The sequence below is a fragment of the Setaria viridis genome, chromosome 3 (assembly GCF_005286985.2).
Source record: "Setaria viridis chromosome 3, Setaria_viridis_v4.0, whole genome shotgun sequence".
NCBI classification, from domain to species: domain Eukaryota; kingdom Viridiplantae; phylum Streptophyta; class Magnoliopsida; order Poales; family Poaceae; genus Setaria; species Setaria viridis.
In genome coordinates, this window is record NC_048265.2 from 33,029,039 (window position 1) to 33,095,590 (window position 66,552).

Sequence of the window (66,552 nt, forward strand, 5' to 3'; positions counted from 1 at the left end):
ACACTCGGCGATTGATTGCTACAGCATGTGCCGAGTAATGCAAGAACTACCAGCACCACCACCTGCTAGGGGAAAACCCATGGGTTGGTCTGATCTTCATGGCAGTAGGTATGACAAGGGATAACTTGCTGAAAAATGCAGCGGGATAACTAGCTTTATACCTGACAAAGGTTGGTTGCAACCAAGCGATGGGGAGAGAGGCACCGAAACCTTGATGGACTTCGACTCGATCTCCGAACGACCGCAGAACCACAAACCGGGACTAATCCAAACAAAATGGTGCAGCGTAACTGGAAACCGTAGAGCATGAATTAGGGGGTCCCAAAGGAACCTTCACTTATACCGGTGAATTGGTCTCTCACAAGTCGATGAAGAACTCGCAAGAAATTTGGGGTAAGTCACTCAACAGCTCTTGGCTGGAAACACCATCTGGTGGATTTTGCTTAATTCATAATTGTACCCCTTTGGCTTAGATACAGTAGATATTTATACTAGGAACACCCCTCCTATCTAGGTGTGAAAGTTTTATAAGTTTTCACAAAAATAATGGGAGATTAAAAGGTGAAAACAGGGGTTCCGAGAAGCCTCGCGTGATCTTCAACCTCCCTGGCAGTCTTCACTTAAATGGCCATTACTCCTTAATGGGAAGTTGAAATGACAAGCCGTTTGTTGGAGGTGAAACTAGACTTGATTAATTTTCTATCCATGTGCATTATGCATGGTTAATCTTGACCAGTTTGTGCGTGTGTCTCTTGGAACTTGGCTCTGATGTCATGAGTCAATGTGATGGTTTAGCTTCTGCGTAAAGTCGCCTCCTTCTCGGTGTAACTTGTCTCCTTTGGTCCAGCAGTAGCTCCAATATGCGTAAACCTTAGCAATACAAAAGTAGAACATTTAGGTAGTATAAAATTCTCATTTGTATTGTAATTAAATTTAGTAAGGAGAGAGTTTACCTCTTGCTGCAGTTTCCTTGCATGACTCCATGTGATGGGTCCTTGTATTGGTGTAATTGGTGCTTGACTTGTTTCAGCTGCTCCATGGCTTGAAACATTTGCTAGGATGTCCTCATCACCACCTCCCGAAGACATTGGTCCGAAGAAAGACAAGGGTAAAGGCAAGATCAAAAAAGAGGATGAAGGTGAAGGCAAGTTCTAGACTGCCTCTAAGATGGTCAACGTCATTTTTGGTGGAATCCCGGGTACCGCATCCAAGCGGTCCAATAAGCTAGTACTTAGAGAGATTATGGCTATCGAGCCAGCAGCTTCTACACCACTCAAATGGTTTGAGGTACCCATAACTTTCAGCAAAAAAGACCAATGGAAAAGCTTCTCAGAACCAGGCCGATTCCCTCTAGTACTCGACCCTGTCGTCGCAAGCTCAAGACTTACCAAAGTACTCATCGATTGCAGCAGCGGACTCAACATCATTTTCGCCAAGACACTAAGGGAAATGTGCCTCGACATCATAGACATGCATACTCCAACAAACTCACCATTTTACGGAATTGTCCCAGGAAATGTTGGTGTACCTTTAGGACAAGTTATCCTACCAGTCACTTTCAACACCAAGGAGCATTACCGAACCGAGTACATCAGGTTTGAAGTCGCCGACTTCAAAACTTCTTACCACGCCATACTCAGAAGGCCAGCCCTGGCCAAATTTATGGCTATACCACACTACGTATACTTGGTACTCAAAATGCTAGGACCTAAGGGCGAGTTAACACTACATGGAAACTTGAGGCGATCGTACGAGTGTGACACGGAAGTTGTCGAAATCACAGCGACTTCTCAATCACCCAATCCCATGCAACAAGTCTTCCCAGCATCAAAGAAACTCAGCCCCATAGAACTCAAGATCCCAGAAAATAAGTCGAGATCGACTAAGGTGAAACCAGCAAGTGAGAAGGACTTCAAAATTGTCAATCTCCAGACTGGTGACTCATCCAAGACAGCCCTGATTGGAACAGGGCTAGACCCTAAATAGGAAGATGCGCTCGTCAGTTTTCTTTGGGCTAACCATGACATCTTTGCTTGGAAGCCAGCTGACATGCCCGGTGTGCCCAAGGAGCTGATTGAGCATTCATTAATTGTCGACCCCAAAGCTACCCCAAAAAGACAACGACTATGAAGGTTCGCCCAATACAGAAGAGATGCAATAAAAAAGAACTGGACAAACTACTCGCAGCAGGGTTTATCAAAGAAGTATTTCACCCTGATTGGCTAGCCAACCCTGTGCTCGTTCACAAAAAGAAGAATGAGTGGAGGATGTCCATCGACTACACAAACCTCAACAAGCATTGCCCAAAGGACCCTTTTGGACTACCTAGGATCGATCAAGTAGTCAACTCCATAGCTGGGTGTGCTTTGCTCTGCTTTCTCGACTACTACTAACCCTATCATCAAATAGACCTCAAAGAAGAAGGTCAAACCAAAACAGCTTTCATCACCCCGTTTGGAGCATTTTGCTACAAAACAATGTCTTTCGAGCTAAAAAATGCTTGTGCGACCTATCAACGTGCCATCTAGATGTGTTTCGAAAAGCAACTACATCACAACGTAGAAGCTTATGTAGACGACGTAGTCGTCAAAACAAGAAATCCAGATGATCTAGTCGCAGACTTAGAAGAAACCTTCGCAAGCTTGTGAGCGTTATGGTGAAACTCAACCCTACGAAATGTGTTTTCAGTGTACCCTCAGGAAAATTATTCGGATTCATCATCAGCCACCGTGGCATTGAGGCCAACCCGGAGAAAATATTTGCCATCACAAATATGCAAGCTCCAGCTGGCATCAAAGATGTGCAGAAGCTTACAGGCTGCATGGCAGCCCTCAATCAATTCATCTTAAGACTTGGAGAACGCGGACTACCCTTCTTCAAGCTACTCAAATGATAAGACAAGTTTCAATGGACAGAGGAGGCAGACAAAGCCTTGACATAGCTCAAGGACTTTCTGTCAAAACCAGCAATCCTCACGGCTCCATCTCCAAACAAATATTTGCTCCTATACATAGCTGTTGCTACTCATGTTGTCAGCACAGCAGTAGTAGTCGAAAGGTCTAAACCAGGCCACATCTACAAAGTCCAGAGACCCACCTACTTCATCAGTGAAGTACTCTCGGACTCAAAAAACTCAATACCCACCGGTGCAGAAGCTTCTCTATGCAATTCTGCTTACCTCACGGAAGCTGCGACACTACTTCCAAGAACACAGCATATCCGTCATTACTGACTTCCCGCTCGGTGAAATCCTTCATAACAGGGATGCAACGGGTAGAATCTCCAAGTGGGCAGTAAAACTCGGAGCTCTATCCCTAGACTTCAAACCCAAAACAGCTATGAAATCCCAAGCTCTGGTCGACTTCATAGCGGAGTGGAGGAAAAAGCAAGTACCAACACCAGTTGAAAGGCTAGAGCATTGGGTTATGTACTTCGACGGTTACCTCAAGCTTGAAGGCGCCGGCGCAGGAGTACTCTTGATTTCTCCAAAAGGTGAACAACTCAAATACATGTAGGGATACGAGGTAGGCTACGCTAGCGCAAAACAAAATTTTTCTACCGTGTAAACCAGGAAAACTACCGTATAAGGATCACGGGATTACCACTCGACGCACTGGTGCGGAAGATGTAGAATCGCGTCGGGGCAGCGAAGTCAATCAGCGTAGTCGATCACGTAGTCAATCACGTCGATGTCGAGTAGCTCCTCAGCAGCTCGTCCACGTGCAGCAAGATCGTCCTTATGCCGCGACTCGTCGTCGGCTCGTCGTGTCTCGTCGGCGGCTCGTCGTGGCTCGTCGGCGGCTCGTCCAAGTGCTGTAGGCGCAACACCTCCAAGGTATCCGCACGTGCAGGGAGGAAGCGTCGCAAGCCGGACTGCTAGGTCCGCGTGTTGCAACAGGCGAAGGCGTGGGAGGCACGGCAGATGTGTTTCACCAAAAAAGTGTAAATCCTAGGGTTCCCCCACCCCTCTATTTATAGAGGTTCCTGATGGGCCTCTGGGTCCGAGGCCCATTAGTACTTCTAAACCTAATCCAACTCGGATCAGATCCGAATTGGGCTTCCAGCCCCTTAAGGGTGTGACCCTTTGGGTTTGGATACGTATAGACATGGCCCGAGTACTCCTACTCAGCCCAATAGTCAGTAGCGGCCTCTAGCAAGATGTGCCAAGTCCTATACGCACACGAAGATCATATCAGACGAACCATCACAACATCATGTACATGCTATTCCCTTTGCCTCACAATATTTGGTCTAGCTTCAAGCCGACCGCTCTCTCTCGATCCTGTGATTCGGAATCCCTTTGTAGGTTAACTCTTAACTGTACGTAGCATGCTCATGCATTTTCGAATCCGATCACTCGAGGGCTCCAGAGATATCACTCTCAATCAGAGAGGGGCAAATCCCATCTTGATTGACCATGTCTCACAGCATGCTTCTTGACAAACCCGAAAGCTACCTTTTTAACTACCCTATCATGGTGTAGCGTTTGATAGCCCCTAAGTAAGTCGATCCACATCTTGAGTACATGCGACAATCTCAGGTCTAAGGACAAAGCGTACATATTATGTAAAGAGAGAACTACTTCTCATGTTGGGTCAATCCTAGCACATGTCTCTACATGTGCCTACATTATTAGTTTGACATCTCCATGTCCATGACTTGTGAAACATAGTCATCAACTAATACATGTACTAGTCTAATATTCATGTGTGTCCTCACATGAACTCCGACTAGGGACAACTTTAGAAAAACCATACAAGTAAAGAGTTTCGCATATAATTCACATAATTGCAAATCAATTCAAGTAGCCTTTAATGGATATTCAAGGAACACAATATAAATCATGGATACAAATGGAATATCATCATCTCTATGATTGCCTCTAGGGCATACCTCCAACAATACAATCTCCAGATCTTTTGGGAAGTCTCAAATAATGAAGCCGAGTACGAAGCACTTCTACATGGTCTTCATCTCGCAATATCACTCGGTATCAAATGACTACTAGTATATGGTGACTTGTTAGTCATCATTAACCAAGTCAATGATGAATGGGATCGTAACAAGGAAAACATAGATGCCTACTGCAAGGAAGTCCGCAGGCTAGAGAACAAGTTCTCAGGCTTGGAGTTTCACCATGTCATCCGCGACAACAACGTAGCTGCTGATGTGTTATAAAAAATGGGCTCAATTCGTGCAGAAGTTCCAGCAGGCATTTTTGTACACGACCTTCGGAAGCCTTCTATACCAGAACAAGCTATCAACACCAAACCTCTAGAACCCAACCAAGAGATCATGGTGATCGAAGTTGACTGGATATCACCGTTCATTGACTACATCAAAGAACAAAAGCTACCATCTGGCAAGAACCAAGCTGAACAAGTCTCACGATGAGGAAAAAGCTATGTTCTAGTTAGAGACAAGCTCTACAGAAGGAGCGCATCTTCAGAGATACTCATGAAATGTGTCACTGAAGCGTCCCCACATAAGTAGAGACTAAATGTGATACAAATATCAGTCCCAGGAGGCTGATAACACATTTATTCAACAGATAATTCAGTTACCGTACAACTCCCGAGGGAGCGGGCGTGAGAGCCATGCAGCGATAAGAAGTAAATAAACAACAGCGGCTAACCAAGCGACTGCCAAAAGACAGCACTCGGGACTACACGGCAGCAGCAGCATCTTGGAGGCCAACACCACAGGCAACGTTGGGTGCGGACACAACCTCTACTCAATGTCTTCGACGATGAAGTTCGGGTCTTCCTCTGTAGTAACGAAGCAAGGGTGAGTACGAATGTACTCAACAAGTCCAACCCCATCCACGGAGGGGGATACAAGCAAGTATATGCACAGGGTAGATCACGGATAGGCAAGAGTTTATTTGCAGTAAAGCTAGATTTTCAACACATGCATAGGCTCGTTTGTAAACAAATTTTTTTTGTAAAGCTTTTCTTTGGTAACCGAACATGGAGTGGGGTTGATCCTACATAAAGGATCCAAGTTTTTATCGCTATCGGACTCCCCGTTCTCCATAGCGCACGGCACGACTGCTGGACCCTTCCAAAATCCCCCCCCCCCCACACACACACGTGACCATCCATGCCCAAGTGCTAGTTATGTGACCAAGCCGTAATTCGTCCAATGCCGTGGACACGGCTACCGGATAGGTTTTAACTCTGCAGAGGTTGTACACTTTTCCCACAAGTAGGGTACCATAGCACGATCACCTTAGTGCCGGTGCGGATCCTAACAAAGCCATTACCCACCTTAGCTAAGACTGGCTAGCCCTCACGGAAGCACCCAAGGGGTTCACGGCTCATCCACGAGACCGTAACCGGGACCTAAGTCACCAAGATCTTATTCCTTTTCCATGGGCTCCCGTTGCTCACCAACACCCCTGAAGACTAACAGTTCAGCTAGTAGGATTTATGCTAAGTCGTTGCCCATACAACGGTCGAGTTGTTGCACGATGGTTGAATTAGGCAAGATGACACATCAACTCGGTCCTTAACCACGACAAGATGGATATCTCCCGACACTGCTCAACCACCAAGGTACGAGCACAACACCCTGGCATCCCACACAAGGAATACCCATCCATCCTGCCTACACATCCTTTTCCTCTGAACCCAGAAAGCCATTTTTCTCACTTGCACACACACACACGTTTATTTTCTGAGTGCACCAATGTAATAACGATTGTAGTTAAGTAGCAATTTCCTAAGCATTCTAGCGGTGGTCATCGGCTAAATAGAGCGAGTCATATTTAGTGACAACCATAGGGTAACAAGGAATGTTCATAACAATCAAGGGGTGGCTATCCAACCATGTCTTGCGATGAAACAATATGCATTTTGTAAAATGGGCCAATAGGTTGTGTTTGAAAAACTAGGTATTAAATATGCATCAAAGGGTGTGAGATTGGAGTTGCCGTCTTCAAAGCCTTCCAGGAGTTCCGGCTCGTCCTGCTGGTCCTCGGGCTCGGGCTCGCGGTCAAACTCGTCCTCGGGATCCTCCTCGGGCAATCCGCGATCTAAGGCACACACAAACGGACACACAAATAAATAAAAGAAAGATCGGTTTTTAACCGAGAGCTCCGAACAGAAAATGCGAACGGAAAATAGGTAGAAAGATTATTTTTGGGAAATTTGGATATGGATCGGCGAAAGTATTCCGGAGGATGATGTGGTAAAATTTGGGATCGATTGGAGGAAGTTTGGTGCATGAAATGACGGGTTAAACATGAATTAGTGGCTTAAACAGGAGGTTTAGGACTGATTTGTAATAAACCAAGGACCTATTTGTGAATACTTTTGGAGGTGGAGGGGCTTATCCGTGAATAGGTTTATGAGAGTGGTGGGAGGACTATTTCGCGAATAGTGGATTTCAGGGGGTTAGATCGGAATTTTTTGGGAAATTTGTTCCTTCTTCTTCCAGGAACCAGAGGAAGAGAGAGGGAGTGGAGGGTGGCCGGCGGCGGCCGGCCGGCCAGGCCTTGCCGGCGGCGCCGAAGGTCGAGGAAGGTGGAGGGACGAATGGGGATCCCATTTTGCCTCACCTCGGGCAGGTGGCGTCGGAGGAGGGGGTGGGGCGCCGGCATCCCGTGGGGCGATGGCGGCGGCAGGGAGGCGGCGGCGGTGGCGGTTTGGCGACGGGCAGCGCAAGGGGTGGAGGTGTGAGCTGGGAGGAGATGGGTCGGCGAGGGAGGCCGGTTAATGGCCGGCGGCGTGAGCTTGGCGGCCACGGCACCGATGGCGTGCTGGGAGGGAGCTAGGGGCGGGCGGGGCGGCGTGGTGCGGGGCCGAGATGGCCGGCGCAGGAGGGCAGCGTGCGGGGCCGGGGAGGCCGGCGCCGGAGTGGGTGGCGCAGGCGTCAGGCGGCCGGGGGCCAGGCCGGGCGCACGGTCCGAGGGAGGCGGCGGCGTGGCCGGCGCCGGGGCGGGCGGAGCGGGCCCCAGGCGCGCGGAGGGGCCGGGTCGGCCGGCGGTATGGCGCTAGGAAGGGGGCGTCGGGGAGTTAAGGAGCTGGGGCTGGTGGTTCGGGCGCCAGGAAGAAGAAAGGGGATGAGAGAGAAGAAGGAAGGAGGAAGGAGAAAGAAGAAGGAGGAAGAAAGGGAAAAAAAGAAAAGAAAAAGAAAAGGGGAGGGGGAAAAAGAGGAAGAAAAAGAGAGGGACCGGTGGCGATTGCGACACGCGGTTGGAGCACGCGCGCGGCGTCTGGCGACGGCACGCAGCGGAAATTACGGGCACGGATAAAAATGATGGCTGTCGGCATGGATAAAAAAGATTTTAAAAGCGATTTTTAACGGGTGATTTTAGTTGGTGATTTTACGAGTGTTACAAACCTACCCCACTTAAATTGAATCTCGTCCTCGAGATTTGACTGAGTCCTGAAGAGGTGGGGAAATTCCTTCTTTAACGCGTCCTCGCGTTCCCACGTGGCCTCTTCTTCGCCATGTCTACTCCATTGTACTCTGCAAATCCAGACTGCTGTATTTCTTGTCCTTCTGGTGACGGTGTCCAAAATCTTGACGGGCACTTCTTGATACCGAAGGTCCTTTTGTAGGTCTATTGTCTCCACCGGTGCCTGTTCCTCTGGTACTCTCAAGCATTTTCTCAGCTAGGAGACATGAAATACTGGGTGTATATCCAACATTTCTTCGGGCAGTTGGATACGGTAAGCTATGGCTCCAACTCTTTTTAACACCTGGTAAGGTCCAATATACTGAGGTGCCAGTTTTCCTTGTACCTGAAACCTTCGAGTACCCCGAATCGAGGAAACCTTGAGGTAGACAAAATCTCCCTCATTGAAGCACAATTCCCGTCTCCTCTTGTCTGAGTAGCTCTTCTGTCTGGACTGTGCGGCCTTCAGCTTTTCTCGGATTTCTGCCACACGATCTTCTGCTTCCTTTATGAAAGCTGGTCCGACTAGGCAGCGTTCTCCTACTTCTGACCACATCAAAGGGGTCCGACACTTTCTACCATAAAGGGCCTCAAATGGTGACATGCCTAGGCTGGCTTGGTAACTATTGTTGTATGAGAACTCCGCATAGGGTAAACTTTGTTCCCAATCCTTGCCATAGGTGAGGACACACGCTCTCAAAATATCTTCCATAATTTGGTTCACCCTTTCTGTTTGGCCGTCAGTCTGGGGTGGTAGGCTGAGCTAAAGTCCAATTTGGTACCCATGGCTTTATGCAAACTTCTCCAAAACCTAGAGGTGAACTGAGTTCCTCTATCTAAGATGATCCGACTGGGCACACCATGCAGCTTCACTATGTTGTCGACGTAGAGTCGGGCTAGTCGTTCTCCACCATAAGTGGTCCGTACGGGTAGGTAGTGAGCGACTTTAGTGAGTCGGTCCACTATTACCCATATGGAATCATTTCCCTTCTGAGTCCTGGGCAAGCCTACTACAAAATTCATGCCGATCTCATCCCACTTCCAAACCGGGATAGGCAATGGTTGCAGCAAGCCGGGTGGCTTCTGGTGCTCAGCCTTAACCCTTTGGCAAGTATCACAATGGGCGACAAACTGAGCTATGTCCACCTTCATTCCATTCCACCAGTACTTCTGTTTCAAGTCCATACACATATTGGTGGATCCAGGGTGAATGGAGTATGCTGAGTTATGGGCTTCATCCATGATGGTCTGCCTGAAGTCTCCGTCTTTGGGGACACAAATCCTGTCCTTGTACCACAGGGTCCCTTTGTCGTCCACCCGGAAATCCGAGGTCTTATTTTCTCCGGTCTGCTTGCAGATTTTTACTAAGTCCTGATCCGAACTCTGGGCTTCTCGAATTTTATCCTCCAAGGTGGGCTAGACACTTAGCTTGCGGCTAGTGTTCTGGAGAATTATGTGCACATTTAACCGAGCTATTTCCTCTTGTAGGCGGGCAGTCTCGGGTCCGGGCGGTCCATAGGATTTTCTGCTTAAGGCGTTAGCCACTACATTAGCCTTACCAGGGTGGTAGTGGATTTCCAGGTTGTAGTCCTTTACCAGTTCCAACCACCTCCTTTGCCTTAAATTTAGATCGGGCTGGGTGAAAATGTATTTTAGGCTCTTATAGTCGGTGTAGATTTCACACTTATTTCCAATCAGATAATGTCTCCAGATCTTGAGGGCATGCACTACGGCGGCAAACTCTAAGTCATGGGTTGGGTAGTTCTGCTCATGGGGCTTAAGTTGTCAGGAAGCATATGCCACAACCTTCCCATCCTGCATGAGGACACACCCTAATCCTTGTCGGGATGCATCACAGTAGATGACGAAGTCTCGCTGGATATCAGGTAATGTTAATACTGGGGCTGTCGTCAACCTCTTCTTCATCTCTTGGAAGCTCCGCTCACATGACTCGGTCCAGGTGAACTTCTTATCCTTCCTGAGCAGCTCTGTCATGGGCCGAGCTATCTTGGAAAATCCCTCAATAAATCTCCGGTAATACCTAGCTAAACCCAGAAAACTCCTGATTTCACTAACATTGGTGGGTTGCTGCCAGTTGGAGACGGCTTCAACTTTCTCAGGATCAACTGTGACTCCTTCTGCGGTCAAAATATGACCAAGGAATGCCACTTTCTCAAGCCAAAATTCACACTTGCTGAATTTAGCATAGAGTCGGTGGGCTCTCAATTTTTCTAACACCACCCATATATGTTGTTCATGCTCCTGAACACTCTTGGAGTAGATAAGTATGTCGTTGATAAAGACTATGACAAACTTATCTAACTCGTCCATAAACACCTTATTCATGAGATTCATGAAATAAGCAGGTGCATTGGTCAATCCAAAAGACATCACGGTAAACTCAAATTGACCATACCGGGTGACAAAAGCCGTCTTTGGGATGTCGCTCTCCTTGATCTTGAGCTGATGGTACCCTGACCTTAAATCTATCTTGGAGAAATACTTGGCTCCTTTCAGCTGGTCGAATAGATCATCTATCCTAGGGAGGGGGTACTTGTTCTTAATGGTGACTTCATATAGAGCGCGATAGTCTACGCACATCCTCATACTTCCATCTTTCTTCTTGACAAAAAGTACGGGGGCTCCCCACGGGGATGAGCTAGGCCTGATAAAGCCACTCTGCTGCAATTCTCCCAACTGTTTCTTCAATTCGGCTAACTCTGAGGCTGCCATCCTATAGGGCCTCTTGGCTATAGGAGAGGTTCTGGGGACAAGGTCAATTACAACTCTGTGTCCCTATCTGGGGGCATTCTAGGTAGCTCCTCGGGAAAGACATCCGGGTATTCACTCACTACCGGGACTTCTTCTATGGTCTTGGTCTCCATGCTAAACACCATGGGGTCTGGGCCACTTCCTCGAGTGTGGCAGGTCACTTGCACACCATCCCGATTGGTCAAGCGCACTACCTTATCAGCACACCCTATATGTTCGTCATGCAGGCTCAACCAGTCCATTCCAAGAATCACATATATCCCCTTAGACTTAAGTACTACTAGATCTGCTAGAAATTCTACCCCACTTAAATTGATCCTTACCCGGGAACAACCTAGTCGACACTGAATGTTGGCTCCAGGAGTCCGGGTTAATAGGGGTAACTTTAGTAGTACTGTAGGTATATGGTGTTCTTCCACAAAACTTGAGGATATGAAGGAATGTGATGCTCCAGAGTCAAAAAGTACTGTTGCCAAGACTGAGCTGACTAGAAACTCACCGAGTACCACGCCCTGAGCTTCGCGAGCTTCCTGCGCGCCGATGTGGTTGACGCGGGCTCGTTCGAATGATTGCTGGGGCGGCCTCATCTGCTGGCTGTTGTTGTTGCTGGGGTTGTTGTTGCTGCGGACTGGCACATGGTTGGCTCCTGACAGTGCGGCCCTGGGCCCGACTACTAAGTTGGAGAAGGCCGATGTTGCTGGCTTGTTGGCATAAGGGCAGTTGGCGATGAAATGGCCTGGCTCTCTGCAGTTGAAGAATGCCCTGCCGTTGCTGGTGACTTGGCTGGCGCTGCTCTATGGGGCCTTGGTAGGGTTCTGGCTCCTGAACGGGGCAGCGGTCTGGTGTGAACCGGATGCTTGAGACTGGGTTCGGTAATACATGGGGGCTTTGGATCTGGGCAAGGAGTGACCAAAGCTCCTTGGCTTCTGGAATCGGTCCTGCTGGTGCGTCTTATTCTCTAGGAACGACGCTTGTTGTCCCTCCGCTCTTCTGCCTTGGCCCTCTCAGTCAAGATGGCCATGTTCATCAGGGTGTTGAAGTCGGGGTAGATCTGGGGAGTGAGCAGGGTCCTCAGTTCCGCGTTCAAGCCTTTCTTGAACATGTCCTGCTTCTTCTCATCCTTGTCCACCTCCTCTGGAGCATAACAGGCCAGCTCCATGAACTGGAAGGTGTACTCTTCCACGGACCTGTTGCCTTGGTGGAGTTCGCGGAACTCATCAGCCTTGCGTTTCATGGTGGCTGCGGGGATATGATAGCGACGGAATTCCATCATGAACTCATCCCATGTGATAGTGGAGGCACCCTGGTTTTGGGATACGAGGTAGGCTACACTAGCGCAAAACAAAATTTCTACCGCGTAAAACCAGGAAAAACTGCCGTATAAGGATCACGGGATTACCACTCGACGCACTACTGGTGCGGAAGATGTAGATTTTCGTTGATGCAGCGAAGACGATCAACGTAGTCATACGTAGTCGATCAACGTAGTCGTACGTAGTCAATCACGTCAACGTCCAGCAGCTCCTCAGCAGCTCGTCCACGTGCAGCAAGATCGCCCTCATGCTGCGGCTTGTCGTCGGCTCGTCGTGGCTCGTCGGCGGCTCGTCCAAGTGCTGCAGGCGCAACACCTCCAAGGTATCCACACGTGCAGGGAGGAAGCGTCGCAAGCTGGACTGCTAGATCCGCGAGTTGCAACAGGCGAGGGCGTGGGAGGCGCGACAGATGTGTTTCGCCAAAAGGTGTCAACCCTAGGGCGGCCCCACCCCTCTATTTATAGAGGTTCCTAACGGGCCTCTGGGTCCGAGGCCCATTAGTACTTCTAAACCTAATCCAACTCGGATCACATCCGAATTGGGCTTCCAGCCCCTTAAGTATGTGACCCTATGGGTTCGGATACGTATAGATATGGCCCAAGTACTCCTACTCAGCCCAATAGTCGATAGCGGCCTCTAGCAAGACGTGCCAACTCCTATACGCACATGAAGATCATATCAGACGAACCATCACAACATAATATACATGCTATTCCCTTTGCCTCACGATATTTGGTCTAGCTTCAAGCCGACCGCTCTTTCTCGATCCTGTGATTCGGAATCCCTCTATAGGTTAACTCTTAACCGTACGTAGCATGGCCATGCATTTTCAGATCCGATCACTCGAGGGGCCCAGAGATATCACTCTCAATCAGAGAGGGGCAAATCCCATCTTGATTGACCATGTCTCATAGCATGCTTCTTGACAAACCCGAAAGCTACCTTTATAACTACCTTATTACGGTGTAGCATTTGATAGCCCCTAAGTAGGTCGATCCACATCTTGAATACATGCGACAATCTCAGGTCTAAGGACAAAGCGTATATGTTGTTTAAAGAGAGAACTACTTTCCGTGTTGGGTCAGTCCTAGCACATGTCTCCACATGTGCCCACATTATTAGTTCAACATCTCCATGTCCATGACTTGTGAAAGATAGTCATCAACTAATACATGTGCTAGTCTAATATTCATGTGTGTCCTCACATGAACTCCGACTAGGGACAACTTTAGAATAACCATACAAGTAAAGAGTTTCACATACAATTCACATAATTGCAAATCAATTCAAGTAGCCTTTAATGGATATTCAATGAACACAATATACAAATCATGGATACAAATGGAATATCATCATCTCTATGATTGCCTCTAGGGCATACCTCCAACACCTGGGTGGCAGAGCAGTAGTTCTCCCACCATGCTAAGGCATTTCCAGTGAGCTGGTGGGCAGCCAAGAGAACTTTGTCCCTGCCCTCGCAACCAAATGGCTCCAACTTCCTCTGGATGACGCGCAGCCAGTCATCTGCGTCCAGAGGGTTGATGGACCTGCCAAAAGTGGGTGGCTTGGTCCGAAGAAAGTCCGTCAACTTCTCATTCATATTCTGTCCACGGGGCCTCTGGCGGGTAACGGCGTTGGCCAGGGCTTCCAGTAGAAGGGTCTGGTTGTTCATCACTTGAACCAGATCAATAACTGGTGGGGGTGGTGGTTGTTGTGTTCCCACTTGGCTTCTCCCCTTCCTTCTGGCTGGCTTACCTCCTGTTCCTCAGGAAGCACTGCCGGAGGCGGTTCTTGCCTTTCTAGCTGCCTCTCAGCACTGGGGGTGGCATGGGCCTGACTTGGGGAAGTCCTGGTGGCACGCTTGGGCGGCATCTGCAGATTGAGTGAGACTTTATGAGAGTGGGATTTGGATTTTAGTGATCTTTAAAGTGGTTATTTCGTATTTTCGAAGAGACAGAATCCACCTTCTGTCGACAAACACACAGACTAACAAGCAACAAACACAAGCGATTTTATTTATTTTGCCATAGGGGGGTACAACACTTCTGGGGTAAGGCCAAAACACGTGCTACACGACCGGTTACAACAACACAACTAAAGGGGGTACAACTCTAAACTTCGGACCATGACGGCTTCATTCCCTGGGCAACTTTGGGCTGGGCATACTACTCGCGGGGCAAGTCTTCTCCCTGGACTGAGTGGTTTTCTAACGGGATGAGGAGGGCCAACACTTCATCCTTCAGAGTCCCGCCCGCTGGAGGGGTCTCGGGCGTCTCTCCATCCGACACCTCGGAGTTTCTTTCCAAAGGAGGTGGCATTGGGGTGGCATCCGGGCTCTTCCGTTTACTGGACCCTGGGGCGATGGGAATTCCTTCAAGGATCGGGGCCTCTTCATCCTCGATGGCCACCATCCTCCTTCTGGCACGAATGGTGAGGTGGGCATCCTTCATTTCCTTGGAGTGCTGATCCTTAGCCTCCTTGAGAGCCTCAACGGCAATGGCCTCGTTGCTTTGAGTGGCTGCGGCTCGAGCTTTGGCGGCGGCTAACTTTACCTGAAGCCTCCTTACCATAACCTCTGCGTCCTCGGCCCTACGAGTCTACTGCTTCAACTTAGCAGCCTGCTCGTTGTAGAGCTCATCCAAGGTGAGAAGGTAGGCAGCCATGTGGAGTACAGTGGGGTCGTCCTCGTGTTGTCCACGTCCTTCCAAAGTTCTCACCCGGGCAAGCCATATCGGGCGGTTCTTCTTGACAGGTGGGTAGAACCTAATCGGAGTGCGGCCGATGTGCCTCTTGTAGATCTGGCATAGGAAACGGAGGGCCTTCCGAGCTGCCACTTGATAAGTATCCTTGTGCCGGAAGCCGGTGGCAGTCACATTCCAAGGCTGGATGTCGGGGTAGCGGCTACTCCGCCCGATGTAGATAATCATCTCACATCGAGGGGTTCCGCGGTCCTCGTATTCCCTGCTGGTGTACTCTGGGCGCTCGTAGATTTTGAGGCAGTCCATGCAGGCGAACAACAATCTGGGAAAATCGGGCTCCTCTAGGCAGTGGCTGTTAACCCATCCTTCTTCGGCCATCTGGAAAGAACCGGGGCACAAATTAGTTTTCCAATAGAGCAGAGGTAGGCAGAAATTTTACAAATCTTTTATTTTGGTCAAAAAGGGGTAATCCGGTCCTAAGGTCGCGTCCTACAGCTAACAACGGCTCTGATACCACCTGAAGCATCCCCACATAAGTAGAGACTAAATGTGATACAAATATCAGTCCCAGGAGGCTGATAACACATTTATTCAACAGATAATTCAGTTACCATACAACTCCCGAGGGAGCGGGCATAAGAGCCACGCAGCGATAAGAAGTAAATAAACAACAGCGGCTAACCAAGCGACTGCCAAAAGACAGCACTCGGGACTACACGGCAGCAGCAGCATCTTGGAGGCCAACACCACAGGCAGCGTTGGGTGCGGACACAACCTCTACTCAATATCTTCGACGATAAAGTTCGGGTCTTCCTCTGTAGTAACGAAGCAAGGGTGAGTACGAACGTACTCAACAAGTCCAACCCCATCCACGGAGGGGGATACAAGCAAGCATATGCATAGGGTAGATCACGGATAGGCTAGAGTTTATTTGCAGTAAAGCTAGATTTTCAACAGATGCATAGGCTCGTTTGTAAACAAATTTTTTTTGTAAAGCTTTTCTTTGGTAACCGAACATGGAGTGGGGTTGATCCTACACAAAAGGTCCAAGTTTTTATCGCTATCGGACTCCCCGTCCGCCATAGCGCACGGCATGACTGCCGGACCCTTCCAAAATCCCCCCCCCCACACACACGCATGTGACCATCCATGCTCAAGTGCTAGTTATGTGACCAAGCCGGAATTCGTCCAATGCCGTGGACACGGCTACCCAGATAGGTTTTAACTCTGCAGAGGTTGTACACTTTTCCCACAAGTAGGGTACCGCAGCATGATCACCTTAGTGCTGGTGCGGATCCTAACAAAGCCATTACCCACCTTAGCTAAGACTGGCTAGCCCTCACGGAAGCACCCAAGGCGTTCACGGCTCATCCACGAGACCCTAACCGGGACCTAAGTCACCAAGATCTTATTCCTTTTCCATGGGCTCCCGTTGCTCACCAGCACCCCTGAAGACTAACAGTTCAGCTAGTAGGATTTATGCTAAGCCGTTGCCCATACAACGGTCGAGTGGTTGCACGATGGTTGAATTAGGCAAGATGACACATCAACTCGGTCCTTAACCACGACAAGATGGATATCTCCCGACACTGCTCAACCACCAAGGTACGAGCACAACACCCTGGCATCCCACACAAGGAATACCCATCCATCCTGCCTACACATCCTTTTCCTCTGAACCCAGAAAGCCATTTTTCTCACTTGCACACACACACACGTTTATTTTCTGCGTGCACCGATGTAATAACAATTGTAGTTAAGTAGCAATTTCCTAAGCATTCTAGCGGTGGTCATCGGCTAAATAGAGCGAGTCATATTTAGTGACAACCATAGGGTAACAAGGAATGTTCATAACAATCAAGGGGTGGCTATCCAACCATGTCTTGCGATGAAACAATATGCATTTTGTAAAACGGGCCAATAGGTTGTGTTTGAAAAACTAGGTATTAAATATGCATCAAAGGGTGAGATTGGACTTGCCGTCTTCAAAGCCTTCCGGGAGTTCCGGCTCGTGCTGCTGGTCCTCGGGCTCGGGCTTGCGGTCAAACTCCTCGTCGGGATCCTCCTCGGGCAATCCGCGATCTAAGGCACACACAAACGGACACACAAATAAATAAAAGAAAGATCGGTTTTTAACCGAGAGCTCGGAATAGAGAATGCCAACGGAAAATAGGTAGAAAGATTATTTTTGGGAAATTTGGATATGGATCAGCGAAAGTATTCCGGAGGATGACGTGGTAAAATTTGGGATCGATTGGAGGAAGTTTGGCACATGAAATGACGGGTTAAACATGAATTAGTGGCTTAAACAGGAGGTTTAGGACTGATTTGTAATAAACCAGGGACCTATTTGTGAATACTTTTGGAGGTGGAGGGGCTTATCCGCGAATAGGTTTATGAGAGTGGTGGGAGGACTATTTCGCGAATTGTGGATTTTAGGGGGTTAGATCGGAATTTTTTGGGAAATTTGTTCCTTCTTCTTCCAGGAACCAGAGGAAGAGAGAGGGAGTGGAGGGTGGCCAGCGGCGGCCGGCCAGCCAGGCCTCACCGGCGGTGCTGAAGGTCGAGGAAGGTGGAGGGAGGAATGGGGATCCCATTTTGCCTCACCTCGAGCAGGTGGCGTCGGAGGAGGGGGTGGGGCGCTGGCGTTCTGTGGGGCGGCGGCGGCGGCAGGGAGGCGGCGGCGGTGGCGGTTTGGCGACGGGCGGCGCAAGGGGTGGAGGTGTGGCGACGGGCGGCGCAAGCGGTGCCCCTTTTTATAGGCCAACAGGGGGGGTGTGACCGGCGGTAGGGGCTAGTTAATGGCCGGCGGCGTGAGCTCGGCGGCCACGGCACCGATGGCGTGCCGGGCGGGAGGTAGGGGCCGGCGGGGCGGTGTGGTGCGGAGCCGAGACGGCCGGCGCAGGAGGGCGGCGTGCGGGGCCGGGGAGGCCGGCGCCGGAGTGGGTGGCGCAGGCGGCAGGCAGCTGAGGGTCGGGCCGGGCGCACAGTCCGAGGGAGGTGGCGGCGTGGCCGGCGCCGGGCCGGGCGGAGCGGGCCCCAAGCGCACGGAGGGGCCTGGTCAGCCGGCGGTATGGCGCCAGGAAGGGGGCGCCGTGGAGTTAAGGAGCTGGGGCCGGTGGTTCGGGCACTAGGAAGAAGAAAGGGGAGGAGAGAGAAGAAGGAAGGAGGAAGGAGAAAGAAGAAGGAGGAAGAAAGGAAAAAAAAGAAAAGAAAAAGAAAAGGGGAGGGGGAAAAAGAGGAAGAAAAGGAGAGGGACCGACAGCGATTGCGGCACGCGGTCGGAGCACGCGCGCAGCGTCTGGCGACGGCACGCGGCGGAAATTACGGGCACGGATAAAAATGATGGCTGTCGGCTTGGGTGCCGGGACGGCGAAATCGCCGGGAAGATTTCTGATTTCCGGGAGCTCAGCGGTATAAAGATTTTAAAAGCGATTTTTAACGAGTGATTTTAGTTGGTGATTTTACGGGTATTACAGTCACCCGAGAAGAAGGTTAAGAAATCTTGGAAGAAACACACAAAGGAATTTGTGGTAATCATGCCTCTTCACGAACGATTGTAGGCAAAGCTTTCAGAGCAGGCTTCTACTGACCCATGGCACTAGCTGACGCAAAACAACTGGTCCTCAGATGCCAAGGCTGCCAATTCTTAGAAACTCATCACAATACCTCCAACATGGCCCTTTGCATGCTGAAGGCTCGACATGATTGGTCCACTCCGAACTGCGCCAGGAGGCTTCAATCGAGCACTCGTAGCCATTGACAAATTCACCAAGTGGATTGAAGTCAAACCCATCAATTGCCCCAAGGTAGACCGAATGCTCGACTTCCTGGATGAGATCGTACATCGCTATGGCTTCCCCAATAGGATCATCACTGATTTGGGATCCAACTTCAACAATCACGACTTTTGGGAATGCTGCGAGAACAGCGGAATTGATGTACGATACGTCTCTATTGCCCACCCAAGGGCCAACGGCCAAGTCAAGCATGCCAACGACATGTTACTCGAAGTTCTCAAGACTGCATGACATCGGCAACACAAAAGTAGGCAAATGGCTCAAAGAACTACCCAATGTTCTTCAGGGACTACGCATTAAACCATGCAAGCCTACTGGGCACTCTCCCTATTTCCTCATATATGGGTCAGAGGCCATCCTCCCTGTAGACATCATGTAGCAATCTCCAGCAGTTGAGCAGTATAACGAAGGAGTATCAAAGGAAACAAGGCACCTAGACCTAGACAGTCTGGAAGAAACAAGATGTGCAGCACTGGTTCAGTCACCCAGATATCTCGACAGGCTACAACGCTACCACGACCGTAATGTCAAGGAACGATCCTTCAACGTGGGTGACATGGTCCTCAAACGCATTCAAGACACATCAGGGCTACACAAACTCAACTCGCCATAGGAAGGTCCCTACGTCATATCCAAGGTCACAGGGCTTGGATCGTACCGACTACAGGAACTCTCAGTAGAGCATCTGTGTCTCTACTACCCGTAGTAGACTACAAGACATGTACTTGGGTCCTCACCCATAGTTTATTAAACAACAAAGTTCTCTGGCAAACACTATCTTTGCCTCCGCTCTCGACTTGATTCCATCAAGTCTCTTCGAGTTATCACAACTTGTCGACTATTCACAGCCACTTGAGCTCTTCAGCTCTACGAGCCCCAGCGCTCCGCTCTTGACTTGATTTCATCAAGTCTCTTCAAGTTATCACAACTCATCGGCTATTCACAGCCACTTGAGCTCTTCAGCTCCGCAAGCCCCAGTGCTCCGCCTTCGACTTGATTCAATCAGGTCTCTTTGAGTTATCACAACTCGTCAGCTATTCACAGTCACTCGAGCTCTTTAGATCTACGAGCCCCAGCGCTCCGCCCTCGACTTGTTTTCATCAAGTCTCTTCGAGTTATCACAACTCATTGGCTATTCACAGCCACCCAAGCTTTTCAGCTCTATGAGTTTCAACACTCTCTCCAACTCGTCTCTACAAGACTAAGCGGCTTCACAATGTCATGACTCATCATTTCACTTACTGGGCTACAACACTTATAACAACAAGCATCGACTACGGTGCTAGTCACTTGTTCTTCAAAGGCACAAGACTGCCGCAATCATCAGCCAGGAGTACTCAAAGTCACTTCATACTTGCATTCTTTACATCAACAAAGCTCCACAGAGTTACATTCGACTACCCAATGAAGTCAGGGTATGCAAAATACAACACAATAGCACAACAACGACTGCAAGCAACAATAGGCAGTTAGAACAGAAGTCCCAGGCTTTCACTATATCACAAGGATACACGAGCCTGGCGACTGCCCGACTACCAAGGTGCAAGTAGTGTAAAAAGGCAGGACCTGCACACGAGGAAGCTGCGCAATACGCAGCCGTACCTTGGTTCTTTCCCCTGACAACTAGAAACCAGGTACTCCTTCACCGCCGCTCCCTCGACGGCAACAGGATGAATACCCGATGCAGGATCAGGAAGAAAAGCACAGGTCCTTACCGTATGCCACACCTCCACCTCTAATCAGGGAGCCAGATAAAGACCGTGGAGCTCATCATCCTTCACCCGCGAGTTCCAGTGCGGACTGAGCTGGATTGCGAGATGCAAGATGTGGCATGCAGCAAACCCTCCTACGAGGATTCTTCTATCATCGCGGCTATCCCTACAAGCGCAAGAGTTTGTGGAGGGAAGGTGGCTCCAATCTACGAGGAATCTTCTAGCATCGGGGCACTCATTGGAAGCTCTCTTCTATCAAACAACAACAACCTGAAGCAAGCCATCGCTATACTGAAGGGCATGATCTTAGTCGAGTACCCAGGGGCTCATTTATAGCCGAAGGGCTGCAACTGCCAGCTACTCGCAGTTGCTGCTCGCTCGTGATGATCATCCTAAGAGACTGGCAAGGGCTAGGCAGACGCCTTAACTCCACACTCGTGACTACACTGAGCACAACGGACAAAAGTGAACAGTGTACCCGTGCACCCTCTCAAGTACAAGGCAATAATAGCCACAGTTCCCTCAACAACTCCAAGAATTAAAGATCATACCGGATACTACGACTACTCAGTTACTCGGATTTGTTTTCCAGATGGCGAGGTCAATCAACAAAGATCATCGATCATAATTAGAAATTAAATTTCTCAATAAGAGCAAGATTTACAAGACAATTGTTCCAGTACACCCACAAGTATTCGACAAAAAATACAACTCGAGTTCAAATGACTAGGGTTCCTCCAAAGATATGAACTCAGTCATCCTTGCCACAATAGGCTCAGCCTCCTCAAGATACTGCGCATAGGCATCCTCTGTGCAGTTCCGGGCAATCCCGTCGCCAGCCGTCCACAAGTTTGCTCTCGGGTAATACGACTTGACAACTGTAAGAACTTGCTTGCAGACAGTCTTACATAGTCTAGCAACTCTACCCAGGGCAGCTCTTAGCCTCTCGACTAGCGAGCAAGGCTCAGCATCATCTTCAGGTGGAGCAATAGCGTTGACTACGTCCTGAGCAGCACTAATCAACTCTTGAAGATCACCTTCCAGCCTCTCCACAGTTCTAGCATGACCTCTGCAGGACACCATAGCCAACGCCAGCATCACTCCATTCCGATTCTTTCTATCCCTCTCACGCTCATAGGCCGCCTGAGTTTCAGCCAATGCTGCCCTAAGGCGGGCAGCCTCATCAGCTACCCGGTCATGAGTATTTCTCCAAACAAGCAGTTGGCTACTCACAACGGCCTCCTTGCTTTTGAGCTCTGCGCCAAACACCACACAAATTAGAATCTACAACTACGATTAAACATACTCAAAAACTATGAGTACTCATGCTGATATCTCTTGTTCAGAGATCTATAGGGACTCTCCAATCGCTCCTGAGGACTTCATGATCATTCCTCTCAATTGCAAAAGACTTTGCAGCCTCCTCATGAACTCTCAAAGTATCTATAAGGCGGCGACACTCTTGCTCCAATTGCGCTACCCGCTGTGTGGCTTCACTGCGCTCCTGAAGAGCTCGAGTATTTCTTTGGGCCTTATCATACAGATCCTACAACAACACAACACAACACAAGCATCAAGACTTGTCAAAACACAATTAGTCGAAGAAAATGGGTTATACGCACCTGAAAGCTCTGGATAGCTCTCTTGATCTCCGACTCTGGTGGCAGCTCGAGTACCGGACCACCAGTGCTCTTGGCGACTTCAGGCTCCGACTCTTTACCCACAACAGACCCTGACAAGAAAAAATCATGGTTAACTACTGGATACAAGGGAGTTCCCCTTCAAAAGCATCTCTACTCCAGTAACATACCTATTACGCCGACTTTGCCTACTTCTGTCACAACAACCAGTGCCAAGGCATCAGCACCAGTCGTGCTCGCAGTCGACGCAACTTCAGCCGTTGTAGGCAGCACACCTCCAGAACTCTCGGGGACTGTTGGGCCCTCCACCAAGCGGATGACCTCCTGCAGCATGGATATAGTAGCACCTGCAAGACTTGCGTCTTCGATCTGAGGTGCATCCTCCATAGTCATGTCGACAATGGGCCCAGAGAGGGTAGTCGACGGACCAGCCTCCGCTCCCATCTCGACGGGAATAATGTCTTTAGCATCCCTGGATCGATCAAGTCACGATATTATCATCCGGCTACAGAGTACAAAAATCATCAAGAGGAAAGATTACACAAATCATTATCGGGCTGATCGCGGTGGCAGACAAACACGCCTCTTTTCGACTACCACCGGTTGGATACTCGGCACCACAGGGGCCACAGGAGGAAGGTCCTCCACTCTTTCGCCAAGTCCTGAAAGAACAAAGGTTGAGACTACATACGCACGACTACCAGAATAGATCACGTACTCACCACCGGTAATATCCTCAGGCAACAAGGTGTCAGCAGCCACTCCCAGTGTCTTCACAGCATCTGCCACCTCAGAAGCTGTGGCCTCATCACCTGATGGGTTAGTAGCCTGCCCGGAGGCTCCCAGCTCGAGGGCTACCGGCCCGGGGGCTGCTGACCCTGAGTTTAACGGCGCCTCCTCCACGGGCGGCTCTTCAACGGCCGTGACACTTGCAATGGCATCTCTGACAATCATGACTACTTCAGCAGAAGTAGCCTCATCATCACCAAAAGTCAAGTCGGCAGCCTTTTCAACACAGAGACTAATATCGTCAGTATTCTGTGAATAATACGACTAAGTCAAAAAGAAATTCAAAAGTACTCAAACAAATGCAACATGAGACTACACACCTTTGTACCTTGCGATCCCTCAGGGGTCAAACCCGAAGAAGTCGCAGCATGCTGAGTAGCGGGTTTCTTCTGCACTACTCAGCATCTATTAGCCGAAGGAGCAGAAGGCGCATCTTCCGTTTTACCCTCGGCTACCTCCTTATCCTTGAAAGGCATTGTCAAGAAACCAAGCAGCATGCGGGACTACAAACCACAAGACAACATTGTTACTCGAAAAGTACTACTTGTCAACAAAATCAACCGACTACATCTTCGACTACACAAAATGAGCAAAGAGAAGCAAAAATACCTCTGTTGATCCATACCAATCGTCGAACTACCAAAGGACTCCTGAGAGTACTAGCACTCCTTGATAGTTCCTAATAACTTACCCAACAACGCCTCCACGTCGTCATCGGATATGTCTTCAGAGGACATACACGACGGGTCATCAAAACCCGTATACTAAAAGCCTGAGTGAGCACGCTGCTGCAGGGGCTAAACTCTGCGCTTAAGAAACTGGTGGCTACATTGATCCCAGTCAACCCTAAAGATCTCAACTCGAAAATCTGCAACAACAAATCGGTGATCTCTCGGGTATCCTTAGGCTCAGTCACCCAGTTGTTCACATGTTTTTGTGCATGGTCGGTGACTACCAGCAAGACAGGATCATGGTTGCCAATATAAAACCACCTCTTCTTCCAATCACCGTGGGAATCAGGCAGATCATACTTGAGATACGCACCCGAGTTCCTCAACTGAAACCTAGCCCCGCTAAAGACTTCTGTCCTAGTCGCACTGGGCTAAGGTTTACACCGAAACAATTTCCTAAACAAGTCGAGACTAGGCAAAACACCCAAGTACACTTCACACAAGTGTACAAAGATAGCCATATGCAGCACACCATTCGGATTCAAATGGACTAACTGAAGATTATAGTACTCAAGAATACCTCTAAAGAAGTTAGAGGTAGGCACCACCAGGCCTCTTTCAACAAAGTGAGCCAGCATCACCGTCTCCTTGGGGTGTTCTTCGAATTGCCACGCATTCCCATATACGGGCCTCCACTCAAGCTCAACCCTCAGTTGAAGAAGCTTTGCATCAACCAAGGCCTGAATCGCCGACTCCTTCATCACAGAATGCTACCAGGTGACCCCAGGAGGTGGCGACACAGTCTGGTTTGTCAGGCAACACTTGAGCGTTGGCAACTCAAGCTCCTTGCCCTTCTTGGATCTGGATCACAACTTGCTGGTGGTCGCGGCCTCCCCCTGGATCTTCTCAGGTTTCTTGCCCATCTTCTTGATATGCATCAACTAACCTTAAGGAAAGAGGGGGAGAAAAAGGCCGCAGCAATTTCTGTTCAAAAGATTGGGCGGGGCAACAATGGCAGCAGCGGCGCAACCAGGAGCAATGGCGCTAGGGTTGCAAAAAGAGTGCAAATTGCAAGATCTGCTACAACAGGCGTGCCACCAATTAGCACTGGGCCCCCTATTATATCCGCAAAACTTCCGGATTCCACCCATTAATCAAGCAATGGTCAGATACGACTCAGATTTACCACAATAATGTCCAACGGCTACTCTGACCAAGAGATTGATCCCTTCATTGACTACAAGTAATCGTCCAACTGCTCAGGGGCTGCGTATACCATACCCGTTGGATAAAGTTTTCTTTTTCTGAAGACTAAGATAAAGACAAAGTGAAATTAGAAGTTTGACCCTCAGCCTGATTCTTCAATTCAACCTAAGGCTTGGGGGCTACTCCATATGGAGTGCGATTTTCATCACACTACCATATAAAAAAGTTTCAAGGCAAAGACTACTTGAAGCAAACACTGGGAACTGCTAAGAGTACCTTCCAGTCATGAGACAGTTCCGGTACTCGAAGATTGGCCGCATCAAGAAGTACTCGAGGAGCACCAGGAAGAACTCGGGCGACATCTTCAAGCACTCAGAGTTGTTCCTCTCGACTACAAAGTACTCGAGGCCTTGTCGGCTAGGCACCCCAAGGCCCACCAAAATACTTGTACGGACCCACTCAAGGGAACGTACCGAAACCTACTTGGACATGAAGGCTACTTTGCAACGCGCGTAGGCTTCATGGACTTCCTGAAGACTAGTCAGGTCAAAAGGAAACTACTCTACCGAGTTAGAGTATGACTCTGTAACGAACTCGACTAGGACTTGTACACAATCCACCATGTAACCCTACTCCCCCGACTATATAAGGGCGGGCAGGGACCCCCTCCAAATAAGAAGAACAACTTGACACAAGTTCAATACAACCAACACACAGGACGTAGGGTATTACACGATCTAGCAGCCCGAACCTGTCTAAATCGTTTTCCTTGCATCACCATCGACTCCTTGATTCTCGATGACACCCACCACACAAAAGACCACCTTGCGTACTCCCTAGGCGGGTTGCCGATCTAAAACACTGACACCTACAAACCCCAGCTGGACCACCACCATACTCACCTCTATTGCCTATGCCATCTCCCGGTTGTTACCAGCCGAGACCATTAAAGCTCTCACCATTGCCGTACATCTCGATGAGTTTTGCTACTCCAGGGTCCGTGATGCTTGGTGAGTTCTCAGCTTAGCACTCGACAGCTTCAGCTACCGAGTCAGCGTTTGTGCTTCTCAGACCCTCGGCCGCTTCACGGTCTCTTGAGTTCTCCTACACTAAGCTGACAAGGATGTCCACACCTCCACTTGTCACTATGACTCTAACAGACCCTTCAGTAGTTTCCACTCCACCTACAGTTTCCAGCTCCTCACCAGTTCAAGAGGTCGAGCGTGCGACAACAATCGGACAGATCACCACCACTCTTGATACCTCAGCTACAATAGAGGTGACAGTTGTTACTACTTAGGTTACCATAGAGGTAGTTGTTTCCACTTCGGTTGCTCCTGAGGACCTGCCTACACACCCTCCTCTAGCTTCTGACACTTAGTCCTTTTGGTGCTTGACACCAAAGAGGGAGAGAGTGAGAGATGAGAGTCAGGGGGAGCTTTTGGTAGCATAGGCTTTTGGATCTTTGTCATGCTTCTCATGCATCATGTTTACTTTCATGCACATGTATATATTGCCTTGCTACCATTGTGTGACATGTGCCTACGCTTATTTTATATATCTTATGCCATGTCTTTCGTTGGTGGCGTATGTGCTTTATCTTATATTCTTTATCATACGCATTGTTGGACTTGATTTGCATAAACTTGACTAACCTCTTTCTCTTATCTCAAACAAGTTTATGCACTTCAAGTGTGTTGTGCCTCACATTTTCTCTCTTATATCTTATTTGAGGAAGTGTTGTCATCAATCACCAAAAAGGGGGAGATTGAAGAGCATGTAGGCCCCTAATTCGATTTTGGTGATTAATGACAATATGATCATTGCGACTAATGTGTGTTTTGCAGTGGCATTCAATAAGTTAGTGCAATGATGGACTTTCTTGGTATTCTTGGCCCCCATCATGTGATTGAAATTATATCGGTTCAAAGGACTAGTATGAAGACTAAGGACAAGCTAGTTCCAATTGTCGTTTGGCATTGAGAGACACTTGGATTAGTATAGGTCTTTTATTTTCCTTTGGTCATACTATAAAGGGGGGGACGAAGAGTAGTAGCTTGACCTAGATTGAGTCTTTGAGTTGAGTGGATGCACAATTGTGAAACTAGGCACTAGGTAGCTCAGTTGAAGCCCATGAAGATGAAGGAGTGGTGGAACTCGAAGAAGTTGAATTGCATGAGTTACCACTTGAAAATGTGCAAAAGTTCATGTCACCGGTTGATTCGGTGACCTTTGGGATATGTCAACGAATCAATCGATGGCTACAGGAAGTGTGCAGTGAGTGCACAGGTACACCAATTGGTACGGTGACCACAGTGACAATCCAGCATTTGAGTTGGTGAGCAGCGGCTGCGCCTGAGGTGTCTGTGTGACATTGTGACCACCGACTGATTTAGTGGGCGCCACCAAATGAGTCGGTGAGATCGGCTCGGCTCACGATCGGCTCAAAATCGGCTCGGGTAAAATAGGATGATCTTGGCACTCAGTGAAGCTGATAGGATTATTTTGAGGTCAAGGGCAAGTTGAGCACTAGAAGTGATTTGAGAAGTTCTTAATTGAAGATTAAGGATATATCATTAGTGCTTGGAGAGTAGCAAGTGTGCATCCTTCCATCTCTTTGGCTTGTATAGGTCAAGTGGGAGTCTTTGCTTGTTACTCTTGGTGATCGGCACCACCTAGACGGCTTGGTGGTGGTGTTCTTGGTGAGTTCTAAAGGAGGTGTCTCGTGAGAAGCCCCAAGAAGTGTTGTGCTTGGTTTGGAATCCGCCGATCTAGAGTGTAGAATGGATTACCACTAGTGAGCACTTGGTCCTTGCGCGGATCAAGGGGGAGCTATACCCTTGTGCGGGTGCTCCAATGAGAACTAGGGGAGAGTGCCGACTCTTCGATACCTCGAAAAAAAAGTCAGCATGCTAACCCTCTCTTTACTTTCCGCACTTAAATTCCGCATTTATTTCGGCATTTCAATTCCTAGAATTGCCATGCTATGTAGGGTTAGAATTAGGTTGCAAACCTTTTGTGCGAGTAGAATAGACACACTATCTAAGGTAATAGGCACATGGGGTGAATAGGCTTGATGATAGGGTTTTAATTTCCGCAAAAATTTGTAGAAGCCTAATTCAACCCCCCCCCCCCTCTTAGACATCTTGATCCTTTCACTGGGGACAACTATAATCATGACTTACAAGTGCACTATTTTTTTCTTTGCTGTTGTGCAAGACAGTTTGTCCCAGTAGGTTATGTAGGCTTATTTAACCTGCAATGTAGATGACAACCTTGATGTGTATGCTGACCATGTGGAAATTGTATTTGGAGAAGAGGAGCTTGAAAATACATGAAAGGGAAAAAGAAATAGACTAAGTCGTGTTACATTAGTTTATCTGTAACAATATAAATGCATTTTGATGGTTTATTAGGTGCTAAGGAATAAGAAGTGGAAGAACAGGCAGTTGAGAATCAATCAGAGGAGGGGTAGGGTGTTGAAGAACAAGGAGTTAAAAAGAGGACATCTTTGACCGATGAACAACGAGTTCGGGTTTATGAAGCTTTACTTCAAAGAAGCAGCAATCTAAAACTTAAAAGAAAAACAACAACTGCATTAGCCAACTTGGTAGCATTCCTACATCATTAGTCCGAAGTATTTGGAGGAAAGCGATGCAATGTCGTGAACAAGGAATCCCTGTTGACCTTAGATCTAAAAAGGTGCTTTGCGGGCGCCACAAGATATAAGTGGACTTATCTCAGGTTGCAACAACTCTTTTAAGGAAAAAGACCACTATTAGATCACTTGCCAGGGAGTTGAATGTAAGTAGAAGCACGCTGCACATAGCATTCAAAGAAGGCAAGATTCGGCGCCACTCTAACACACTGAAGCCCTACTTGAGGGACAAAAATAAGAAATCCCATCTCCGATATTGTGTTTCCATGCTAGATTCTGCTACTGTGAAAGACCATCCAACCTTCATTGATATGAGCTACATATTGTACATTGATGAAAAATGGTTCTATACCAACACGAAGGCCAAAAGGTTCTACATGCTACCCGAAGAACACAACCCATTGCACGGACATGAGGAAGGTTGTGAATCGAGCTCCGATTCGATCTGCAGGGAGTAGAATGAGCATTAGGGTTAACGAATTCGAGGGAGAGAGCGACGGCACTTGAGGTACGGAGGGGAGCGAAGTTGCGTGTGGGAGATGAGGATGCGAAGATAAGCAGCTGGATACCAATTCATCTCATGGAAGGGTAGGGGTATTTTAAATGTTGGGGTGGGTACCAATTCATCTCATGGAAGAGTAGGGGTATTTTAAATGTTGGGGTGGAAACTCTAAACGTAGTTATATTTGAGATAAATTTTAAATGCTTAACGTAACTATATTCTAGGACGAAATAAGTATTTATGAACACGGAAACCTGTACTCCATAGGTTACAACACACGGGCAGATTAGCTACTGCCAGATGCAATACGATCCCCCGGAAACGTGGAAACCCATAACCAACCCACACCAAAGTTTTAACTCCTGGTACTCGTACCAAAACATGCAACTGGAATTTGAAGTCCAAGGGCAGTTATGTACGAACTGTAACATGCTGTACAGCGTAAAGTTTGCAGTACTGTCAACAGGTTCGAATGGTTTAATCCAAAAGGCAATGTACCCAGCTTCGTGCAACTTCGTTGCGATTTGGGAGCTGGATCTCTACCGCCAGCCACTTACAGCTATTTTACAGGTGGAAGTTATTACAAGCACTTGTGGCGACCTCCAGAAAATCGCTCATCTCGTGCCTGCTAGACGGTGAAGTTTCCTGGTGTGGGGTGGTATTGGCCGGGGAGGGGTGGTCCTGCTGCAGGCACCGGAGGGCCAAAGTTGAAGGGGTGGTTGAACATGCAAGCTGGACCATACTTGCAAACACCGAAGCGGCCATAGTATGTGCACACAGGTTGATCCTATACAAAATGACAGGAAAAGGAAAATAAGCTTAGCCAGTGTTATTTCTAATCAGTTTGACAGAGGCTAGCAGAAGCTATCAATAGTAGCAAATAAACTCTTCTATCTTAAACATATCAACCAAAAGGCAACCTGTTCTTGGAAAGGTTCTGAGATGTTCACAAGCAAAATAGGGTTGTCATCTCTTCTTTCCTCTCAATGAAAATAAGGATACATGGAAGTATCATGTACCGCATGCAATCATAAATGTTCATCTTAACAGAGAAAATAAGATGATTGGATATGAGTTCGAGAAAAAAGATGATTGGATTGGATAGGAACTTACAGGTTTGATAGGCAGGCCAATGGGGCTAAGACCTGTTAGTGGTGCAGGCTGACGCGCCCTTGGGTGGTGAAATCTACATTTCATCCTGTATTTGCAGAAACCACTCTTAACAAAATGCTGGCATTCAGGTTGGCCAGGTCTCTCTGGATATTCATCAGAAGGTAGTTGCTGATGTCCTGGTATATCCACAGCCTTGTACATCGGGTGATTCATATGAGGAGCTGGAAAATGCGGAAAGGGGGGAGGATAATATGGATTCACAGGAACCTGAAACCAATATTCACACATCAAATATTTACCAAGAGAGCATCAATATTAAGCATAATGGAAAGTTATTAAATGCTTTAGTGAAAAATTGTTGAACTGAAACACAACACGGAACTTCACATGATTCAGCGATAAAAAAAACAGAATATTTCTGCTTGGCATTACTTTTCTCTTGGCATGATACTAAGAATCTCAACAGAAATTAATAAAAATAAACAAAATGGCTGCACTCTTTTATGTTAATATAAACATACCTAGGTAGTCTAACTGAAGAAATAGTACCCAAAGGGGATAATAGAACATAGAAAACTGTACATCTCACTTAGCTAGGCCAGTTCAAGCTAGCTCATACAGGCATAGCCTGGACAAGCGAGGTATCTCATTTGGTTGCTCTGAGCTGCAGCATGAAAAGCCCACGATCTTCCATGCAACCGCTGACTGGCCACTTAGGGGAAGCCTTTGCTTGCTACTACAGGCTAGATGGCCTTCCAAAGCCAGATGTTTCTATTCTTACCAAATGGCAATCTTTGACCAGCAAGGCTAAAGTACTTATTGCTGGAGATCCAAACTCACCCTAAGTTAATCAATTTCCCAAACCAATAAAGTCCAGGTACTTGCCTTCTTAATCATAAGAGGCGAAAAATATATTTGCTATTACGCATAATTTTTAACTTTCAACTAGTTCCTCAAGATAGTAAAATTATATAAATTTCACACAGGGATAGAACCACTTCAAGGATCAGCGAACACACACCAAAAGACAAACTAAAATGTTTGGTTCTTAATCCACAGAAAAGCAATTTAAGGACAAAAATCATTAATATCATCCAGTAGAATTAATGGCAAATGCTGAAGTGAAAGAAATTGTTTAATTGAGTACATTTACCTGATGATACCCATTCCAGTCAGGAGATGGATACATTCCTTGAGGTGGAATCATTCCACCATTGTACGATGGTGCTGGAGCTAGAAAAGGAACATGTTGCTCATTCAATGCTCTCTGTTCAGGCCATATCGGAACACTGGGCTGAGAGGGTCCTTGGACATTTTGCTGTGGTGTATCCCCATTCTCATGTTCCAAAACTGGTTCTTTTGAAGGCACATTTGTAGGATCTGGGTGGTGAAATTTGCAGTTAGTGGCAAATTTGCAGCTCCCAGTACGCATATAGAACGGGCACTCCTTTTCACCCTACAAGATCAAAATGAACTTATGCCTTTGAAAATTCCATATACAAAGGTAAACTGAGTTCATAAATGCATCCAAAATTTTTCAGAATTTTCTTGTAAATTTGGTGCCTGAATCGATAATAATGATTGCACCTAGATATTATTTTGCACTTTGCAATAATATAACAAGAATGGGAGGACATAACAAAAAATAGATATAAGCTGCATAACTAATGTAAGACTTACTGGTCGCAGTGGAAGACCTAGAAAGTTCAGCTCAACCTTTTCAACCTCTGCTTTCCCTTCTTTTCCCTCACGGTGGAGGTATTTGCAAGCTTTCCCAAATTTGCATCCACCTGGTGTTGAATAATACTGCAAGGTACATTATGTTATAGGATACACAGGAGAGCAATATCCTTGCGATGAAAGATGTAATCCCAACTTCGATGCCTTAGATTTTATATAAGATATGTATGCATGAGCTTATGCTGACTAAAGTGATCAGAAGAAACTAATTTGCAACAACAAAGGTATACAACGGGGAAAATAAGCAACTAGAAAAAGCATTGCGTCTAAGTACACATAATTGCAATTAATGAACAAAACTAGGAAGCTCCTGAAAGCCGCTGTAGCTACAACCTGAGAACAAGTTCGTTTTTCAGATAGGCATGCTGCAAAGAGATGGAATGCTATCTACCTACTTGATCTGGTTCCGGATGGCTCATGGTTCAAGTCTTCAAGACATAAGACATCATTGGCTTAGCACCTGTTTGTTTCCCCTCCAGATTATGGAATCCAACTTCTATAAGCTGAAGTGGAAACAAACAGACAGCTTTTGGCCTCAGATGGTACAATCAATCCAACAATTCACTCAAACCTAGCTTCTTGGATTGTGGAATCTGGAATGTGATCGCATTTACCAAACTGCCTACAGAACTTGATCGAAAATTACCCGCACTGCCACCAGCTCTACCCACTTGGCCTCTAAAACAGTTGAGCGCATCGTAGACTTTTGATATCCAAACCCAACAGTCCAACCCACTCAATCCAGGTTGCCTAACATCCAGCTTTTGAATCTAACTTTTTACAATCCAGTCCAAAAAAGCTGGTCCAAAAAGGAAACAAACAGGCCCTTATAACTTCACGGAGCTGGTCCTCAGCCCCAATACCAATTGAGTCTTAACATATGTTTGGGGGGGGGGAGTGAATAAATATACAAAAAATTCAAAAAGCTTTTAATGCAAGTTAATCACAAAAAATTCAATCAATAAATTTATGATGAAAGAGCACAAACAAACCTTGCACTCCTCCTGAGCACTACCTTCCGAAAAGGTTTCCCTTCTTTTATCCTTGGCACCCTTCAAAAACTCAACAATCAGAAAACGTAGAGAGAACAATCAGGATACAATAGAACAAAGGCTTCACATAAAATAGATCATAAATCTCCATTAAGACCGGACTTTGGTTAGGAATGAATCTATATCATCATGCAAAGATGGAGTTCAACATATCCCAGCTGAGAAAACACGAATTAACAAGTTTCTGTGAATGTAGAATGCTACAATACATTAATTCCTCAACCTAACGATATAGATGCTTAAAAATCATATGACCTCTGCGTATAAATCCTAACCTTCTGGCTTGTATTATTCGTCTCGTCTAACTTCTTGAAATAAATTCCCTTTTCAGGCTCTTCCGAAATCTGCCAACATAAGATATGAGTATTTAAGTTTCAATTGTATTTACATCAGTAAGCAATCTCAAGATTAGTTCACATGATAGTGTCCTTGACATAACCTTTTCCTTTGGCTCCATTTTCCCCTTCTTCATATCAATAACCTGGAACAATTAAAATACAGTAGGCATCAAACATGGAGTTCAAAAAAGACGGAAAGAACTGCAGCCTATTTAAGTTGGTACTGAAGGTTAAACAGCTGGTATTTCACTAGTTCTGCAAGCATGATGCAATCAATGCCGATAACAAACACATCTGACAAAACACTGGCATTTCACTGGTTCTGCAAGCACGATGGAATCAATGCCAATAATGAACAACATCTGACAAAGATCAAGAATTAACCAATCCATAAAATGCTAAGGAGATACTAACCTCATATGAGTTCTTCCTATGATTTTCTGAGTTAGATGAACTCCCCTTATCATCAAAGCTCTGCAGAAAATTAGGTAATTAGCAGAACTAAATTTATCAACATGTACATTAAATAACCAAGTGATGAATCAGAGCCGTATAATTCATGATTAAAATTGATCACAAACTGGATAGGATCCTATGTTTTCAGTAGTAATTGATTATGGAGGCATTCCTTTCAAGTTGCTTCGAAGCCAATCAAATTCAGTATAGTGTACATTATTTATGTCAGAAACTAAAAAAATGAAAAATTGGAGGAAGATGGCATCATCAGTCACTCATACATCACTGATAGTTTCAATCACCCTGGATCTATTTCATGGTAGTGACTAGTGAACCACTAATGTAATTTATTGTCTACAAATTTGGGGTGTATGTATTATCTTTTCACATTATTGTGTACAAAGAATGTAAAATATGGCTCACCACAGAATCTGAAATATCTGGAACAAGGCCTTCGTATTCTTCTCTAGGAGCCTGGCCAAAAGTCAAATAGATAATTAGAAACAGCAATCAGAGCGTAGTCAAAGGCTTGTATGCAAGATGTATAATTCTAAATGCAGATATTACTAATTTAATACAAAAACCATTATTATAAATAATATAAAAGTGGGCCAAACACATTAACAATCATCACCACATTATTAGAAATACATCCAAGAAAACTTCTGAATATGTGAAACTTGATCCTTACAAAAGTCAATTATAGCTTGTCTAAAAGTTATGACTAGTCTTCAAATATCTCCGTGCAGTACTGATCACGAAGTGCACAAACAGTTCACATGTTGAATAAGCATATTATAGTAAGAAGGTTAAATGGGAAACATACTAAACAGCAACCTATTGGATACAAAGCATCGGAGATTTTTTTAAAAAAAGAGGGTACATTACAGTAACGGGTAAGTAGTAATGGCATCTTTTCATTCAGAAGGCAATATATTATGAAGCTGCCATGATTTTTTTTTAATTCAAGTGGGTGATCTCAAATTTGTTGGCAACTTTTCAACCACGTAAAGACCCCTCAATTTGTAATTATTACTCAAGAAAACATACTTGTAGTTTCTCAAAACAAATGGAAGTCATGCAACCACAAGGACAAGGCTACTCAAAATAACATGTTCATCAACAGGATATCCAACAGGTGCTGAACCAAATTAGGAAAAAGAACAAACAGCCTTGCTGTGGTGAGATTTTCAATTTGAATTAGACAATCTTTTCTTCAACTTTCTGGTACGGTAGGAAATTTGATGTGGCAAGGCGGGAGCACTTGAAACACAATTTAAATGGACAATCTTCATATTAGTACGATGATAGATAGGGATGCAAAGTGCAAGGCTAGCCTGTACATCTTGAAATAAAAGAACTTGTGGAAGATCTTGAGTTTCTTCATTAAGTATAACATGGACACGAAGATCTATTGAGTTTATCATTCAGGCTTAGAAGCTTTTTCAAGTCATTCTGGTCTTTAGTGATCATTCAATTTGTTTATTACAGATATTAGCCCAGAGAGTAACAAATTACATACTGTTATCCTATTTACAATTAAAATATAAGAGAAACTATGGGGCTAAAAAATCACATTGAAACAATGACAAAAAAGGAAAGAGTCACACTTTGAGCAGTATCCACATTTATGATTTATTATTACAATCCACAGACAAAATCATAGCAAACCGATGCTGATTAGGAGATGTGGGACCTGGGTGCACTTGGGAGTAAAAACACCTAAAGATGTGGCACAAAAGAATATGTAGCCCATTCCAGGCACTTGTTTATCTCACTGGGTGATGAATGCTTATCCAGCAAGTTCAATACAGTTAATATGCATCAGAATTGAATGAATGGGTAGAAAATCTAGCTTCTATGTTGAAGTTATATAGTGCAAGCATATCCCCGAAGCCCACTTCATACCAACAGAACAAATGCAATTTGACATGCATTGCCCAATAATATATAAAACGGAACATACTATCTGATCTCAACAGCATAAGATGTTGAAATGCATCTAGATCCCTCACGGAACAACTACATACACACATACATAACACACGCAGTCCAATTGCTTCCCCCACGGCCCCACCTGGCAGCATTCACCACTCCCAACATGACAACCAATAAAAACCAAAAAATGATGTATTTATAACACAACACACAAAAAAATACGAGTCCCTCTTAGTCTCTTTTGCTAAAGCCGACCTCTTCCACAGTATCATCAAGGTGCCAAAATTAGACAGACATGCATGCACAAAAGGCAGGAGGCACACATGCAGCAGCAAGCTTAGAAGGGCCAATCACCTGATCATCATCAGGAGAAGATGCTTTATTGCTGCTGCTGTTGCTCCCGCTCCCGCTGCTCCCACTCCCTCTCGCCTGCAAATCCACACATCGAAAGCAACGGGAGGTCACAAACACACGGAGCAAAAAAAAAAGGGGGCAAAATCCGTCTCCTTTTCACTCCCCCCAGGCACAAACCACCAAACCCCAACTCGCCATCACCATTCACCAGAACCGGATCAAAACCCCTCCAACAAAAATCCCACCGAAAAAGAGCAGAGGGCTTTTATTACTGGCCCAGTCCAAGTCCAAGCGTCCGGGACATACCCTACTACCCTTCTTCTTCCGCGACGGGTGGTTGAACTTGCACTTGATCCCGAAGCGACAGGTGCCGAACTTGAGGTAGTACGTGCAGTCCGGCTCCCCGGGCCGGCGGGGGAAGCGCACCTTGGCATCCGCAGCCCCGGCCCCCGCCGCTGCCGGCGCTGGTGGGCCCCGCACCTTCTCGCCGGCGACTTCATCGCCGTCGGCGACGGCGACGGGGACAGGGACGGGGACGTCGTCCCAGCCCGAGGGCTCAGGGAACACTTCCCCGCCCGCGGCGGCGATGCCCAGCCCGGCGAGCTGCTTCACGATCGAGTCCGCGTCAGCGTCCGTGGCATCCCCGGCGCCGACGGTGGAGGGGGAGATCGAGGCGATCGGGGAGGCCGCGGCGTCGGGGGGCGGGGGGTTGGCGTCGGCGTCCGCCATTGGAGCCGAGGTGAAAGGAGAGAGAGAGAGGGAAGGGGGGGTGATGGCGACGGTGATGGGGACGAGAGAGAGAGAGAGAGAGCAGGTGGGGAAGCAAAGCGAAGTGGGGAAAAACCCTAGAGAGAGAAAGCGGACGGAAGAGGAGGGAGGGAGAGATGGGGGTCGGAACGCGTCGGGGAGGGGTAAAACGGTGAAACGGGTAGAAAAAGCGCTTTTACAGCGTCCATATTTCTGAAACCACCCCTGGTAAATTACTTTACTTTCACTTTGCGGCGTACCAGGAGGCACAAGCAATGGCCACTGAGGGTGGTTTTGATATTTCCGGAAGATCGGGGCGCTTTGTGGGAAAAGGGGGGGATGCGATAGGACAAGAGGCGACTGCTCGGGCGAGCGCGCAGTTGCGCGCATGTGACGGGCTCGCAGCGGGTCTGACTAGCGTGCGACCGCGGGGGCGTGCGGGGCCCACGCGCCGGTCAGAGGAAGGGAGACCGGCGGGTGACGGTAGGAGACGACCGGACCAGCGCCCACGGGGAGAAGGCCGGGTGGCTCGGAGACCGGAGGAACGGGCTGGGGCGGGTCCCACCAGTCGGACTTGGGAAGCATCCAAGGAACCCGGTAGGCAGCGGCCGCGCGGTTCGCCCACTGGTGAGCCTGCTCGGAGATGCGTGCTCGGGAGGGGATGGGGGATTCCATTTTGGACCTTTCGTGAATTTTGTCCCTTTCCTCCAGTTTCTCTTGTCTCAGGGCGTGGCTAAACACGACTTTCCATCACAGCTCACTTCGCTACTTTTTCTGAAAATTTCATTTGGTTACTATAGTTACACTATTTTATTTCAAAAAAATAGTTACACTATCACCGGCCGGAGAAGGCTGTTACTAAATATAGCCATTTAAAACACTTACAAACGTATACCTCCAAATCAAGATGAACTAGAACTACTCCATCGTCTGTTTTAGCATGTATTGCATGAGCTCGCGCCAAAAATCCCTTAAATTATCTCTAATAATTTAATTATGGAGAAAAAGAAAAAAACCTCTCTCCAACTGCATATTTTTCACCGACCCGAATCATGACCCTCGCGCCCCGCAGATTTGCGGGACTTCCTTCCTTTCCGGATCGCCCCACGCTACTTGGCCGAGAGGATCAGCACCTGTATTCTCCACCGGGCGTGGGGCCATATGTTGCTTCCGCTCGCCGGCGCCACGCTCGCCTCCTTCATCCGCCGGAACCGCGATGCTGCTCGTGGGGCCGCACCGCGCCGCGCGGGCCTCCACTGCGCACCGGGGCCGTGGAGCGCCACGCCGCGCGGACCTCCGCTGCATGCCAAAGCTACGCCGCTGCTGCCCCTGGGGCCGTGTCAGCGGTACCCGCAGGGCTGGGCCACGCGCGCCTGCCGGACATGGCTCGTGGGTATCTTGATTATGCTATTTTTTGCGAGTGGCAGGCCTTTCCTATGTCCTCTCCGAACTAAGAAACTCCTGCGATCTCCGAACTAAGAAACTCCTGCGATAGCTCTGGGGTGTTTGTTTCTTTAGTCGCTCCTAAAATTCATATCACATCAAATGTTTAGATATTAATTAGGAGCATTAAATATAGACTAATTACAAAACCAATTGCACAGATGGAGACTAATTTGTGAGACGAATCTATTAAGCCTAATTAGTCCATGTTTTGACAATGTGATGCTACAGTAACCATGTACTAATGATGGATTAATTAGGCTTAATAGATTCATCTCGTGAATTAGCCTTCATCTGTGTAATTAGTTTTATAATGAGCTCATGTTTAGTCCTTGTAATTAGACTCTGAATATTTGATGTGACATGAGTCCGCACTAAAATCAAACACCCCCTCTCCCTGGGTTCTTCTTCCCCGACGTGGCCGGCCTCGACATCCTGATTAGCTGCCGCACTACCGATGAGGTGCAGATGCATCATTAGCTGTCACTTACTAGCCCAGCCCGCTGTTGTTTATTACCGGAGTAGGACAAAAGCTAGGACCTCTCTGAAGAGACTGATCCTCTGACGCTAGCTGCTGCTAAGTGTTAACCGGTGCCACCCCTGCATGTTTCAACTGAGGTGGCCGATCTTGCTTCAACCACGAATCGAGGCATCCAGCTGAAAATCTCACATCAGGATCGCCCGTCATGCTCTTGTAGGACCGGTGTTTGTAGCGAGGTGTGCAGACTGCAGACTCTGAACTTTTGAAGACTCCTTGCAATTTTCAGAGAGAGGGCGTTGTTACTAGCACTACCAGATGGCAAATGATCCTCCTTGCACCCACCCACGCGTAACGTGTTGTATTCTTTGTGCGTGGTACCGTAAAACCAAAGTGAGATGTTCGTGGCGCGGCTCACGGCCGCCACGCAGGGGCCCAAGAAGAGCGCAGCGAAGATGACAACGACGTGCGCAACCTAAGTGAGGAGGGAGAGGGGAAGGGGTGACGGTCCAATTGAGATGCCCACACGTTCTAACGTGGCAAGTTTTAAAATATTGGGAAGTTTATTATTAGAAAAAAAGCTACTGCACGATAGGTCATGCTAGCGCATTAACGCGCAACCTGCCGCGGCCAAATGGGTTAGAGGTGGGCTGTTACAGCCCATTTATTTTTGTTTTCATTTCGCTTCTAAAAAATTGCAATACCTTTCTAATAGAATGTCAATTTTCAATTTTGTTTTCACCACTGCATTTCTTATAACTAGATCTACGAAACGAGCCCATGATGCATATGTGTTTAAAGTATTTTTTTTGTGTACCAACAATTTATATTGTACGTTAGTTACTTATGACCAAGTATGTAGTGACTTATGTGTAAACCTCTCAACAAACTAAGTATATAAATTGCTAGAATAATATTTTATACTCACGTGCTTAGTTACATGAAGTGTCCACATAAGTTGTCACACTACCTCTACATATGTAGATACCATGCAAGCTACATAAATTATTATATTGCTTATACACAAGTTGTTACAGTTATTTGCATAATATATGACACATTTATCTCTACATAATTTTGCTACTAGACAAGTAGACATACAAAATAAGTTGCTACATAATCTATACATCAACTTGATACATAAGTTGTTATATTATATCTAGTACAAACTGTGTAACAATTTATATATGAAATTTAATGTACATAAGTAACTACTACGTCAATATAAGTTGATAGTAACGTAAAACAACTTCAAAATATATCGAATGTGGATCTTGTTTTGTAGGTCTCGTTGCAAGGAACATGATGATGTAAATGGATTTGAAAACGGATGTTTTAATGAGATAGTAATCATCAGTTAAAGAAAATACACCTTGGTTGTTGAAATTACCACTGGCAGCATCGTGAAAGTGACATTTGTCCACGGTGTTGTCCTTCTGTTAAGCACATGATTTGCTTGCATGGGTGAGAAAAATCTTTTGATGCTGTTGTAATATCCCTCAAAATTGAGTGATTTTAATTGTGCTAGTTTTTGCAAAAATTTAAAACCTTTTGTTTGATTGTGTGAATCATATAAATACATGGTTAAACTTAAGGTCAACCCCCATTTCTTTTCTCTTAATTCAAAAGCTAGTAAATAAATTTGTGCATTTAAATTTAAAACATGTTTGCACGAGTGATTTGGATTTTATTTGATTTAATTTGGATCTTGAAGGTGAGATTCAAAATACAAACTAAAGCTAAGCTGGCCTACAATCTCTACCTTCTTCCCTTTCACGAAAGCCCAGCTCTTTCCCTTGCGTGCAGCTCGGCCTGACCAAGGCCCATCCAGTCCACCACCAGCCTACCGGCCCAATTTGGCCTGCACCACGAACTAGCCCAGCTCATTTCCTTTCTTTGTCTTGCTTTCCTCTCTCGTGAAGCCCACCAGCTAAACTTCCTTGGGCCAGCCCTTTTTGCCCTCATGGAAAATCCACCGGCCCAGTCCAACTGAGGCCCAGTACATGTTCCTCTTCCTTATTTCTGGCCCAGCAACAAAGCAGCCTTGCCTGCCCACCACTTATGCATGTGCTATTGTTCATCTCTACTCCTAAAAAAGCAAAAGGAAGACTTTTTTTTTCCGTACGTCTTTCCTCCGCTCGCGCTTCGTCCCACGCTACAGGCGATTTGCGCCGTCCGCTCCTCCACGGATCCCTCCTCCACCGTCACTCCTATGCGGTTTCTGTCCGCCGAAAACTCGCGAACCCTCCAATCCCTCCTCCTGCCCTCCACCGTCCACTTCCTCCTTTGGGATCCCTCGGCTCTGCCGCCTCTCCTTTCCCACCACCCCGTAGAACCCTTCTCCACCCAAACCCTAACGTAGGTCCTCCTACTTCCCGATGTACGCTGCCGCCGCTTGCCCTGCGCTGCCGCCACCACCCGCCCTCCTCCTCGCTCTCCCCTACGTCTCCGCTCCACATCCACCCCCACGACGACGATGACGCCGCCGCTCCCTGTCTGCGCTGCCGTCGGGCCGCCACCTCTCCTGCCCTGCATCGCCGCCGGGCCCCCGACGACCCCTCCCTGCATCGGCCCCATGATGTGCCGCTGTGCTGCTGCTCCCCCAGCGACCACAACTACGGCTGAAGGGCAACGGAGGCGGCCAGATCGAGGTAAGATATCCCCTCCGCTCCCCCACCCACCTCTCCTCTTGCGTGCGCCCTCTCTCGTCTCTCCTCTTGCATTTTTTCGCCCCTTGGTCAAACGGCATGGCAGCGGCGGCTAAACCACGTGATGGACTGAGGCTGCTTGGGGCCGGCGTCTACAGGCACTGACTGGTCGTTGCTTGAGGTCGCCCACCGGTGATGGCTGACACGCGGCGCTGTTCCCCTCTATTTTCATCTGATCTCTATCTCTCTCTGATTTCTTGGCTGTAGGACCAATCTGGCCAGCCCATGATGCGTGATAAATGATCGAATCTGACCAGGACCAAGGATAGAATTATGGAGCCCTTTGTTACCTGCTTGCCCACTTCACATGTCTATCAGACCACATGAAGTCAGCTTCTTATGTCTCTCTTTCATAAGTTGTATGCATGCGGAAGCTAAATATCAGATCACCTGCATCACGATGATAAGAAGTTGGATGCAGATGCAGCACTTTCATATTACTCATGCACTATATATGTGCCATTTTTATGTGAGCTTCACCATTGTAGTCATTTTGGTTAGAAGTATTCAAACATGGATCGTCAATTTCTACTGGGTCAGAGGGAAGCAAAGAAACTCCTATCCATATGTTGCCCATTTTTTCTAAAAAAAAACTCCTATCCTTATTGAAGAGTTGAGGTGATGTAAAGTTGACGTCTGTAAGGTCACACTTTAGTATATATCCCCTTTTATCTGTCTTTTTTAAATATCAATGTGTGTCTGTACTTTGCCAGTGAATCTCATATTTAGTGGTATGAAACAATGCTGTGCAAAGACACAATATTGTCTTTTTTAAACAATGCTGTCTTTTTTAAATCAAACTTCAGATATATACTTTTAAGATGCAAAAATTGTCAAAGAAAAAAGTTTTATGATGCTAATGGTGCCATACGATAAAGTATGCTGCCTCATCTGGAAGTTATGGCACTACACAACGATGTTTTCTGTTTCTCTTTATTTATCAACTATTTGAAAATAAACGTGCTCTGTAAGTTAGTGGTTCATCTTGAATCAAGCTGCTTCATGTGAGGAGTTGGGAGGCTATTTTTGTCTCCGACTACATCTTCAAGCCCGTATTCCATTCTCTATTTATGGCACCTTCAGATTCTTTGAGTTTTTTTGATAAATTTGAGAAGATGGACTCATAGTAATTTGTAACTTTGACATTGAACTGTCTGGATTGAGATATACGTCATTATTTTGAAAGATGACGAACTGAGAACACAAGTCATTGTTTAAATAACCTTGCTTCTTTCATTTGGAAATGGCTAGAAGTGGTTCGGCAAGTTCTAATCTCTATCGGAAGTTTCGTTTTCTCTACTGCTTTTGTTTTCATTTGGTTAGCAGGCAGGGAGGGAGGGAAGAGGTCTAGATTGGTCTACACTGATGTTATCTCTATCTACAATTCATGCTTTCAGGTTCAGAAATATGTGGAAGGTCTTTGCTGGGTTATGAGATACTACTATCATGGTGTTTGTTCATGGCAGTGGTAGGTAATTATTGACCAGGACGGATATCACTTGATCTTTCAACAAGCATTTTTCACAAATCATGTCAATAGGTCTTCTTAAAGATTCTCAACTCCATGATCATACTGGAGGGACCTATCTATCGGTTTTATGCTTGAGATTCTCGGTTGTCTTATTATTTCTTGCAACTCCATGATCATAATTCTAAATCTTAATAGAATCCATATGTTGCCATTTGCTGCACTATCATGCATTGTAACCTGGTAAAAAAATAATTAACATACCTCATATATCATAGCAGCCTTCTATGTGCAAAATATGTCCTTTATGATACCATTTGCTTTCAACCGTTCTATAGAAAATGACACCAATTCTCTAAACGCTAAGCTTTATTCAGTGTTGCACTTTGTTTTGGTGGCATATTGGCGTACCACTCCATTGAAAATATTCACCTGACATTGATACGCCAGACTGATATGCTTATAGAACCATCAAGATCTATTGCTTTATTCATCCCAAAATAAAAATATCTTTTCGAGTAAAATATAAAATATATAATTGGAGAGATGAAACATTGCTATAGGATAAATTGGGGACATATACTTCTACCAGTTGAAGGCTTTTTTGTGTGTGATCACCTAAGGTTACGTGGCTTAACTCAAAAAAAAATCATATTGAAGGCCTTTTGGAACCAGTGTGTTGTCATATTTTTAAGGGTCCTTTGCATTTACCATAATCCCATCAGGTATCCCAATATCATTGCCATCATCTAGCATGTACCTCAGTTCCTACATGGTACATATTACAGTTATTAGATGGTACTTCTAATTTTTACTATAGAAAATCATCCTGGAAATCATGATTATTTGTGCCTGAATTGAATTAACCTTTGAAGCACCAAATCAGTTAACATTTTGGTCTTTTACATTCTACTTTGCTTTGAAACATTTTGCTCTTATTGTACCATGGCTACTCTAATCATAAGAGGTAGCATGCTTACAAATTTTTTGTTCTGTACATCAAATACAGTTCTTAAGCTTCTTATGTATACATTGAAAAAAAGTGAATCCCATGGGGGTCTCGACGAGAATTTGATATGGGCGTGAGGTAAAGGCTAACGGGCTGAGTGGCTTTTGAGAAATCTAAGAAGAGGGGAATACAGAAATCCGTCGGATGTGTTTCTCGCCGTCCACGTACGAGCGCTACAATGAACGGATGCGATGCGGTCATCCGGAGATAGACCGGTTGAAACTGGACCATCACCCGTGTTGATCGTTTCAAAAAGCCCTTGGACAACTGATCCAAAGCATCAATTAAGGATTAGCATTTTTAAAAAAATCCAGGAGTAGCATACAGCATATACTAGGGTGATGTCCAAGTCCAGCCAATTTCCCTCATGTCATAAAGTAAGAAGTTCCTTTCCTAGCTATTTCATCCTGAGGGTATATGCTCTTGATCTATGTAAGTGTAAATGATCTTCTATGTTAACCATGTATACTGCTGCTATATACCTTCTATGTTCCTAGACATAAGTTTTGCCTATCGTGCTTGTAGCATAATTGGTATCCTTTTTTTTGACATTTTATTTCATTGAATATGAAGAGTCCAAATATCTATAACTTTGATATTTTTCATATAGGATTCTGTTCTTGCTAATTGCCAATAATTTTATTCTATTTACAACATGTAATATGCTATATATATATATATGTAAAAAAGCTCTAGAAGATAAGCTATTTTAGTTTTCCATCTGCCTTGACTTCGCAACCTTGGTTTAGTAAGATGATAGATAGGTAGTGCCACTGACTTAGTACCGTCAATATGTTTCAGGTAATGGTAAGTAAGAATACCTTTCTTCGGCAAGGAGGTATACATCAACACATTCATTTGGTTGGTTTCTCTCACTGTGAACTGTTCTTTTGTTTGTCTTCACAAATTCTTGCATGGAGGCAAATGATCTTGATGAATGGATTGATTGCTTGGCTTTACACTCGTTCATATGACACGATATTTCCCTTAGGAATGGATAAACAGATCTGCAACAATGTATATTTTGTTTGATGCAATTGGAGTTGATATGCCAAGTAGACACGCATGATCTATTGTTATTGTATACCTTGGCTTTCTGATTTTAAATCCACTACTAATCAACTAGTTGGATATGAAAGCCTATTTGTGGTAACAGGTTTATGGACAGGCCTAGACTTTGATTATTGGCTGAAACTAGAGGCACCTACAACAATATGTTTTCATACAAGAGATCTTGAGCAGATTGAAACCTATGGACTGAAATGGGAGCAATAGATCAATATCTTGTTGCAGATGATGATAGCATGGGATCAGACTCAGGAAAACAAAAACTGGAACAGAAGAACCCATGTTTAAAATCAGATAACACCACTAAATTATGTTAGCTGCCACTGTTCACCATTACCCGATCCTAACAACCGTTGTTTTCCATTTCCTATAGTCTTTGTTTCCAAGTATATATATTATGTCTCGATTGGGCCGAAGGAAGCTGACGAGTGCATCTTCCTATTTGGGATCCAGCCCTGAGCCAATCAGGCTGTCTTGGAGCTGTCGCTGGTCTCAAGGTCAATAGCTTTGATATCAACCTCACCTGCCGGCCTAACCTTGGTTCCTCCCGACTTCTTCTCTAGGATTTCGATTTCTGTCGAGGATAGTTTCTTGGAAGCAGCGAAGACTTGCATCATTGAATTTGGCACCTGAGTAGTTGCTACCAATTCCATGGCTTCTGTTCGCAGTCGTATGATCTCTTCAAGTCTCCGCGTAGAGAGAGTACTCCCTTAGGTCCCGACATTTTGAGTACTAGGTACACGTATTGCAGGATGGCCATGTACTTGGCCAACGCTGGTCTTCCGATGATAGCATGATACAATGTTTCAAAGATAGCCACCTCAAACTGGATGTACTTGGTCTAGTAGTAATCCTTGGTACTGAAGGTAACTGGCAAGACCACCTAACCAAGGGGTATAGCCACGTTGCCTGGGACAATCCCATAGAACGGAGAGTTCGTCGGGGTAAGCATATCCGTAACATCGAGGCCCATCTTCCTCAAAGTCTTGGCGAAGAGCACGTTGAGGCTACTGCCACCGTTGATGAGTACTTTTGTGAGTCGAGAGCCTGCGACTACTGGATCCAGGATGAGAGGGTAGCATCCTGGGTGGGAGAAACTAGTCCACTGATTCTTTCTTGAAAAGGTGATTGGCACCTCGGACCACTTAAGGAATGTAAGTGTTGCTGGTTCAATGGACATGATTTCCTAGAGAGTTAGTTTCTAGGACCGCTTGGTAGCAGTACCCGGTGTGCCACCGAAGATAACGTTGATAGTATTGGATGGGTTCTGGAATTTCCTGTTGTCGTCATCGTCTTCGTCTTCTTTGGCTTTGCCCTTTTCCTTCATTCCAGAAGGTTCCGATAGATCTTTCATGACTCTACGAAGGTTGTAATAGTCCATCATAGAGTGCTTGGAGTGTGGGTGCCACAGGCACTGATTTTTCAGGAGTTCCTTGAATAGAGTCCTCTTTTGATTTCCACTGCTTTTCTTGGAGGACTGGGACATTGTCGCAATAGTATTGTCTGGCTTCCTCGTGCGGTTTTGACCACCCGAGTAGTTGCCTCGGTTGTCATCGGGACGATCGTTGCGGTTTTTGTCGGTGTGCTGGCCATTAATTTTATTGTTGTTGTTCTGGCCTCTACTACGACTAGACTTGAACCGCTCGATCTCCTTATCCTCATCATCTACCCACGCTCGTATCATGGTCTTGAGAGAATTGATATCTTCCGAGCATCTTCTGCCAAAGTCTTGGAACATCCGGCGGTCATAGAGACCGTTCTGGAAGCATTCTATGGCATCTCGCTCCGTGATGTCCACAACAGTGGCCTTCTTGTTGAAGAAACGACGTAGATAACTACACAGGGTCTCGCCTTGTTGCTGTTTGATTTGCAACAAGTTGACCCTATTAACAGGATGTTGCATTGCCCCAGCAAAGTTGTTTGTGAACGCCGCCCTCAGTTGACTCCATGTATCAATGGAGCCCTCTTCTAAGGATTCGAGCCATGTGAGTGGTCCTGCTTCCATGTTAATGGGAAAGTAGATGACTTTTGTGTCATCATTTCCTCCCACCGGCTAGACTGTCAATGAGTAGCACCGCAAACATTGGACTGGGTTCTGCTTCCCGTTGTACTTGGTAATACCCGGAAGTTTAAACTTGTCAGGTAGAACCATCTTGCGTACTCGTTTGGAGAAGGCGGGGAACCCATCAGAATCTTCTCCCGAGTAGTCGACTTCCTGCTCACGTTCGCGGTGGTGCCCTTCAATGATGTAACGAGCGTCGTGGTTCTGGTTGAGCTTCTGACGGAGATTGCAAGGTTGGTCAGGCTCTGGGTAGGGCCCACGATGGCCACGGCCTCCCGAGGGTCCTGTCTGGCTACCTTCCACCCTGTGCTGACTTGCTCTAGGGCCCTCAATTCAGTGGACCCAATTTCTAGTAGCCTCATTGCGACTTGGTCTAGCGCTACTGCCATGATGGGAGGAGGTGCATCAAACCAAGCTGATCCGGTTCTATCGATCGAGTTGCTCGTACGCATGCTCTGCTAGTAGAGCCAATTTCCTAGTGTACTTGTCTTGTGTCATCGCTCCAGTAAGCAAGTCGATGGATGCGATAGTGGTGAGAGAAGTGTGGTGGTGACGCGATTGAACTGCTTCAAACGCGTGATCCAAGTTTATGATTGGTAAGTCAGATGCAAGGTGGCGGCGACGATCTGCATGTGGTCTGGATGGCGCTCACATCGTGGATGCCTTTCTGGTTGTTCTTTGTTGTCGCCCTCTTGAGGGGTGACACTGGTGAGTAGCTCCCGCTCCGAGGAAAAACTAGCTGAGCTTGACGTGATAATCTCTGTAGAGCCATCTTCTTCGTAGATAAGAGACAGAGGGGTACCCTCCTGGTAAGGGAGAATATCAAGATACGCGACAAGGCATGACTTGTCATCCTTGGCAAGAGCAAATGGCTTCATTTAGGACCAGTAGACGAATCTGCCTTGTGGAGTAGATGTAATTACCAGGCCCTGTGTAGACCACATAAAGGAATCTCCTCATCCAGATTCGAGTAGTAGTTGGGCTCCTCGATCAAATCCGAGTTGAATTGTGATCTAGACAGGGTGTTTTGGTAGATAGTGCCCGCATTTCAGAGTCTGAACGGGAATTGATTTGTATCGTAGACCGATTCACATGATTGCTTGAGCACCAGCTCGTGAGAAACAATCTAACTAGTGGGAGAAGTCGAGTTGTACTCAAACTCGTCTCTTGCACCTTGGAAGAGGTCAAAGATTTTGTTGAATTTTTCAACGAAATCCTCCAAAGCTTGGCGATGGAGGTTTGACGTCGTAGTGCTTCTCCTCCGAGGCTAGCGGGATGTGGCAATGGAAATTTCCAACAACGTCCGCAACGCAGACCGAGGAGCCAAAGATGAACGTCGCACCTTCTTCAATTGAGATGGTTGGCATGATGATGACTTGGGCCATCGAGTTCATCAGCGGATCTTTGGCGAGGTCCCCTACCTGGCACGCCAGCTATCAGTGTTTAGATCCGGCAACCTACCGAGGGGGTACCCGAGGTAGAGTTTTATGCGTGGGGCTTGCGGAAGACCAGGAACTTGAAGGTGAACTCGAACACACGATTTAGACAGGATCGGACCGCTTATGTCGTCTAATACCCTACATCCTGTTTATTGGTTGGATTGTATTGATTGATGATGTTTGGAGAGGGTCCTTGCCTCACCTTATATTGTTGGGGGCAGAGTTATAGCTCGGTTATTTACAAGAGTACTAGTCGCATTCGACTAGAGAGTCCTACTCTAATTGCTATGAGTAGTGTCCTAACCCTCGACTAGTTCTTATTCTCCACGTTGTTGGGCTACGAGGTAGGCTACACTAGCGCAAAACAAAATTTTTCTACCGCGTAAACCAGGAAAACTGCCGTATATGGATCACGGGATTACCACTCGACGCACTTGTGCGGAAGATGTAGAATTGCGTCAGGGCAGCGAAGTCGATCAGCGTAGTCGAACATGTAGTCGATCACGTCGACGTCGAGCAGCTCCTCAGCAGCTCTTCCACGTGCAGTAAGGTCGTCCTCGTGCCGCAGCTCATCGTCGGCTCGTCGTGGCTCGTCCAAGTGCTGCAGGTGCAACACCTTCAAGGTATCCACACGTGCAGGGAGGAAGCATCGCAAGATGGACTGCTAGGTCCGCGAGTTGCAACAGGGCGAGGGCGTGGGAGGCGCGACAGATGTGTTTCAGCCAAAAAGGGATAAAACCCTAGGGCGCCCCACCCCTCTATTTATAGAGGTTCTTGACGGGCCTCTGGGTCCGAGGCCCATTAGTACTTCTAAACCTGATCCAACTCGGATCACATCCGAATTGGGCTTCCAACCCCTTAAGTGTGTGACCCTAAGGGTTCGGATACTCTTACTCGGTCGAATAGTCGGTAGCGGCCTCTAGCAAGACGTGCCAACTCCTATACGCATATGAAGATCATATCAGACGAACCGTCACAACATCATGTACATGCTATTCCCTTTGCCTCACGATATTTGGTCTAGCTTCAAGCCGACCGCTCTTTCTCGATCCTATGATTCGGAATGCCTTTGTAGATTAACTCTTAACCATACGTAGCATGGCCATGCTTTTCCGGATCTGATCACTCGAGGGGCCCAGATATATCACTCTCAATCAGAGAGGGGCAAATCCCATCTTGATTGACCATGCCTCACAGCATGCTTCTTAACAAACCCGAGAGCTACCTTTTTAACTACCCTGTCACAGTGTAGCGTTTGATAGCCCCTAAGTAAGTCGATCCACATCTTGAGTACATACGACAATCTCAGGTCTAAGGACAAAGCGTACATGTTGTGTAAAGAGAGAACTATTTCTCACGTTGGGTCAGTTCTAGCACATGTCTCTACATATGCCTACATTATTAGTTTGACATCTCCATGTCCATGACTTGTGAAACATAGTCATCAACTAATACATGTACTAGTCTAATATTCATGTGTGTCCACATATGAACTCCGACTAGGGACAACTTTTAGAATAACCATACAAGTAAAGAGTTCCACATATAATTCACATAATTGCAGATCAATTCAAGTAGCCTTTTAATGGATATTCAATGAACACAATATACAAATCATGGATACAATCAGATATCATCATCTCTATGATTGCCTCTAGGGCATACCTCCAACAATCTCCCACTTGCACTAGAGTCAATCTAGAATATATCTAATACCCATAGCTCTTATGTGCGCATCATGCTTAGACTGTGGGAGAGGCTTTGTCAACGGATCAAAAATATTCAAATCCATCTATATTTTGCATATCTTGATTTCACCCCGATTAACGAAGTCTCTAATGAGATGAAATCGCCGCATAACGTGTTTGTTCTTCTGGTGATTCCTTAGCTCCATTGCTTGCGCAATTGCACCATTGTTATCACAGTAGAGATTCAATGGACTGGACGCATTTGGGAACACACCAAGCTCAATAAGAAAATTCCTTATCCAAACACCCTACTTCGCGGCTTCCGAAGCTGCGATGTACTCGGCTTCTGTCGTAGAATCGACCACCGTCTCCTGCTTGGAACTCTTCCACCTAACAGCACCACCATTTAGCGTGAACACAAATCCTGATTGTGACTTTGAATCATCTCTGTCGGTTTGGAAACTAGCATCGGTGTAACCTGTTACAACGAGCTCCTCCTCACCTCCATAGACGAGGAACATATCTTTAGTCCTTCTTAAGTACATAAGAATGTTTTTCACCGCTGTCCAGTGACTCTCACCCGAATCAAACTAGTGTCTGCTTGTCATACTTAGCGCATATGAAACATCTGGGTGAGTACTTATCATTGCATACATGATGGATCCAATAGCTGAGGCATATGCCACTCTACTCATGCGATCCCGCTCATCAGCAGTCGAAGGACACTGAGTCTTGCTGAGATGTATGCCATGTGATATAGGCAAGAACCCTTTCTTCGCCTCTTCCATGCTGAACCGCTTCAACACTTTGTCAATATAAGTATCTTGGCTTGATCCTATAAGCCTTCTCGATCTATCTCTATATATCTTAATGCCCAGAATATATGCCGCTTCCCCTAAGTCCTTCATCAAAAAACTATTTTTCAGTGAAGTCATTACGGACTCAAGCATAGGAATGTCACTTCCAATCAGCAATATGTCATCCACATATAAGATTTGAAATACTACAGAGCTCCCACTAACCTTCTTGTAAACACAAGACTCTTCTTCGTTCTTGATGAACTCAAACCCTTTGATCACTTCATCAAAACGAATGTTCCAACTTTTAGATGCTTGCTTCAATCCATAAATGGATTTCTGAAGCTTGCATACTTTTCCAGCATTGTTCGAATCGACAAAACCCTCAGGTTGTATCATATACACGTCCTCAGTTAGGTTTCCATTCAGGAAAGCTGTCTTGACATCCATCTACCATATCTCATAATCGAAATATGCAGCTATAGCTAGAATAATCTGAATGGACTTAAGCATCACTACGGGCGAGAAGGTCTCATCGTAGTCAACTTCTTGAACTTGTTGAAAATCTTTTGCAACAAGTTGTGCTTTATAGATGTGAACATTTCCATCAATGTCCTTTTTCTTCTTATAGATTCACTTGCACTCTATGGCTTTAACACCATCAGGCGGGTCAACCAAGTTCCAAAGTTGATTGTCTCCCATGGACTCTATTTCAGATTGCATAGCACTCTGCCATTTTTCGGAGTCTGGGTCCATCATTGCTTTTGCATATGTCGCAGGCTCATCATTGTCCAACAATAATATTTCCCGCATTTCGCGGAGCCTTGCCAACCTTCGTGGTTGTGGTGGTGCTTCTCTTGCCATGGGTGTCTCAACTTGTTCTGCTACGTTAGCATCACTCGTTGATTCTTGCCCGATCGGCTCATCTCGAATTTCTTTAAGATGCACTGTCTTTGCACTCTTTTCTCCTTTGAGAAACTCTTTCTCTAGGAAACCCTGTTCTGACGACAAACACTTTGCCCTCTGACCGGTTGTAGAAATAATATCCTAAAGTTTCCTCTGGATATCCCACAAAAATGCACATATCTGACTTGGGTGTGATCTTGTCCGACTGAAGTCGCTTGACAAACACTTCACATCCTCAAATCTTTAGAAAAGACAAACTGGAAGTCTTTCCAGTCCACATCTCTTATGGTGTCTTAACTACGGATTTAGACGGTACCCTATTAAGTGTGAAAGCTGCTGTTTCTAGAGCGTATCCCCAAAATGATAACGGTAGGTCCGACCGGCTCATCATTGATCGAACCATGTCTAACAAAGTTCAATTACGTCACTCGGATACACCATTTCTCTGAGGTGTTCCAGGCGGCGTAAGTTGTGAAACAATTCCGCAACTCTTTAGATGATTTCTAAATTCGTGGCTCATATACTCGCCTCCACAATCAGATCGCAAGGCCTTAATTTTCTTACCACACTGATTTTCAACTTCATTCTGAAATTCCTTGACTTTTCAAAGGTTTCAGACTTGTGCCTCATCAAGTAGACATATCCATATCTACTAAAATCATCAGTAAAAGTTATGAAGTATGGTACCCTCCTCTGGCTGTCGTGCTCATTGGTCCGCATACATCGGTATGTACAAGTTCCAACAAGTCTAATGCTCTCTCAGGAAAACCTGTGAAAGGTGCCTTGGTCATCTTGCCTAGTAAGCAAGCCTCACATGTCTCGTATGATTCAAAATCAAACAAAGTTAAAAGTCCATCAGTATGGAGCTTCTTCATGCATTTCTCACTTATATGACCCAAACGACAATGCCACATGTAGGTAGTACTCAAATCATTAGGCCGAGGCCTTTTAGCATTTATGTTACAGACAGGTGAACCATCAAGATTTAAAACAAACAATCCATTCACAATGGGTGCAAAAGCCATAAACATATCGTTCTTAGAGATCACATAACCATTGTTTTCACTAGCAAATGAATAACCATCCTTCATTAAACATGAAGGAGACATAATGTTTTGACTTAAACTAGGAACAAAATAACAATTATTCAATTCCATGATAAATCCTGATGGGAGGTGGAGTTGCATCGTCCCGACAGTCAACGCAGCAACTCTTGCATTATTGCCCACGCGGAAATCAACTTCTCCCTTTTCAACGCTTCTACTTATCATTCCCTGCATCGAATTGCAAATATGACCAACCGATCCGATATTAAATACCCAAGAATTAATAATTGTATCAGCGAGAAATATGTTGTCTATAACATTAACAACAAGTGTACCTGAGGTGGAAGTACTCTTACTTCCACCATTCTTCAACGAAGCTAGGTACTGCTTGCAATTTCTCTTCAAGTGACCAAGTTCGTGACAATAAAGCACTCTTTGTGTCTGGAGCAGGTCCAGATCCAGCTTTAACCTTGGGCGCTGGGTTTGGCTTGGCAGCCTTGCCCTTCTTCTTAAAGCTAGGCTTGTTCTGTACATCCATCACATGGCTGCTACTAGCACTTTTCTTAATGTCAGCCTCTGCTATTTTAAGCATGCCACACAGTTCATTCAGACCCTTCTCCGTCCCATGCATATGGTAGTTCGAGATGAAGTTCCCATAGCTAGATGGAAGAGACGAAAGAATAAAATCAGGGGCCAACTCTTGGCCCAGTGGGAAGCCAAGCTTCTCCAACCGTTGAGTGTAACCAACCATCTTGATTACGTGTTGTCCTATTGCTGCGCCTTCTGCTAGCTTGCTCTCCACAAAGGCCTTAGACACATTGAACCTTTCAGTCCTGGCCTGTGTTTGGAACATGTCTCTAAGCACCACGATCATATCGTGCGCCTCATGGTTTGTTTCGAACTGCATCTGCAGCTCGGGTTCCATGCAAGCAAGCATAAGGTAGCTTACTTCAAGGTTAGCATCGCATGCTTTCTTGTAAGCATTCTTAATAGCAGCAGGTGCATCATCAGCAGGTTCTTCTAGTAATGGGTTGTCTAGAACATCTTCTGGTGTAAGGTTAGCATCCAATCCGAGTAATTTGTTCCATTCAACTTGTCCTTCTCAAGGACCGAACGTAAAGCAAATGGTGTGATGTTGCTAGGTGCCATTTATACAACAAAAGTAGTGCAAAATACACTAAGACAAACGTATCCATGATAGAGAAAATCACATTAAACTATTTAACAGAATCTACTCCCACTAAAATCAATATTCCTCTATTGATACTTAGTGATTCAGGATTCACAACTAACTAGTCTACTAGTGAGCTTTAGCATCACCGCTAGCAAACAAGGTAGATCGGTAAGCAACTTCTTACTAATCATATCACATATGACTCCTGTTGTTGGGTGATATCTCCATGTCTCGACGCCCAACCTTTATGCCCCAAGGTCCTTAACTGTTAAGATAACCTTGTTAAGCAAACCAACCCTTATGCGTGTAAGTGTCCGACACAAACCCGTCTAGTCAAGGAAAACTAGTGGCACATTAATTTCATAGACCCACCACTAATTGTACAAGACATGGGATGGTACAAGTTTTAGTTGGGAGGGCATACTAACTTAAACTTTGTGAGGGATCGTTCTACTTCTAACATCACATCATGCCGGAAGTAAAACATAAAGAATAACATGCACACAGTTGTGACACAGTATGACCCATTTTCTTATGGTGAACTCCATCTCCACAGAACCTGTTCACCATGGTGATCTCCATCTCCATGTTCCATGTGCGCCATCCTCCTAGTGATGAGTCCTCAAAGAACTAGAACATGCTATTGCACCTAATAGCTAGTAATGAAGATTACATAGTTGCTTGGATCATCACAGATTGGTTTGCAGACCATTAAATACATTAAAGTGACAACACATATGGCTCCAGCCGTGTTGCCGTACGCGCGACACGTAGGTCACGAATGAGTTACACACATGCATCATATACACAAAGGGACCATACTGATCACAAGATCCATACATCCTGCAAAACAGAGTTAGGCGTTCTAACGTTCCAAACTTTAGAGGCCCGTAACTCCATCTTCCAAGCCGAATTTGGGAAATATAATTTCTCCGAAAATTGCAAAGCCATTGAATTTTATGTGTAACTTTTTTTATAGATCAATTTTCATATAAATTCGCCTCGATTCGAGATTATATTGAAAAGTTACAGTTATTTTACCGAAGCACACGCATATGGCAAAATTTCGACCCGGTAGTAGATCCAATCTACTATTGCACATCTCATGTGCCTAGCGTATGAACCCAGATTTTGATTCAACTAATCACATCGATCTTCGCTTGCTGCAACTGGCATTACGTGTATCCCTTAACTCCGATGGCGGAAATCCAATTGGTAGGAGTATGTCGTTACACTACCATTGTAGCAATAACACGAAAACAGGCCATAGATCAATCTGAAAACTCGCATATCTCCATATGCAGACATCCTCTATCCATAACAAAATAGCTACAGCTCTGATACCACAGTTGGGCTATGAGGTAGGCTACGCTAGCGTAAAATAAAATTTTTCTACCGCGTAAACCAGGAAAACTGCCGTATATGGATCACGGGATTACCACTCGACGCACTGGTGCGGAAGATGTAGAATCGCGTCGGGGCAGCGAAGTCGATCAGCGTAGTCGAACACGTAGTCGATCACATGAGTACGTCGACTTGATCGACTACGTGTTCGACTATGCTGATCGACTTCGCTGCCCCGACGCGATTCTACATCTTCCGCACTAGTGCGTTGAGTGGTAATTCCGTGATCCATATACGGCAGTTTTCCTAGTTTACGCGGTAGAAAAATTTTATTTTGCACTTGCGTAGCCTACCTCGTATCCCAACAATGGTATCAGAGCCGTAGCTATTTTGTTATGGATTCGGGATGTGTGCATATGGAGATATGCGATTTTTCAGATAGATCTCTGGCCTGTTTTCGTGTTCTTGCTGCGATGGTCGTGTAACGACATACTCCTACTGGTCGGATTTCCACCATCGGAGTTAAGTGATACACGTAATGCCAGTTGCAGCGAGTGAAGATCAATGTGATTGGTTGAATCGAAATCTACGTTCATACGCCAGGCGCATGAGATGTGCAATAGTAGATTGGATCTACTACCGGGTCAGAATTTTGCCGTATGCGTATGCTTCGGTAAAACAGCCGTAATTTTTCGATACGATCTCGGATCGGGATGAATTTTATATGAAAATTGATATACAGTATAAGTTACACATAAAATTCAACTGCTTTGCTATTTTTGGCAAAATTAGATTTCCCAAATTTGGCTTGGAAGCTGGAGTTTTGGGCATCTGAAGTTTGGAATGTTAGAACTTCTAACTCTGTTTTGCAGGATGCTATGATCTTGTGATCGGTATGGCCCCTTTGTGTATGTGATGCATGTGTGTAACTCATTCGTGACCTGCGTGTCATGCGTACGGCAACACGGCTGGAGCCATATATGTTGTCACCTTAATGTATTTAATGGTCTGCGTACCAATATGTGATGATCCAAGCAACTATGTAATCTTGATTACTAGCTATTAGGTGTAATAGCATGTTCTAGTTTTGGAGGCCTCATCACAAGAAGAATGGCGCACATGGAACATGGAGATGGAGATCACCATGGTGAACAGATTCTATGGAGATGGAGATCACCATAAGAAAACGGGTCATACTGTGTCACAACTGTGTGCATGTTATTCTGTATGTTTTACTTCTTGCATGATGTGATGTTAGAAGTAGAATGATCCCTCACAAAGTTTAAGTTAGTATGCCCTTCCAACTAAAACTTGCACCGTCTCATGTCTTGTACAATTGGTGGTGGGTCTATGAAATTAGGGTGCCACTGGTTTTCCTTGACTAGACGGGTTCATGTCGGACACTGACACACATAAGGGTTGGTTTGCTTAACAAGGTTATCTTAATGGTTAAGGACCTTGGGGCATAAAGGTTGGGCACCGAGACATGGAGATTTCACCCAACAACAGGAGTCATATGTGATATGATTAGCAAGAAGTTGCTTACTGTAACGCCCGTAAAATACACCCGGTTAAATCACCCGTTAGAAACACTTTCCAAAATTTTTCCGACCGCCGAGCTCCGTCAAATCTTTTCCCTTCCGTCGGACCCGCCGTCCTGGCCCCGGCCCGTCAATTCTCCATTTTTCCACTCCCCGTAATTTTCGCCGCGTGCCCGTCAATCCGTCACCGCGCGCAGACGAATCCCGAAAATTTCGCCATCTTTTTCCCCTCCCTTCCCTCTCTTTCTCTTCCTTCTTTCTTTTTCTTCCTCCTTCTTTTCCTTCTCCTTTTTCCTTCTCCTTCTTCCTCCCCTTTCTTTTCCCTTTCTTCTCTCTCCTCTTTTACTTCCTGGCACCCCCACCCACTTGCACCGGCCCCCCCCTGCCTGGCACGGGCGCCGAGGCGCCGGGCCGCGCACGCGCGCGCTGGGCCGCGCGCCGCCTCGGGCCGCGCGCCCGCGTGCCGCGCCGCGCCGCCGCCCGCACGCCCGCCCGCGCCCGCGCCGCGCCGCACCCGCCGCCGCCCGCGTCGCCCCGCGCCGCGCCCGCGCCGCGCCGCACACGCCGCCGCCCGCCGCCGCGCCGCGTCGCCCCGCGCCCGCGCCCGCGCGCCGCGCCCGTCGCGCCGCCGCGCCGCCGCCGCGCCCACGCCGCGCCGAGCCCGTGCCGCGCCGCGCCCGCACCGCGTCACGTCGCCCGTACCGCGCCCGCTCGCGCCTTGGCGTTTAGCGCTTGCCTCGGTGCGTCGCGTCGTGTCGCCGGTCACCGGTCGCCGCCCCTGTGGCCTCGTCGACCACGCCGCCACGCCGTCCACGAGCTTCACCACTCCGGCACGCCACCGGCCAAGAGTCCGGCCGCCATCATTACCTCGGCCCTTGCCCGCCCGCGCGCCGCCTATAAAAGGAGGGAGCCGAGCCTTCACCTCCACACCCTCACCACGAGCACTTTGCCTTCCTCCACTCCCACCACCAGAACGCCGACGGCCATTTCTCCTCTCAAGCTCCTGTTTGTCCCCAGGAAGAAGAAGGGGTAAATCCCTCTCCTCACGACCCAACCCACAAATTTCCCTGATTCGCGAACCAGTCCTTCCACCATTCCAAAAATAATTACAGATAGGCCCCTACCCTCACGGTTCAGTCCTAAACCCCGTTGTAAAGCCCCTAATACTCCTTTAACCCGTCATTTCATGCGCCAAACCTCCTCCGATTAACCCCAAACTCGACCACGGCCTCCTCTCGTATATTTCCGCCGAGGCATATCAAAATCCCACGAAAATACCCTTCCTACCTATTTTCCGTTCATGTTTCCTGTTCGGAGCTCATCGGGTAAAACCCTTTTTCCTTTTATTTATTGTGTGCTCGTTTGTGTGTGCCGTAGATCGCGGAGTACCCGAGGAGGAGCGCGAGGAGGAGTTCGACCGCGAGCCCGAGCCCGAGGACCAGTACCGCGAGCAGGAGCTCCCGGAAGGCTTTGAGAACGGCAAGTCCAATCTCACCCTTTGATGCATATTTTAATACCCAGTTTTTCAGACACAACCTATTGGCCTGTTTTATAAACTGCATATTGTTTTACCGCAAGACATGGTTGGTTAGCCACCCCTTGATTGTTATGACTATTCCTTGTTGTCCCATATTTATCTCTAAATATGAGTTGCTCTGTTTAGATGGTAAATACTGCTAGAATGCTTAGGAACTCATTATCCAAATTCATACTTGGCTACACCTGTTTACTCGGAAATTATTGTGTGAGTATGTTTAACTGAGGAGTTGGGTTTTCGGGTGTTAAATGAGGTGGTGGATGAGATGGATGGGTGTTTCTTGTGTGGAACTCCGGGTTGTCAGGCTCGTACCTCAGTGGTTGAGCAGTGTGGAGATATCCATCTTGTCATGACTAAGGACCGAGTTGATGTGTCATCCTGCCTAATTCCATCATCGTACAACCACTCGACCGTTGTATGGGCAACGGCTTAGCATAAACCCCACTAGCTAAACTGCTAGGCTTCAGGTGTGCTGGTGAGCAACGGGAGGCCTTGGAAAAGGACTAAGCTCTTGGTGACTTAGGTCCCGGTTACGGCCCCGTGGATGGGTTGCTAACCCCTTAAGCGCTCTTGTGTGGACTAGTCAGGGTTGGCTAAGGTGGGTAATGGCTTTGTTAGGATCCGTACCGACACTAAGGTGATCGCGATACGGTACCCTACTTGTGGGGAAAGTGTACAACCTCTGCAGAGTTAAAACCTATCCGGGTAGCCGTGTCCACGGCATTGGACGAGTTACGGCTCGGTCACACAACTAGCTTTTGAGGATGACTGGTTTTGTACTGCGTGTGTGGGTGCGTGGAATTTTGGAAGTGTCCGGCAGTTGTGCCGTGCGCTACGGCGGACGGGGAGTCCGGTAGCGATAAAACTTGGATCCTTTGTGTAGGATCAACCCCACTTGATATATTGTTTACTAAAATGTTTTTATGAAACTTCTTTGAAATGGAACCCTGCATGTGTCTAAAATCCAGCTTTACTGCAAATGAACCATAGCTTATTCCTTGATTATTCTTGTGCATACTCTGTTGTATCCCCCTCCGTGGATGGGGTTGGACTTGCTGAGTACTTTTGTACTCACCCTTGTGTTGTTACTTCAGAGGAGGATCCGGATTTCATCGCCGAGGACTTCGAGTAGGAGGTTGCGTCTGCACCCAACGCTGCCTGTGGTGTTGGCCCTTTTGCAGGATGCTTCCGCTGACGCTTAGCTCCGATTGCAGCCCGGAGTCCGACTGGACTGCAACTTGGATTTGTGTGGTTATCGCTTTAGTCTTGCTTTGGGTGTGGCTTGCCCGCCCGCTCCTTCGGGAGTTGTACGGTTTCTGAACTATCTGTTGAATAAATGTGTTATCAGCCTCCTGGGACTAATAATTTGGATCACATTTAGTCTCTACTTATGTGGGGACGCTTCACTTACCGATCTACCTTGTTTGCTAGCGGTGATGCTAAAGCTCACTAGTAGACTTTTTAGTTGTGTATCCTGAATCACTAAGTATCAATAGAGGGATATTGATTTTAGTGGGAGTAGATTCTATTAAATAGTTTAATGGTTTACTCTATCATGGATACGTTTGTCTTTGTGTATTTTGCATTATTTTGTTGTAGATGGCACCTAGCAACACCACACCACACCGTTTGCTTTGCGTTCGGTCCTTGAGAAGGACAAGTTGAATGGAACGAACTACTCGGATTGGATTCGTAACTTGAGAATTGTTCTCAGGGCTGATAAAAAGGAAAATGTTCTAGACACCCCATTACCAGAAGAGCCTGCTAATGATGCATCTGCTGCCATTAAGGCTGCTTACAAGAAAGCATTTGATACCAATCTTGAGGTAAGCTGCCTTATGCTCGCTTGCATGGAACCTGAGCTGCAGATGCACTTCGAAACAAATCATGAGGCACACGATATGATCGTGGCGCTCAAGGACATGTTCCAGACACAGGCCAAGACTGGAAGGTTCAATGTATCCAAGGCCTTTCTGGAGTGCAAACTAGCAGAAGGCGTAGCAGTAGGACCACACGTAATCAAGATGGTTGGTTACACTTAGCGATTGAAGAAGTTGGGCTTCCCAATAGGCCAAGAGCTGGCCACTGACTTCATTCTTTCGTCTCTTCCACCTAGCTATGAGAACTTCATCTCGAACTATCATATGCATGGGACGGAGAAGGGTCTAAATGAACTGTGTGGCATGCTCAAGACAGTAGAAGTTGACATTAAGAAAAGCGCTAGTAGCAACCATGTGATGGTTGTACAGAACAAGCCTAGCTTCAAGAAGAAGGGCAATTCTTGGAAGAAGAAGGGTAAGGCTAGAGTGTCCAAGCCAAACCTAGCACCCAAGGCTAAAGCTGGACCTGCTCCAGATAAAGAGTGCTTTTATTGTCATGAACCTGGTCACTGGAAGAGAAATTGCAAGCAGTACCTAGCTTCGTTGAAGAATGGCGGAAGTAAGAGTACTTCCACATCAGGTACGCTTGTGATTAATGTTATAGACAACATATTTCTCGCTGATACAATTATCAATTCTTGGGTATTTGATACCAGATCGGTTGCTCATATTTGCAATTCGATGCAGGGAATGATAAGAAGTAGAAGCGTTGAAAAGGGAGAAGTTGATTTCCGCGTGGACAATAATGCAAGAGTTGTTGCGTTGACCGTCGGAACGATGCAACTTCACCTCCCGTCAGGATTTATTATGGAATTGAATAATTGTTATTTTGTTCCTAGTTTAAGTCAAAACATTATGTTCCTTCATGCTTGATGAAGGATTGTTATTCATTTGCGAGTGAAAACAATGGTTGTGTGATCTCTAAGAATGATATGTTTATGGCTTTTGCACTCAATGTGAATGGATTGTTTGTTTTAAATCTTGATGGTTCACCTGTCTGTAACATAAATGCTAAAAGGCCTCGGCCTAATGATTTGAGTACTACCTACATGTGGCATTGTCGTTTGGGTCATATAAGTGAGAAATGCATGAAGAAGCTCCATACTGATGGACTTTTAACTTTGTTTGATTTTGAATCATACGAGACATGTGAGGCTTGCTTACTAGGCAAGATGACCAAGGCACCTTTCACAAGTTTTCCTGAGAGAGCATTAGACTTGTTGGAACTTGTACATACCGATGTATGCGGACCAATGAGCACGACAGCCAGAGGAGGGTACCAACACTTCATAACTTTTACTGATGATTTTAGTAGATATGGATATGTCTACTTGATGAGGCACAAGTCTGAAAATTAGCAATCATCTAAAGAGTTGCGGAATTGTTCCACAACTTATGCCGCCTGGAACACCTCAGAGAAACAGTGTATCTAAGTGACGTAATCGAACTTTGTTGGACATGGTTCGATCAATGATGAGCCAGTCGGACCTACCGTTATCATTTTGGGGATACGTTCTAGAAACAGCAGCTTTCACACTTAATAGGGTACCGTCTAAATCCGTAGTTAAGACACCATATGAGATGTGGACTGGAAAGACTCCCAATTTGTCTTTTCTAAAGATTTGGGGATGTGAAGTGTTTGTCAAGCGACTACAATCAGACAAGATCACACCCAAGTCAGATAAGTGCATTTTCGTGGGATATCCAAAGGAAACTTTAGGATAGTATTTCTACAACCGGTCAGAGGGCAAAGTGTTTGTTGCTCGGAACGGGGTTTTCCTAGAGAAAGAGTTTCTCAAAGGAGAAAAGAGTGGAAAGACAGTGCATCTTGAAGAAGTTCGGGATGAGCCGATCGGGCAAGAATCAACGAGTGATGCTAACGTAGCAGAACAAGTTGAGATATCCATGGAAAGAGAAGCACCACCAAAACCACGAAGGTCGGCAAGGCTCCGCGAAATGCGGGAAATATTATTTTTGGACAATGATGAGCCTGCGACATATGCAGAAGCAATGATGGACCCAGACTCCAAAAAATGGCAGAGTGCCATGCAATCCGAAATAGAGTCAATGGGAGACAATCAAGTTTGGAACTTAGTTGACCCGCCTGATGGTGTTAAAGCCATAGAGTGCAAGTGGATCTATAAGAAGAAAAAGGATATGGATGGAAATGTTCACATCTATAAAGCATGACTTGACACAAAAGGTTTTCGACAAGTTCAAGGAGTTGACTACGACGAGACCTTCTCGCCCGTACTGATACTTAAGTCCATTCGGATTATTCTAGCTATAGCTGCATATTTCGATTATGAGATATGGCAGATGGATGTCAAGACAGCTTTCCTGAATGGAAACCTAACTAAGGACGTGTATATGATATAGCCCGAGGGTTTTGTCGATCCGAAAAATGCTAGAAAGGTATGCAAGCTTCAGAGATCCATTTATGGATTGAAGCAAGCATCTAGGAGTTGGAACATTCGTTTTGATGAAGTGGTCAAAGAGCTTGGCTTCACCAAGAACGAAGAAGAGTCTTGTGTTTACAAGAAGGTTAGTGGGAGCTCTGTAGTATTTCTAATCTTATATGTGGATGACATATTGCTTATTGCAAATAACATTCCTATGCTTGAGTCCGTAAAGACTTCACTAAAATATAGTTTTTCAATGAAGGACTTAGGGGAAGCGGCATATATTCTGGGCATTAAGATCTATAGAGATAGATCGAGAAGGCTTATAGGATTAAGCCAAGATACTTACATTGACAAAGTGTTGAAGTGGTTCAGCATGGAAGAGGCGAAGAAAGGGTTCTTGCCTATGTCACATGGCATACATCTCAGCAAGACTCAGTGGCCTTCGACTGCTGATGAGCGGGATTGCATTAGTAGAGTGCCATATGCCTCAGCTATTGGATCTATCATGTATGCAATGATAAGTACTCGCCCAGATGGTTCATATGCGCTAAGTATGACAAGCAGACACCAGTCTGATCCAGGTGAGAGTCACTGGACAACGATGAAAAACATTCTTAAGTACTTGAGAAGGACTAAAGATATGTTCCTCGTCTATGGAGGTGAGGAGGAGCTCGTTGTAATAGGTTACACCGATGCTAGTTTCCAAACCGACAGAGATGATTCAAAGTCACAATCAGGATTTTTATTCATGCTAAATGGTGGTGCTGCTAGTTGGAAGAGTTCCAAGCAGGAGACGGTGGCCGATTCTACGACAAAAGCCGAGTACATCACGGTTTCGGAAGCCGCGAAGGAGGGTGTTTGGATAAGGAATTTCCTTATTGAGCTTGGTGTGTTCCCGAATGCGTCCAGCCCATTGAATCTCTACTGTGATAACAATGGGGCAATTGCGCAAGCAAAGGAGTCAAGGAACCACCAGAAGAATAAAGGCGTTATGCGGCGATTTCATCTCATTCGAGACTTTGTTAATCGGGGTGAGATCAAGATATGCAAAATACATACGGATCTGAATATTTCCGATCCTTTAACAAAACCACTCCCGCAGGCTAAGCATGATGCGCATGTAAGAGCTATGGGTATTAGATACCTTCTAGATTGACTCTAGTGCATATGGGAGACTGTTGGAGGTATGCCCTAGAGGCAATCATAGAGATGTTGATATCTAATTGTATCCATGATTTGTATATTGTGTTCATTTAATATCCATTAAAGGCTACTTGAATTGATCTACAATTATGTGAATTGCATGTAGAAATCTTTACTTGCATGTTTATTCTAAAAGTTGTCCCTAGTCGGAGTTCATGTGCGGACACACATGAATATTAGACTAGTACATGTATTAGTTGATGACTATGTTTCACAAGTCATGGACATGGAGATGTCAAACTAATAATGTAGGCATATGTAGAGACATATGCTAGGGCTGACCCAACATGAGAAGTAGTTCTCTCTTTACACAACATGTACACTTTGTCCTTTGATTTGAGATTGTCGCATGTACTCAAGATGTGGATCAACTTAATTAAGGGCTATCAAATGCTACACTGTAACAGGGTAGTTAAAAAGGTAGCTTTCAGGTTTGTCAAGAAGTATGCTGTGAGGCATAGTCAATCAAGATGGGATTTTCCCCCTCTCTGATTGAGAGTGATATCTCTGGGCCCCTCGAGTGATCAGATCTAGAAATGCATGGCCACACTACATACGGTTAAGAGTTAACCTACAAAGGGATTCCAAATCATAGGATCGAGAAAGAGCGGTCGGCTTGAAGCTAGACCAAATATCGTGAGGCAAAGGGAATAGCATGTACATGATGTTGTGATGGTTCGTATGATATGATCTTCGTGTGCGTATAGGAGTTGGCACGTCTTGCTAGAGGCCGCTACCGACTATTGGGCTGAGTAGGAGTACTCGGGCCATGTCTATACGTATCCGAACCCATAGGGTCGCACACTTAAGGGGATGGAAGCCCAATTTGGATGTGATCCACGCTGGATCAGGTTTAGAAGTACTAATGGGCCTCGGACCTAGAGGCCCATCAGGAACCTCTATAAATAGAGGGGTAGGGGCACCCTAGGGTTTAGACCTTTGGTCGAACGTCAGCCGCCGCACCTCCCACGCCCTCACCCTGTTGCAACTCGCAGACCTAGCAGTCCAGCTTGCGATGCTTCCTCCCTGCACGTGTGGATACCTTGGAGGTGTTGCACCTGCAGCACTTGGACGAGCCGCCGACGAGCCACGACGAGCCGTAGCACGAGGACGACCTCGCTGTATGTGGACGAGCTGCTGAGGAGCTGCTCGACGTCGACGTGATCGACTACATGTTTGATTACGCTGATTGACTTCGCTGCCCGAACACGATTCTACATCTTCCGCACCAGTGCATCGAGTGGTAATCCCGTGATCCATATATGGCAGTTTTCCTTGTTTACGTGGTAGAAAAATTTTGTTTTGCGCTAGCGTAGCCTACCTCGTATCCCAACCTACTGAGGGGGTACCCGAGGTAGAGTTTTATGCGTGGGGCTCGCGGAAGACCAGGAACTCGAAGGTGAACTCGAACACACAATTTAGACAGGATTGGGCCGCTTATGTCGTCTAATACCCTACATCCTGTGTGTTGGTTGGATTGTATTGATTGATGATGTTTGGAGAGGGTCCTTGCCTCACCTTATATTGTTGGGGGTAGGGTTACAGGTCGGTTATTTACAAGAGTACTAGTCACATTCGACTAGAGAGTCCTACTCTAATTGCTATGAGTACTGTCCTAACCCTCGACTAGTTCTTATTCTCCACGTAGACCATGCCATCCTGCACCATAGTCTCCATGTCTGACACGTCTCGGTGTGCAGCCCTGTATTGTAGGACTGTCCAAGCCTCCCGATGGGCTTGTAGATGTATGGCCGACAATTACATCAAGTTTGGGTAGTTTTTCTCTTGAGCGGGAACTACTCACCATCGTTGCCACACAAGAAGGCGATAGAGAAGAGCCCCCAAAAAGGAATCTGCAATATGAACGCCACCCAGACAACGTCTCACAGGATGAACTCACCGCCAACATGCAAGGAGAAGAGGTTGAGTCTCAAAGGAATCGACGGCGAGCAAGAAACACTGCAAGGGCAGAGCGTCACCGCCATCTTGCAAATGAACTACCCATCATGAACTTGGACCACACGTTTGAAGCAGTTCAATCGCGTCAAAACCATACTCCTCTCGCCACCATTGCCTCCATTGACCTGATTACTCGGGCAATCCCACAAGACAAGTACACCAGGCAACTAGCTCTATTGGCGGAGCATGCGTACGAACAACTCGATCAACAGAGTCCGATACACTTGGTTCGATGCACCTCATCCCATCATGGCAGTAGTGCCTGACCAAGTGACAATGAGGGCAGCAGACCAAGTCGGAACGAGGGCCCCATAATTGATGGCCCCACACCAAGCAACACATGGCAGAAGGTAGTCGGGTGAAACCCTCGGGAGACCATGGTCACCGTGGGCCCCATACAGAGCCTGAACGCCTAGTACATGACCTCCATCACAAGAACAACAAAAGTCGCGACACTCGTGACATCATCAAAGCGCACCACCGCGAGTGCTAG

General features: G+C 46.3%; 1 protein-coding gene across 2 annotated transcripts; it reads right to left on the reverse strand.

Annotated features, from left to right (window-relative positions):
• Positions 1–29,538: 29,538 nt before the first annotated feature.
• Positions 29,539–37,002, reverse strand: LOC117849550 (zinc finger CCCH domain-containing protein 65). Of its 2 annotated transcripts, none has more exons than XM_034731124.2 (11): positions 36,464–37,002; positions 36,158–36,232; positions 34,289–34,339; positions 33,824–33,883; positions 33,511–33,552; positions 33,347–33,415; positions 33,012–33,080; positions 31,960–32,085; positions 31,433–31,735; positions 30,280–30,546; positions 29,539–29,953 (listed from the first exon to the last, which is right to left on the reverse strand). In XM_034731124.2, exons 1-11 carry the CDS (start codon positions 36,884–36,886, stop codon positions 29,795–29,797), a joined length of 1,644 nt encoding a protein of 547 aa, XP_034587015.1. In that variant the 5' UTR covers positions 36,887–37,002; the 3' UTR covers positions 29,539–29,794. The 2 variants fall into 2 exon arrangements, with proteins under 2 accessions (XP_034587015.1, XP_034587016.1); XM_034731125.2 differs by having other exon boundaries at positions 33,012–33,071; positions 36,464–37,000.
• Between the last annotated feature and the right edge of the window lie 29,550 nt (positions 37,003–66,552).

Excerpts from the sequence above, each read along its gene's own strand:
- LOC117849550 (XM_034731124.2), bottom strand. The coding sequence starts at position 36,886 with ATGGCGGACGCCGACGCCAACCCCCCGCCCCCCGACGCCGCGGCCTCC. Across the intron at positions 34,340-36,157 it reads CTTCTCCTGATGATGATCAG|GCTCCTAGAGAAGAATACGA; the intron begins GTGATTGGCCCT and ends ACTTTTGGCCAG. Across the intron at positions 33,884-34,288 it reads CAGATATTTCAGATTCTGTG|AGCTTTGATGATAAGGGGAG; the intron begins GTGAGCCATATT and ends AATTTTCTGCAG.